General features: G+C 34.1%; 3 protein-coding genes across 3 annotated transcripts; 1 reads left to right on the top strand and 2 right to left on the bottom strand.

Moving 5' to 3' along the window:
• The first annotated feature begins 3651 nt into the window (after positions 1–3651).
• LOC138336596 (uncharacterized) lies at positions 3652–9173 on the top strand. Its single transcript, XM_069286116.1, has 11 exons — positions 3652–3833; positions 4322–4442; positions 4593–4727; positions 5048–5125; positions 6245–6312; positions 6502–6646; positions 6851–6892; positions 7152–7202; positions 7442–7515; positions 7823–7895; positions 8019–9173. The coding sequence occupies exons 2-11, from the start codon at positions 4329–4331 to the stop codon at positions 8379–8381; spliced, it is 1143 nt and encodes a 380-aa protein (XP_069142217.1). The 5' UTR covers positions 3652–3833; positions 4322–4328; the 3' UTR covers positions 8382–9173.
• Positions 9174–17096: 7923 nt separating this feature from the next.
• Positions 17097–28240, bottom strand: LOC138336593 (uncharacterized). The gene is made up of 3 exons (XM_069286108.1): positions 28174–28240; positions 26407–26583; positions 17097–18030 (listed from the first exon to the last, which is right to left on the bottom strand). The coding sequence occupies exons 1-3, from the start codon at positions 28238–28240 to the stop codon at positions 17855–17857; spliced, it is 420 nt and encodes a 139-aa protein (XP_069142209.1). The 3' UTR covers positions 17097–17854.
• A 5892-nt stretch (positions 28241–34132) lies between these two features.
• On the bottom strand, positions 34133–40140 carry LOC138336118 (F-box only protein 33-like). Its single transcript, XM_069285426.1, is given in 5 exon segments — positions 34133–34252; positions 34254–34337; positions 35105–35271; positions 35652–36349; positions 39556–40140. Coding segments are annotated over 5 exon segments (1410 nt in total). The 5' UTR covers positions 39942–40140; the 3' UTR covers positions 34133–34177.
• Positions 40141–72089: the final 31949 nt, after the last annotated feature.

Raw genomic sequence — 72089 nt, 5'->3', positions numbered from 1 at the left:
ACCTGCCCTAACGCGGAACAGTTGGTATTTCTGACCTTTGATAGATTACCGACCTCTCCAGACGCAAAGTTACTGAAGATTATCAAGGCTGGGCCATACGAAAGCCTAGCGTACGACAAGCGTACCCACAATTTAATCGGGGCTAGGCGTTTACCGTCCCCTAGTGTCGAGTTTTTGGACTTGGAAGGTCGCCTAAAAAAGCGTATTAGGATTAGTAGTTCATCTGCAGTGATCCGTAATATGGTTATAACTGAAGCCGACATGCTGATTATGTGTGATGTGGATGCTCGTAAAGTTCTATACGTTGAGAACACAAGAGAAAACAGTCATGCGAAACGATTTTCCGGTTCAGTGGCACAGAAAATAAAAGATCCACAAGGAAGCATTGCCTTGCCTGGTAGGAATACTATTCTGGTTTTTGACGGTGCCAATGGAGACGTTTTCGCGACGTCGTTATCGCTAACTGTTCGCCGAGTCCACGATTTTGTGATACGGAAAACCGTCCAAGGATATCCAGATGTTCAATTTACATTGGGCTGTACCCTAAACGAGAATACGCTAGTGGTGGCATTCACAGATGGTATTGTGAGTTACTATGACATACAATCGGGATAGTTTTCATAGATATCGTGAGTTACCTTGACATACAATCGGGATAGTTTTCATAGGTATCGTGAGTTACCTTGACATACAATTGGGATAGCTTTCACAGATATCGTGAGTTACTATGACAATACAACCGGGATAGCTTTCACAGATATCGTGAGTTACTTTGACATACAATCGGGATAGCTTTCATAGATATCGTGAGTTACTTTGACATACAACCGGGATAGCTTTCACAGATATCGTGAGTTACTACAACGGAGTTTACAATATCGTGAATTGCACAACGGGATAGCTTTCACAGGGATAGCTTTCGATATGAGTTACTTTGACAACAAGAATTCAATCGGGATAGCTTTCACAGATATCGTGAGTTACTTTGACATACAATCGGGATAGCTTTCAAAGATATCGTGAGTTACTTTGACATACAATCGGGATAGCTTTCACAGATATCGTGAGTTACTTTGACATACAACCGGGATAGCTTTCACAGATATCGTTAGTTACTATGACAATACAACCGGGATAGCTTTCACAGATAGTATGGGGGTTATTATGACAAACAATCGGGAATTTTTTGTTGGACGATTTGTGTCGTTGTATTCTTTTCAAATCTATTTTATTTATGTAATAGTTATATACGCTTAAAACGCTTTTCATACCCGGACAATGTGTGTTGTTATCAATAAACATTTTTAAGAAAATATCTATAAAACATTAACTGCCTTTATCCCATCTACATGCACTTGTGATTTACAATGCATTGCCTGTCGTAGTTTTTCTACTCTCCACTAGGCTTCGTTCTAGCGGGGAGAATTGGTACTAAGGCAGGTAATCTAGTCTACATGTGAATGTATCTTGTGATGGAAAAATAAAGTTTTTACTTAATCCGATCTGTTCTGTTTTATAGTTTTATTTTCCCACGCAAAGACTGCAAATGGCCTCAATTGAGTTTTGGAAATCGATGGTAGCACCATATGCATGTAAAAGGTAATCGCTTAAAACTTATTGGTTGACTGAAAAACAGATGCTGTTATGCTCATTTCGGAACACCTCGTCGTTTATCTTTGGCGTAACACGGACCAAAGAGACAACCGGGAAAAATACATAAATTGACTGGGATTCCCTGCCTTCGTACATAGCGAAGCCTAGTGGAGAGCGGAAAATACAAACAAAATGTATATAAATATCACCATCGATTTCAATGACCCGATCGAGGACATTTTTGTGTTGTTTTTTGTTGTTGTTGAAACGTGGCTGCCTTCGTCTAAGTGAGTCTAAATGGCGTTAAAAGTTAATGAAAAAATCGGCAAATGTTTTCAAAGAAATATTGACAGTTTAAAAGTACTGAATTGTTTTAACAGGTCATTATATTTATAATGCTAGAATTCGACTGTGTATCTTGGAACTCGTAATACAAAACTTAATCTACAGATCATAATCCAATAAATCATAAGATGATAATTCATTATCCATCTGCCCAAAACATCCTCGATAATCCAGCTTTACTATATGTATTTTACTTAGGAAAACTAGTGATAACAAAAACATTTAATTATGACTCAAATTGTTTGGTCAAAGCCTTATATTTAGAATCTATTTCTGGATTGAAACTATCCATTTTTCCTAAAGGAAATTATCACGTTGATATTTGGTTTTATTAGGTAAAGGCCCTATCAAATGTCATGTAAGGACGTGCCAGGTTTGTTGGTGTAGGGAAGCCGGAGTACCCGGAGAAAAACCACTGACCAGCAGTCAGTACCTGGCAACTGCCCCACGTGGGATTCGAACTCCTGACCCGGAGGTGGAGGGTGGGGGGCTTGTGGTAATAAGTCGAGACATGTTAACCACTCAGCCATCGCGACCCCCTATTAAGCTGAATAGCTGTGTTGACTGTTTATATGTATAAAGTCTTATTTTTTCTGAATTACACATGTAACCGAGCGAGGGCAAATGTGTTCGTCCTCGAACACAAATCAACCCAGGTTCTCTTTCCAAAGAAGCCTGCCAATCTCTTATAGCTTGCATTTGGAGTCCGTCTATGGCACCAAATGTAACAGGGTGAGAGTTGTGTGTCGCCAGTCGGGCTTGGACCCGCGACCTCGGGTTCGCTCTACCGACTAAAGTGCGAAGCTAGAAGGCGATCGTATCCGCTACGTACACACAGTGTATGAACGGAAGTGTATAGTATAATCATTAGTTGTTTTTTGTATCGTCACTTGTGCGTATCGAAGCGGGATGAATGAAAACAGGCATGGTGTACAGGTCGGTAAAACACCAAATATCGGCATTATTCGTAACTACAAATATGTTTAACATTATAGACGTCTTTATAACATGTATATAAACAAATTCATAAACATGATTTTGAAAATAATACATCGGCTATACAAGTGTCCTCGCAAGCAACTATGCATCGCCAGTTCAAAACAATGCAAGTGACTATACAATTTTAACTGATCATTCTACAACTTCAAAATACAATTAAGTAAAAGATATTGTGTCCATTAATATGTATTTATGTGTTTTATATTGTTGGATTCATTTATAAACATGTAATGGTACTTGAAATAATGAAAACCAGGCACTATACCTTAAAATACATATGTAGTGCAAAATATTAGGCGGGTGTCTCAATTCTTCGATGATGAACAGCAGATCAACTCACAAAAAGTGTCTCAAATGTTAATGCTGGTTAACCCTCAACATTTCAGTAGTCACTAGTTGTTCAAATTTCTATCCATAACGCCGTTTATAACCGAAGATTACAACAAAAACGTATAGAATGAATAAAATTGGCAAAAATTATCCATGATATCGATTGTTTCATTTGTCTTAGCAAGTGACCGAGTACCGCTTTACAGACTCGCAACTACGAAATTTAAAAAAATACTATACACTTCCGTTCATACACTGTGCGTACAATTAAAAAACTGCAAGGTGTAACTGTACTCTGCTACCGGTATACGTGAGAGTGAAGATTCGGATTACCCGCCGTAGTTATGCTTTTATCCGCATGATGTCGCCACCTCCTAAGTCATGTGTGTCAGAAACAAGAGAAATACGTCATCTCCATTGTGACGTCATCTGTTGATATCACGTGTCATCCCCTGTCAACAAGACGCACAAATCGACTTCGGTCACGATATCATTAGCTCCCGCAAATTCCAAGATTTTCAAAGTTTTACATACCTCCGGGTCAAGTACAAGACACAGAAAGAAAGGTGAGTACAGTTTGGGCAATGTTTCGATAGAAATGAATTATTAAAAGAGTATTTTGTTTGTTTTTTTCTCTCTGAAAGTGGTTGAGGGAGATGTTGCCTTATTTTTAGTCGGTGGAAGTTTTTTGTTTGTTTGTTTGTTATTTTAAGTATAAAAAGTTTAAAGGCTTCAGTAAGACAAACAATCACGTTTATCACGAACATATTTACAAAACAAAAATGTACACCAATTTCATGGATATTTCGTAGCGGTTTTCATTCCCCGTCAGTATATAATATAATTCGGTTGTAATATATGTACTTTTTGTTATAACGAAGTATAATTTTCCTGGTCCCCAGAGATTCGTTATAAACGGGGTTTTTCCCTGAATTATGTAAACTATTAGAGTACAACATGTATCCACTGATATTTTGTTTTATTTTTATTTTTTCGCGAGTTGGGAATGTGTCTATTCTTCATTTGCAAATACTTCTTTTTAACTTTATATCAGATCCACGATGAGTGAACAGAGAACAAAGAAAAGACAATGGCGACCAAAGCCCACGGACAACAATGAATTGCCACCTAAAAGAAAACGTCCCTTCATCACTGTCAGGATAGCCGATCCTAGAGTAAGTAAAATGTTCTTTAGAGATAATTTCAGCTTTCGCAAGAACTTATTGAAACTTACATCAAAAAAAAAAAAAAATGAATAAATAAATAAATAAATAAAAAATAATAATAATCCAAGATAATTTGTATTGCATTGTTTTGATTTATAGGCAGGCGATAGCCACCGACAAGAGGCCACTAATGATCAGGCCAAAGAATCCGGAACCAAAACTGTCGAAACCCCGGTCAAAGACAGATTTCACTGGTCTAAACCCAAACTGGACGAAACAGCAACCACCAAATCGGTAAGTTTGAATTAATTGTATATGTCATACTTTCTAAATTGTGTGAAATTGGTTTACCAAAAAACCAAATGAATATGTGAGTCTATGATTTCGAAATATCTTTGGGTGTTTGCCAAGGCGATGCCTCCGTCCCTTGCTTTTCAGTCATAAAAGGGAAGACACATGACATTGCATTTATTTACAAAATAATATCTTTATTATTTTTTTTCTATGTTGTGCATAGTTAATTGAAAAAGTTGCACGTCAAGCACGATGGAGCTTAATGAAGAGTCATATTTAGTTATTTTAGTTATCAGTTAGTTTGATTTTAATGATTGTAGGAATCAAAGCTACAGGAACCAGAAATAAACAACAGCATCCCGACCACATCTCCGTTACATGTAGCTGTGTATATAAAGGTAAATTGTTTACGTGTAGCTGTGTATATATAAAGGTAAATTGTTTACATGTAGCTGTATATATAAAGGTAAATTGTTTACGTGTAGCTGTGTATATAAAGGTAAATTGTTTACGTGTAGCTGTGTATATAAAGGTAAATTGTTTACCTGTAGCTGTGTATATAAAGGTAAAATTGTTTACATGTAGCTGTTATATAAAGGTAAATTGTTTACGTGTAGCTGTGTATATAAAGGTAAATTGTTTACATGTAGAAAGGTAAATTGTTTACTGTAGCTGTGTAATAAAGGTAAATTGTTTACATGTGTAGCTGTGTATATAAAGGTAAATTGTTTACATGTAGCTGTGTATATAAAGGTAAATTGTTTACATGTAGCTGTGTATATAAAGGTAATTGTTTACATGTAGCTGTGCTGTGTATATAAAGGTAAATTGTTTACATGTAGCTGTGTATATATAAAGGTAAATTGTTTACATGTAGCTGTGTATATAAAGGTAAATTGTTTACATGTAGCTGTGTATATAAAGGTAAATTGTTTACGTGTGTAGCTGTGTATATAAAGGTAAATTGTTTACATGTAGCTGTGTATATAAAGGTAAATTGTTTACGTGTAGCTGTGTATATAAAGGTAAATTGTTTACATGTAGCTGTGTATATAAAAGGTAAATTGTTTACATGTAGCTTGTGTATATAAAGGTAAATTGTTTTACATGAAGCTGTGTATATAAAGGTAAATTGTTTACATATAGCTGTGTATATAAAGGTAAATACATATGTTTAATGTGTGTGTCTATCAAGAAAACAACACATTAGAGATTATACATTGAAATATTGTGGGGACATTTTTTATTGATATGAAACTGGCGTATATGTTTGAAATCAGCGTGATCGATGCACGAGAATCGTTGTATTCATAGTGTATTCATAGTGTTTTCATAGTGTTTTCATAGGCAAATGTTAATTGTTTTCATCAGTTAGTTGATTCATATAGTGACGAAACACTCAGAATGTAAATATACAATGATACTCATGTTGTTTTATATTGATATTACATGAATTTAATTTGTTTTAATATATAGGGAGAAGATAGGATATCAAGAGAAATGTCTCATCTTTAAAGATCAGACCCAGGAATCTGTTCCAAACCAATGAAATGAACAAGATGAATGCACGTGACCGTCTTGCTATGTCTGTACAGGTAAATATGTTAAAATCAAACATTAATCAACAATGAATTAGAAAAAATGGCATGAAATTTTTAGGCCTAAAAATCTTTTTTTAACTTAAAAATTAAAACTCTATTTTATTATTCGGTATTCATATAACAATTTGAATATATAAATTCATGAATAATTTAAGTCTATATTGTTTTTGTAGAAAGATGACCAAAATATCAAAAATCAAAAAGGTTTTAGATGAAGACGTTATGAAAGTCTCGGAGATAAGTGCCAAGACTCGAGTTGGAGACAAATTCCACTGGTCAAGGCCACAGACATTTGACGACAAAACCACAAACAGATTGGTAATTTCTTTTTAAACGATTTTAATTACGTAAACATCATAAAGGGATTGTAAAACAAAATGTATATTATTGTCCATTCTCGCTGTTGTTAACACAGGTGTTAAAAGTATCACTTTACCTGTTTTAATTTGTTCTCAATGTTTAATTATACAGTTTTATCTGATCAGTTCCTATTTTTAAATTATTTTATTTTAATTTTTACAGAAAACAAAAGCCACCGTATCCCAACTAGCTGGGTTCTTAAGGGTAAACAAACATTCTTTAAACTTGTTGCCGAATCTTATTTCTTTCTTGTTGATAATTGACGGTACCTTTGTAATTCATCGTATGAAAAAGAAAAGAAATGGAACAACATAAAGTCTATCAATATCAAATAAATACATACTCGTCTGGTTTTCTTTAAGTGTTAACATTGAAACAAGTGAACAATTTTATTAAACGAAAACAAATTTTTGATTGTTAAACCATACATGTCATAATACTATACATTAACTTTGCTTTACAGAAACAGTCACCTCCAAAGACCACTTTGCCGACTAAAGAAACAAGTGCTAAGGTATTTATAAATAATATTAAGTTTTCTACTATTTGTTGATTGAATACATTTCATTTTACATTATATTTCTTCATTTACTGTATTTCTTTTGTATCCATCTTTCTGACTTTCTTTTCCATTCTTTTCAATGTCATATGTCTCTTTTCTTCCGTTTTTTTCAATGACATATGTATGCTGTCCTTCTCTTTTTCTCTCTATCTTATTTTCCGTCTTTCTCTCTATCCTCTCGTTCCTCAAAGACAAGTTCTGCACTTCAAAGTAGAATCCGTGCAGAACACACAACTGGCCTTGGTCTAAACAGACAACCTCTTGGGTAAGAGTCAAGATATCAAGCTCTCGGATGTCGAGATTTGGTTGGAACTTGTAAATACATTGGAAATACAAATTACTGTTTCTAGTTACATCTGAACAACATTAAAATGCTTAACATCTGTCAATTGAGTTACGGATATACATATTCATTATTCAGGTTCTTTTCTTAGCTTTTCTTCTTATCCTTTTCTCGTTTGGTTCGTCTTTTGTGGAACATCAAGTGAATTGATGAAGAATGTTTTATTAACCAAAGTAAACCCATATTTTAGTTCATTATTCGTTACCTACGTTGATTTGTTTGCTTACAGTGTGAAACATGACAAGAAGTCCCCCACCCCAATAGATCTTGATGACGACTTTGACTACAGTCTCGACCTCATGGTAAGTTTTTGATTTCTTATTGAAGGAATGACATCAATTTCATATTTCTTTTCCTATAATGAATTCTTTCTTTCTATATTATGTTTGAATGAATAAATAAAAAAATGTTTGTTTCTATTCCAGGGCGATTATACTCTAAAGATAAGAGACGCCCCCAAGAAACCAACACCGTTATTGTTAAAGACTGGTAACAACAAAGGGTCAGTTCAACTGTCCACTACAGACTCTACCCAGACTGACCAGTCCGGTCAAGCCATCATGACCCCTAACAACGACCTTCACGACAAACAGTTCGTTGTTGGTGAAACTGACCTGTGTGATCTACTTTCGGCGCCGGAAGTTGAGGGGTATGACATCATCATGGAGAGTAGGCGTGGCTACACTTACCATAGCAACAGTATACATAGGGGGATAAAGCGGAAGGTTGCGTTCGATTACGACGATGTGGAAGATGTTAGTCCGAGCAAAAGGTCAAGGATGTATTAACCAATGTCAGAAAACTATATTTTGTATTTATGGAAGAGGAATGTGGTGTGAATGTAAGTGTAGATCGATTGTAGTGATCTGATACTCAAGGACAAGTCTTAATGTTTGTCCGTGTAATGTTTTTTTTTCTTTCTTTTTGTCTTGCTTGCCTTAATTTCTTTCGTTTGCGTGATGTATGTTGCTTCTGATGTTGTTTCTATCAGATGTGTGTCTGTTCGTTTGTCTGTCTGCATGTTTGTTATGTGTAAGGAAGAAGCTTGTTGAATGTCTGATTGGTGGTTATTGACGCTCAGAGCGGTATTTATAGCGTTTTGAGCGTCAGAACGTTCGCCATTAGACGGAAGCTCTTTCTTCTTTTCTTTGTTTTTTCGATGCATTTTAAATCGGTTTGTTTGTCTGTTTGTTCGTTTGTCTGTCTGCATGTTTGTTATGTGTAAGGAAGAAGCTTGTTGAATGTCTGATTGGTGGTTATTGACGCTCAGAGCGGTATTTATAGCGTTTTGAGCGTCAGAACGTTCGCCATTAGACGGAAGCTCTTTCTTCTTTGCTTTTGTTTTCCGATACATTTTCAGTCGGATTGTTTGTCTGTCTTTTGTCTGTCTACATGGTTGTTATGTGTAAGGAAGAAGCTTGTTGAATGTCTGATTGGTGGTTATTGACGCTCAGAACGGTATTTATAGCGTTTTGAGCGTCAGAACGTTCGCCATTGGACGGAAGCTCTTTCTTATTTCTTGTGTCCGATGCATTTTTAGTCGGATTGTTTGTCTGTTCTTTTGTCTGTCTGCATGTTTTTCCCCGTATATTCTGCATGTTTTTCCCCGGTATATTACTATCGAATCTGCTGACATCTATTATTTTGTGACGTCAGTTTCACAATGTCTGTTTATTTTCCCGCCTTTTCCGAATTCCTTGTCAATGTCTCGATATGAGTATCACAGTACTACAATCTGTCTTCTGAGATTTGGTATGAAAGAGTAAAATTGGTTTGTAAGAATGTATTTTGTAGATTTGTTACACTCGTTATCAATTATGATGATTTTATTATCTGCTGTGCAGATGTATTTTAACGTTTAATAAACGTTTGTTTTTTTTATTTTGGTGTCATGTTTTGTTTTCTTGTTATATATACATTCCACACTGTCTTTAATGAAATGTGTAACCAATGAAAAGGTACAAAATTTGTTCTTGACTTTGGAAAACGATGACCTTGAATTTTGACATTCACTTGATTTTCGTAAGCGTGAGGTACATATCTTGATTTTGACTTAGTCGTAGTTATAAGAAGCGTTAAATATCTTAGACCTCTACAACTCAAAATCCAAGGTGGATGTTAAAATTTCACTGGTGCCAAGGTTACATTGTCGGATGACCGTTTGGTCACTTGTTTTATTTAATCAAGCTTAGACCATGAATGTAAGATTATTTGCCGTTATTTAATGTTATATAAAATATTTTTCTTTTGAACATAAATACACGTAACATATAAATACACGTAACATTATGTCTAAATTTCTAGGAAACATTTTCTGTTTTCGTATTTTGAGTGATCTCCCTTCCTCTGTGATTCAAAACCTCATTTCTGTGGAAATTTCGGCATGTGACAACATTAATGAGGATAGCAGTATTTCGTATTTTTAAATGGTATTTTATAAGCTATGATTAGAAAAATAATTGACAAATAATGACAAACTACAAGTCGTATTAATCAGTAATTTTCAGCCAACATGTATCAAATATAGCCTGGGTGTTTGTTATTACCAATACTTGTATATAATTGAATAGAGCGAAACGATACCACATTTTCCCGTTTGATGTCATTTTACCAATAATGTACCGGTTCTGTCTGTGAGGACACTTGAATTTAACAACGACAACAATTGGTCCGAGTAACCCAGGCATGCAGCGAGATTGATTTTATCTAATGTGTTTCCATAGCACATTTCTGTCAAATAAATTCGTAGAACTATCTCAGAATTTATCATTAAAAAGCGCGCTTAATTTTTTTCAGAAGTTCTTTTTTTAATTAGAATATTGGTGGTCAAAGTACCATTGTTCTAGTAAAACTCAAAAAATGAAATACGTCATATCCGGACCGGAAATAGTATGTCCGGTGATCAAACGGTCTACATCCGGTATGCAATCGTCACACTTTATGATCAAAGACTGGCGTGTAACTCTACTAATTAATGACAAATAGGTTCTCATAGGACGATAAGAGGATATAATCATGTACAAGATTATTTAACCGATAGATAGGTCGATATCACGTGATCTAAAATCCAATCAAGATAAACATGTACTTTCTAATTGAAAAACACATTCATCCTCTGTTATACAGTACACATGGTTACCTGCATGCTTGAAATGTTTTTTTATGTACAGACATGCAACGTATTTGTTTGTTTTTACTGGTACCATAAAAACCATTATAACTTGATATCGCCTTTCCCTCTTAACTCCGACAATATTAATCTTTAAATAAGTCCTTTTGCTATAAAAAGTTCTTAATGAAGGTTTGCAACAAGTTATCTTACAAAACATAGTTTGTAAAATCTCGTTAGCATTTTAATGTATACTCGATAGTTGACTTAGTTGATCATCAAAGAATCTTCTAAACACTTAGATACACTTAGAAAATAGAAATATATTCTCGACAGAAACACTTAATTCACAAACTGTATAAAGCTATTTTTATAAGTCCGATATTAGAATATTCTGATATTGTTGTGAACGCCTACCACGATATCTTATCGACAGATTAGAATGTAACAAAACACCAAGAATCATTTGATGTAGACACGAAATTGCTTTAGTGTTCATCTTTTTATTTTACTTTTTAAGGTTTAGGTAGAAGTTTCGATAGGTAATAGTTTATCAAGGAGACAAAAAATAACGTACCTTTGTACCATGTTAAGGTGATGGAAGGAATCTGGAATACCCGGAAAAAAAACCATCGATCAAGTTGGGTTTCGAACTACCAACCCAGAGATGAAAAGCTTAATTGTTGTAAATATATATTCCATATATACTTTTATATATTTACAATTTTTCATTGAATATTTTAATTTTCCAGTTTTAAGCCGTCATCGCGCTTTACCAGTGAAATTGATGACAGTGCCCTGTTTCATGAACATTCTAAAGTTTAAGGAACCCCTTTACTTAAAATTCTCCATAGGAAAGTATTACAGATATTTAGGAAGGCTCCTTAACAATAGATGTTTTCTTGACATTTGTAATATTTTTCTATGAGGAAATTTAAGTTAAGGAATTCCTTTAAGTTAAGAATTTTTCGTGAAACTGGGCCTTGTGGATAAAATGGTGCTTAAAACAACCCATCAATTATAAATAAATACTGCCGGCATATATTTTTATGAGTATTTTTAATTTTCCTTCTAATATAAATACACAATTGTGTCCATATAAGTTTATATAACTACCTTTGTCGCCCTTGGAAAACCGTCATTTTCCTATCATACGTTTCCAAGGATGAAATTTAATTCTTTTAAATCTATATTTAGGCATGTGTTTATACATACACTGATGAATGAGATTAGTGATTGCTTAATTTTCTGGGAATGTTAAAAGAAATTGGATTTTGGTTTATACGACTTTCTGTGGCCTTGTGTGTAATTCGAATCCAAGGCCTATGCTGAAATATCCATTACAAAGACATTGCCTAGAAAAAAAATCTTTCGACCTTTTTATCGACCAGAATTTGAAGGAAATCTGGCCCAAGATCGACTAATCAATTAGTTTGGTGTTAATTAGAATCAATTAATTGTTAGAAGCAAAGAATGGCTTTTTCGTGATGACCTTATCGTGCATTTTCATGCCAAACGATATTTTCGCAGCGATTCGCGATGTACGTTATTGACAGCTGTATTTGTGCTTGTAGTAGGATTTTTCGTTGGAAGTAGTTCTCGCGAATTTAATCGATCGCGATAACAGTTGGTGTACAGTATACCTAGAGAATCCAACATTATATCTCCGACATCCTTGGTCACTACCATGTAAAATAATAACAACATTTGGTCATGTCATTCTCATCCAACAGAGTTACTTCCATTCCTTTCACTTTAAATGTTGGCAAACTAAACCCATCCTCGATACCCCAGGGGTTCCGATCACTTACGATCTCTACATCCCTGGACTATCTCATAGTAAAACTGAAGGCAGCTCAGCGGATAACATTTGACCAATCACAGGCTATCAAAGATTTCCTTTGAAGACTACAGAGAGAGCGACGCCTAACATCAAAGCCATACAGCCAACCACAGTGTACCGTTATGTGGCTCTTTTGATGTACATCAAATGACTTCATTACCTGTTCTATTCTGTTGCCTCCAGTTTTACTATGAGATAGTCCAGGGGTGTAGAGATCGTAACTGATCGGAACCCCTGGAACATCGAGGATGAACTAAACCATGCATTGAACCATAGCTATTGTTATGAAAATGATATTGTCCAGATAGAACTCTATAAAATATAACAATATCCAGCTGAATTCTGTTGTAGGTATAGCGATAGCTTGACAGCCGATGGGAGCCGAGAATGGGTCATGCCTGATATCCATCCTGAACTCATTGGGTATTATCCCGAGATATCTATGTAATATCTATTCCCCGAGGAGTTCCGGATGGCCTGATGTCCGTATCTTCCAATACGGTCTTTGAAGAAACCAAGGAAATATATCTGTTTTTCTGTCACCTTCATTCCCTTCTACATAAGGGGAAATAATCAAAAATTGATCAGTCAAGTAGATAGTGATAGCTCTACACTGGTGAAGACAAAGGCTGATAAGCAATCAGCAAGCCTCATGATTTTTAATATTTTTAATTGGGTTGAGAAACCCCATCTTTTTAACAAATCCTTAAAAGATATTAATTAATTCTAATTTGATTAAATGCAACATTAATGTTGCTGACATGAAGAGCTAAATCAAATCTCATGTATATATGTACTCCTTTTATTTCACATTTGTTTACTGAACATATTGTCCTTTATCGCGGAGAAATACTTACTTTCTTAATGAGCTGATGACGTCGAATATCCCCTGGACTATCGTTCGAAACCCCTGTTCTTTATCAGTCAGTAATTGTCCATGGTGCACGTCATTTCCCCCTAAAGAAAACGAAGCCTAACACAAATTTGGAGACCAATAATACTGTGAAACTGCTAATTTGATTAAGATTTTTCAAATCGTGATTATTTGTGAAAAACAAACATTTTAAAATAATAATAGCTTTTTTTATGTTTAGGCTTGATACTCATTTCAAATTCATTTGGGTGAATTTGATGATACGAAACTAGGCCCCATTAACAAATGATGACGATAAAGTTAAATTTACAGCAGCGACCAAGCATGGTTCCCATTGACAAGAAGATGGATATCTTACAATGAATGTTAGGGTTCCAGACTTAATCTAGTGTCAATGCCTGTGTTGATTGCTTGTAGTTGTTGGACTTACCGTCAATGTTTTGTGTGGAAAACTTCTAGTTAAAAAAGGGCTTAAATAAGGAATGCAATCTTCAACTGAAATGGGTGTCGATTTTAGATTTTATAAAATGTTCATTAAAAATGAGTGTCAGTTGTACATATTTGATACAATATTTATCAATAATTTATTCAAAAGGGTACGATTGTAGATTTTATGCAACCTATATCACAAAAGGGTGTCCATAATGGTTAGTCCATTGTGCTTAGTAATATTTAACAATGAATGAAGATTTTGGATTTATGCGATCTTCAATAGAAATAGATGTTTGTTTTTAGATTTAGTTGTTTTTAGCAGTTTTTGTACATGAATCGAATCTCATAAAAACATCAAGATATGACACAGGCGACCGTCATGAATATCTGCTGTTATCTTGTAACATTTGATACGAAACTATGCCTCATTAGGGACCGCAGAATCAAACCTAAAATAGATTCCTGAAAATCCCCTTTTGGGCACAAGATTTCATAGAGAGGTGAATGTTTTGGAGCCTGCTGATTGGGTATTCAGGGCGCATCAGTTTCAAATGTTTAATGTGTGGGTTGGGCAATACATGTAGATGTAAAATATGTAAGGAAATTTTAAAATTCTGTCAAGTGTGTGTCTGACAGGGGGAGGTAATCAATATTGGAATTTCATGAATATTTTGGTCAATTTTTGGTGCAGAATTCAACATAAGATTGCTCCCCCCACATTAAGTTTAGCAAGATGGTAAATCTTAATTTCTTTTTATTCACAGGTATGCAAGATGCCATTCTTCAATATTAGTGGCAGAAATCATTTGGTTCTGCGGTCTCTCATTTACAAATGATGGCGAGAAAGTTAAACTCGTGTGGATTTGTGGTTACAACTCCAACCCTGTAAACATAAAAAAAACTGTTTGTATCTCATGAAAACCTACATCACGCGATCTCACACCGACAGTTCTTTGATATTTCACCAATAGTGTCATGGTAATTAGATGTTTGTATTGTATACTAGCACGATAGGTTGATATCACGAAGCATGTCATATGCTCTATGGTAACCCATTGAAAGTGCTGGCTGTTGCGGCATGTAGTTTTGTATAGTTAATTCGTGATTAGAAAGCAAAACACAATAATCATGCATAGATAATTGTAACTCATTCGCATTTCCATTTCCTGTGCACATATTCGCACTTAGTATTTTTATATCTTCTCCCGACATCAAATAATTCTATTTTTTTAATTTTTTTTTATTAATGTTTTCACAGTCTCGCTATTGCAGTTACTTTTTCTTGATGGTTCTATAAGGTATACGTAGATCGTGTTATTTATGAACCGAGATCTGTTACGACCGGAATAAAAGCACAGCAGACATCACAATGGACATATACAGAATTTAAAACGATTTCATCATGTTCGAATTCATCAGTTACGACATATTTCACGAGATCTTTGATTTGTCTATAGTCTCGGACATAACGTGATTTCCCGAGAGCATTTTCGGCCAGACATACATTCAGGGGCATTTAGTCGTTATTAGAAAAATATAAATAAATCTGATGTCGGCATTGTAAGAAATCACGTCACAACATTTGTTGAATCTACGAACATTAATATGCACCATCGAAGCGTAAAGACAACTTCAACTAATGCTCGTACAAAATGTAATGAGATAGGTCAGGATGTTCCTTCAAATCCTTATTTTTATACTTTGATCAAATTTAAAACTTAGTCACGTAAACCCTGGTATAGAAAGAGACAAAATTGATCGGTAAAATAAGGCCACATTTTCATTCTAATTTTTGTTTTTAAATTTTCTTATCAATGTATTTACTATATTATTGCGTTACCCGTTCACATACACGCCAATATCATCATTATTCTTTAAATAAAATTCTTTTTTGAAACCTGGGTGATTCTATATTCGTCACAAAGCTGTTCACATTGTCATGTGATATTGAAAATACGCACGCGCACATAGGAGTTATGTTCGGAGACTATAAACAAACGCATTTTAACGTGCGCATAAATTTACCGTAATTTGCAAACAAAAGGAAACCAAGAAAATGAACCTCGGCGAAAAAATGTCAAGCATTTGTAGAACTATTACGTCTTTGCATATTACAGAGTTCGCTCCCCTTGCGGGTAGGTATCGATTGATACGTCATTATTTTTGTGAACGCAATTCACGTCGTTTTCTCCGTATGAAGTATTTTAAAGTATGACGTTACGCTTGCATACACCTGACGTCGCAATCAATATAAACCCGGAAGGGCAAATAACTCTGTAATGTGCAAATACGGAATGCGATTCTAACTAAGCTCCGAAGCTAAAATTGCGAAAATGTAGTAAGGGATGAAAAAGCGAAATTGTATCGCCATGAAAATAAGTTAATTTACAGTATAAGTATCTATTCCTTATACATTCATTATGCATCACCACTAAAAATATCTGTATGTTTTATATTTAATATAAAAAGCATCTCCAATAAATTTCCATATTTTTCGAAGAAGAATAAAGCAGAAACTTTATATATTTTCTTTTTCATATATCAATTTTGTTTGATAAAGAAATTGGGGGGAAATTTGTGTCTAGGTTTACCAAATTTGAAATACAGATCGTATTGGTAATCTTTTTTAAAAGCGATATTTTTCCAGACAATGGCACTTCCGTTTAATTGTTATTGCGCACATCATTGCTATAAAATAGTGGATCTGAAGAAATAAAAAAAATCTGAAACATATAAAGACAGTATTTTGTCGAGGTTTGTTGTATAGTGTAATGAATATTTCATGAATCTGAAGTGGAATAAATTCTCCTGTGAGTCGTTATGCCGTTTAAAGAAATTAAAGATCGCGAAACGCTACATTGTGGTCGTGCGTGCGTTTTAGTATTCGAAGCTTATGTTTCTTTAATAGGGCCATTTAAAACTGAATTTTATGCCGAATTTTATTTTTCATTAAGAAGTCTCTCGGATATTTCATTATAGATCGATTGTAATTGCACACATCTGATCTCAGTGTCGGAACAAACTGATAACACGGTTCTTTTACACTGTGTTATTTATAAATTACAAGTGGTATTGGCAAGGGTTCTCTGGTACTCGCGAAATTTCCATTTTCTTGTCAGGTCGAAATGCGTGAGGTTTTACAACAGCTTTAGAGTGACATAAATTTATTTATCGCGCCAATTTAAGGAATAGATAATAACACTGAAGAAGAACACCATTCATTTTCATTGTCTAAAACAACATCAAAATAAGCCTAGTACACACTGTAGTTCGTTCCTTTGAGTGATAATGATATACAGAAATACAGAATATGATCGCTAAAATCGTTAGTCTCTTGCGATGCATTACAAAATTGTGCGGAGCATGTCCACGGATTCAGGCGAGAGTTTGCATGTTCTGGTAGTCCGAACTATTCTGCCGTTAGTATTTTTGTATAGGCCTGAAGCCGATGAAGTCAATAGAGGCAGAGTAATTCGGACAAATATGAATGGCTATCGCTCGATGTTTTTTTTTTGGATGAAGTTGGCAGGGGTTTATAAATGCAATGACATGAAGCTCATCCAAACACTACATTCAAAATACGAAATGAAATATTCCATGTGAGATCATCCGACCATTGTTCACAAGCGGTGAGTTAGTATAAAGCACATCATTTTATGTCTTTATGGAAATGATTAAACACATAGTTATTGATGTATTGTCTTTAAACACAGTCCATCGTCATCACTCCGCAGCTTCATTAAGTTGAATTCAATTGTAATTGTATGACGAAATCCCAGGTAGTCAGCACGACAAGAGTCTTCATCCTTCCGATAGGTAACCATGATACAACGAGTCGATTGCGAGACTGATTCATTTGACGTGATAGCACATCAGCTGCTGCATCAACACAACTTACTTTCGTTTTGTTGCACAGCCAAACACGTACACACTTTCAACATGCATGTATTAACATTTTCCTCCTCAAACTTCCGATGTATAGCCACATTAGTGACAATTAGTTCTACACGCATGTCTCCCGATCAGGATCTGGAGGCGGAAGTGGCGCATGCGCAGGAGGAGGTTTTCTCCATCGCCGTTTCCGGATCCGGAACATGATCACAACAACAGCGACAACAGTCACGATAACAGCCCCACCTAGGACTCCGCCGACAACTGCTGCCAACAATGGGGGCTCATCTGAAAAAACATAATACAATTCCCATTAGGACATATATTGATATGAATTGTAATTTGCGTGCATATTCTTCTCTTAAAATTGAACGAAATGTACTACTGAAATTGCAGAAAAAAATATTTTGTTCTAAAATATCCAAAACAAATTACAGCTACAATGAAACAAAATTACTTACATTCTATCATGAATATGTTATATAATACCATACAATAGAGCCCAATTCATTTGAACAGGATATATTGAAATACTACTTAATTTGAAAATAATTATAAGCCATGTCCACATGCATTATTTGCCTTTTAGACTGGTTACATTAAAGTCTAAATAATAATAAAAGACTTGCCTTCCCCCTTACGACTCCAATATAACCAAGTTCCACTGTATATATGTATAGATCATAAAACTTTCTTCTATATAAGACAACAATGTATAAGCCTTGTAAGGAACTCGTTGAGAAACACTTGCTTGTATACAGATATTTACCAAATAAATGAACTTTGATATTAAGAGTTCAGCAAACACCAATGCAATAAAAAGCTACGAGGATGTGTGTTGCCTTTGGCGTGTCAGCGATTGGGCAATAAACCTTAATCACTCAGAATCTATCGCTCCTTAATCTCCGCCAATATAGCTTATTTACTAGTTTTCAAACTCCAAAATCCATCATTCTAGCACACAAACACGCCACTTAAACCCCTTCTAGGGATCAGGAAGGCATGCACAGAGAAAAAAATCATTTAGTGACATAGCAGGTGATTAAGACGACACGGACCATATTCGATCAATAAATAACACACAAGGCACCATTCAGTTCGACAGACTATCCGACACTTATGGAGGAAAAACACGCGTCATAAAACGGCTATCTGTAAGCAGAGATAGGCATAAAGGGACTGGCATTGGGTCATCATATCGACAGGGCTAGCATGTCGTGTCTGTTCGCGAGGAAAAAAACAAAGACTGGCACGATTTGAAGTCGACAAGGGGGTTTGGTCAGACAAATTAAAACACATATGTTGTATGCCTTTTAGGTAGAGAAGTTGGCGGCTTTTCAAGTAACCAATTTACCCAAAGAAAAGTAGACCATTTCCTCGTCCAGCATGTGCTACCGAACACACAGTAATAAAAAAAGCGATGTAGAGATGTAGACAGATATACCAGAGTACAACATCAGGAAACATGGAAAGAGGAATCCCAATATCGGGTCATGAAACCAAACACGATATAGGGCACTATCAAAATCAAGAATGCAACAAAAAAAGAACGATAAAAGACACTATCAAAATCAAAAATGCAAAAAAAAAAAAAAAAGATAAATAAATAAAGATTAAAACAACCAATATGTTCCTCAAAACATGTGTTTGATATACAGTGTATATCAGCACGCAATGTCCGATTTGTAGCAATAAGCAATAACCCAGTAATCACAGTTAAGGTTGTATCCCATAATACACCCTGTCCGCCAATAAGCCCCTTTCACCATCCGTATGCATACAAATATTCTAATAGGCAATCCCCTAAATTTCAATTAAAATGATAATGCAAAATTTATGACTTAATACATAATTAAGAAGAAATATCGGCAATCTAAGTCAACATGTTACACATCTTCCCCAATAGCTATATCAGCCACACCCTCCGAAACCGTGAAGGACAATATTAGGTAAACAAAGCATTCTTTTCAAATTTCAACATTAAAATATTTTTAAAAAAGATAAATACATTTCTTTAAGTAGTATATCTTTGTGAACGAAATCTGACAAAGACAAATAAACGGGATACATGGTTTTTGGAAATAGATACAGTACTTGCAGGTCATCATTTGAAGGGAAATTGATATTATTCACTCGAACCAGTCAAACCTCACGAGCACCTCATGAGCACCTCACGTGAGAAATGTGAAGAGACCGAAGTAGGGAAGCGAGATCATTAGTTACGCGACAGTATCTCTATAAATCACGGCTGGTAAATCCGGATTTCAAGTCCGCATTCGGGAAATATATTACATGTCTCCAAAGAAAGTGACCTGCCTTTTGGCGTGTAGTATGTCTTTGAACGCTTCCCGCGATGAATCACATCTGGTGTTAGGTTAATGTATGGTTAGCTTTCTAACATTTTTTGTAGACAACGCAAGATGTAAAATGAAATTTGATAGGTCAATCCCTATACATTCGATATGTTTTATTGATAAAATTAATTGCTTCATTTAAGTATTGTCAATGTATAGTAAGTGTACTGTATATACTACACAGCATTGTGTTTAATGTTTTACACAAAACAAACTGACAATGCAAATAAATAAAGTTTTCGCGATGAAATAAGACAATAATCATATATCATGATATACCTGTGTCATCTTGAAAAAAATATTTTCAAAATTTTTGGAGATACCCTTGTAACTAACGAAATCACTCATCCTCTTGAGGGTGAAACAGAAATCTACTTTATTGCTCCCACAATCGATGAATGATTATTTTCCCGGGATAGGAGAAAATCATATATTCCTCTTATCGCTTCCTTGGAAGTGGATGGCATTTTAATTTGTGATGTGACACATGGTGAAATTAATTTTGAATTCAGTCATTACAACATATATACATCTGTGGACACTTTATTTAAATAGAAATAGAAAAATTATAGCTTTACTTGTTATTTTACTTCTAAAACACAATCGCAATTTACAAGTAAGAACTTGAAGTTTTATCCAAAATTTCAATCTAACAATTTTAAATTGCAATTTATTCTTTAAGAATGATCTTTTTTGTGTATCCTTGATTCTCTTGAATAAATAAATATTACGGTTAAATGGTGAAGATGTCTCCAACAAACCGTTTTTTACATTAGTGTTCGGGTCTCTTTTACTTCAGAAATACATGTTCTGTTACGAACTAGCTGCAATTCGTCAAAACCGGACAAAAAATAGTGAAGAAAAATAGATAAATCAACCGAAAAAACGAATGAAAAACCAGAAGAACTAGGCTCAATTATTGCATATTTCCCTTGTATTCCAACGGGGGTTAGAACACTGAGCTTAATTACAGTCTAAATGGAATGACCTTTAAAAATGCTCCATCGCTGACAAAGTTCAATTTCTATCAAAGTACTACGAGCAGACGATTTAGTATCTTTCTTCAGTCACAATTGTTACTTACTTTACACCATTACCACCATTGAAAAAGTTGAGCTTCTAAATTTATTTCAAGATAAAAATATTAAAAATAATTAATTGCATCCCGAAAATATATCCGTAGCATTATGTCTTATATGGAATAAAGTACTGATTACGCATGTACCAAAAACAAAATCAATTATCTTATATCATTTTTTGTTTGTTTTAATTAGACATACATATACACGATTTAACTCCAATTATTGCTCAAATATTAAGTATCGTTTATGCTCTGTCGGCGGAGGAGCATATTTAACTGATATTACCAGAACTACAACGCTACAGAAGGATACATCTTATGAAAAAGGTTTTATCGAATATGTTTTTGCATTGAAGTTTACAATATTACGTTTTCAAATGCTAGACATTTTCAATTCTACTATTGAAAAAATATCCAGAAGTTGTAAACATATCGGACTTTCAATGGCATGAACTTTGCCTTTTCAAAGAAAATAAATTCCAGTGTGACCCAATCGATAAGTCTCTAACTGTGTTGGTATTCTAGAGATCTAATGAAAATTTAATCGGACTCCGTTAAATTGAAAGATTCATACGATTGTTTGTTTAAGTGTTTTGTCTCCTTCCGCAGTAAAGCATTTAACGTTTAAACGTAGCTCTTTGTAATTCCGCTCACCGTCTGAGTCCATGTTTTATTCAGGAGCTACGGTTTGTGGCTGGTGAATAAAATATAAAACATTTCCAGATCAAACCATAGAACAAAGAAATTACAATAACACATATGATTATTTCGTTCCGTATACTTTATGACATGAAGTATTCGTGGGTACTTTTTGGTTTGGCCTGAATTTCGTGGATAAAAATATTCGCGGAACAAGAATGATAATGATTAGTTTAAAGCGTCATTCAAACTTTAAATATTCATGGTTCCATAGCAATCGCATAGACAACGAAAATTTCTGCTCACCAAAAATTCCATGTGATACAGTATGCAATACTGTTGTTTCATATTAATATCTTAAATACTCATCCCTACGAAATTACGATACACGGAATTCATAACTGTAATGAATCGATGAAGTAAGAGCAGATTATCTTATATACAAGCTGTTTTTAGTATTCGAATGTAGCCATTGACCTTTGAACCTTGTAGTTCACACATATATATATATATACATTGTATATTATTTTTGTTATTATTAGAAAATGGAATAACATTGTTTTAGGTCCAATGAAATGAAATTTTTCGTTGATATTGGATATTCTTAATACTTTTTTTAATCCTTCTTGGATAACCTTTGGTTTGAAAAAACTAGGCTTAATCAATCACATTGTATTTTTAAAGAATTTAATATTTTCAAATGCCACAACATGTGCATGTGCAGTTGATTTGCATAATCATTCAGTTTCTAACTGACGCCGCAATAAAGTTTATAATCAACCAGAAACGTTACTAATAATGTCGAAAAGAAGTTGCACAGCCAATTAAGATAGTTCTGGGCCCAGTTTCATGAACAATTCCTTAAACCTAAGGAATCCCTTCATTTAAAATTTTCCATAGGAAAACATTATGATGGCTTATGAATGGAGTTGCAGTATCAATAAAAACAATACAAAAGTTCCGAATGAAGCCACAGTGGTGTTGTATAATAAATCAGAAACTTTCCTAATGTAATTGCATAATTAATCAGAAAGTTTCCGAATGATACCACATTGTATTTTCTTAATTAATCAGAATAGTTCCGAATGATACGGTAATGGGTGCGTACAACATTGACATGTTATAGTGTTTTCCCATTAGGATATGCCCGGAGTCCAGTTCCTGGAGCATTTCCTTGAATTAGTTGTTTAAATGCCACATGTGCTGATCCCATATCACATTGTATTAGCTTTTAAATCCAAATTGGCTAGTTGATTCACACAATAATTACACGTACATCAATTATGTTAAAATACTTCTAAAATACTTTAGGAAAACAATATAAAAGATATATTGGTTGTCTTACACTTAAAATTTTGTAGTATAGGGCAGAAATTTAAAATGGAAATTGGCAGAGTTGCTACTTTTAATAACATTTTCCGATTCGTTACATATAAGAAAAGAGGGTATAATAATGTTACTTAAAATATAGGATTGTCAACGGAGCTAGGTTATTAGCGAACGCTTTTGAAGTGAAGAGTATATCAAATGACATACCAGAGTTTCTTAAGCTCTTGTAAGGTACAGCCTTTCCAAAGACCTTTTGATGAGCTGTACTTAGATGTTTCTGCATTTGACGTTACTTTATTTGACGATCCAGATTAAGTAGGTAGAGTTTTTATTTTCTGCAGGCGTTTTTCTTTACTAAGTTACAATTGAGGATATCTAAATTAAAAGAGTTTGCTGTGCTTGTCCTCTTGTTTGCAAACCTGATCAGATTGTATCTGATCTATGTTCTTGAATTTAGGATGGTATCGAGGTGAGGTGACCAGTCGGACTTTGATTTCCATGGCTTTTATCTTACTGCTGCTAAGCATACTTGTTTAACGAAGCTGTTTCTGGTTCTGTACCTATAGGTGTGTATTAAGTTGCATATTACAGAGTTAGCTCCCTTACGGGTAGGTATCCATTATGGCGTCATTATTTTGTGAGCGCAATTCACGTTGTTTTCTCCAAAAATCATGACGTTACGCTCGCAAACACATGACGTAACAATAATCAATACCTACCCACAAGTGCAGATAACTCTGTGTTATGCAAAAAAGCAGAATACACGCTTTCAATTGATGTTTGGCAGATCATCTAAATGCTTGAGGATTTTGGTTTTTCCTATGTGATACCGATTTTTATATTTTCGACTTTTGACCATGACTTCCAGCTCATATCCTAACCGATAGCGGCATATGACTATCATAACTTTCGCGACCGTGAATTTCCGTAATTGGTGACATGTCATTATATTTTGTCGTAATCCATTAGACTGGTTTCCCTCATGGGACTACACAGATGACATTTCTTTCACAATTTATCCTCCATATTTGGTTTGGTGGTGTTGGTACGTGTAAGGCCCAGGAGCTTCGCTTCAGACTTTGGTGAAGTGTGTCTAGTCCAATGGATACGTGCTGCGTATCGTGGATTTTTTTTTAGAGTTTCCACGTATGACAAGGTCAGATTTAAAAGGATTGATCGAGAAGTGGTACAGTTCAGCTGTAATATTACTTACATCTCGCGGTGGATATTGGCAAGCATGAGTGTGTCTTCTGCAAAGGTTGGGCATGCAAAATATCGATGTCACCGATCGGGTCCCAATGGTTGTACTTGTAATCGATCAAAAAAGTTTGAATGACGCCGCAAAGGAATTGTATAATCAATCAAAAAAGTTCCGAATAACCCCGCAATATATTAAAGAAAACAATCTTAGGTTAAATATATATATTTATGATGCATTAGTAATAACAGATCTGTGATATACATCATTAATTTCATTGAAATTGAAATTAATTAAAAGAAATTAATCAAAAGATTTTCTTAATGTTAAAACAATTTTCCATTATTTCTGAACTACAAATGTCGTAGTTACATGTTAAAAGTTGTTATTTTATTAATCAAAATATTGCTATTTAGCTACTGGTATCTTTTAATAATGAGGTTGTTATCAAAAAGAACATCATAACTGTAAATGGTGAGTTTATCCTTTCGTCATTTATTTTATTGAATCCACGTACAAATAACCACGTCTGAATTCCTGAAACATCTTTGGCGTTTTAAGCATGGAAGTAGAGTGGAAATGTCAAAAGTAATACTTATTTTTTTGTTAAAGGTCATCACAGGATTCACAATGTCCCATTTCACGATAAAAAATCTATTTACATAACACATTGAATAACCTTTCTAATGATCATTTACAACCTTGTAATTTTGGCCGGTCTCTATTGTAAGAATGACATTACGATCAGCAGTGAATACTGTTACTAATGTCAAAAGCAATTGCGAAAGTTATAAAAAATAAAATAAAAATTTAAAATCAATTCAATTCCAATGAAGAGCAGCTTCAGCCATTTCGAAAGGCCCAGAGGCACATAAAATCCGTTTTATTTGTCTTTTATTTTATATATTTCCATTTTTCTTACACAATGTTGATGGTATGTTATGTTTCAAGCTTGTCATTGTGTACTAATTGATATTTCAACCGATGTTGATTTCAATTTCTAAAATACGCAGCGAGCGTCCGCGTTCTGAAGAAATGGAATGAAAACTGACACATTTAAATATTTGTTCTTAGAATTATTCCTCCTACCATCATTAAATTTTGATTTATCGCGTAATTAAGTAAATGACATGAAATAGTATCGCGAGGACCGGCATTGACCGAGTTGTGCGCGAAACAACTAAATCATTTGATCAAATTACCACTTCAAGGCCAAAGGAATCTGAAGCTAGCGAGAAACGAGTTTCTGCTGACTCCAAATTTCGCATCACTGCTTCAAAGTTCAACGTGATACAGCTCGGAATGAAAACAATCTTACAAAAAGGTCAAAAGATTTAAATTAATTTTGCTTGATACGAAAACCTTTTCTGCATTTAGTAAGATTCGTTCCCCTACACATGCGATATTTTTAAAGATAATTCATTTCACTGTATTAATCTAGATGCCAATAGTTTCTACAGTTACTGTAAATTGAAATAGAAAAAGGGAAAATAAAGAAACTTTACATAATCCGCGGAAATTGATAACGTAACGATGAAAGGGTTATGTGATCGACAGGAATTGAATTTCTATGGATTAGTTTATCTGTTCAGTCGCGCGAATGATGGGATACTTTTGAGCAGAGCCGGAAGAACGCAAACCCGTATTAATACCGCGTGCTTCCGGAATTGGTGCGATTTTAGTCTTCCGCTCGCTCTGTATCACAGTGTTTTTTTAAAAATGTTTTTAAATGAAATGGCATGTAATCATGTTCTTAAACGCACCGATACTTCATTACCTTGAGTATAACCTTGCATTCTTTCTCGCGTTTTTCTTTAAGGTGTCAAGAGTGTGCCCAATTATTGTGTTGGATATATCGTATGTAATGTTATGTTTCTTATGCATCAAGGATAATTTCACAAATAATTTCTATAATTTTTGAACAACAGGACACCAACATCCCCACCTCTACTTCTGTTATAACATATATCTGTGGAACGTTTCTATGGTAACCATGAATGGCGCAGAGAAATATGCCATTTAAAGATTGTTGACTTTTCTACAGGAAGTGACGTCATACTTACAGTCATACGTTTTCCTGGCCGTCACAAGGAGGCGCACGACGGAAGTTGAAGTACGGAAGTTACTGAATTCGATGACGAAGTTCTCGTTTTCTACAGCACAATACTTTCCTGGCCCGAAACCACACGAGTATCTCTGGAATAAAAGATTAATAATGTAGCTTAGAACACTTACCACGGCTTTTAGTTATATAAGCCCTATATATGTAAACTCATCATTGTTCATTTTATTTCAATATTTTTATACAAAAGTTACTTAAATATTGTCGGCATGCTTATGGGAATATTTTAATTAAACAAGTAAATGGTTTTCAAAAGTTCAGTAAAATGTATCGACATAGTAGTTTCTTATGTTCAATGCAGTGCAGTATAATATAGACTTGATAAAATCCCTTGTGAAATGCACCTCCATTTGATATCTTTCATAATAAAATACTGCAAATTGAATTGTTTTGAAGTTCAAAGTACCAACATCTGCCTAAGCTTACATTTATCGCCGACAGGAGAGATGGAAGGTTCGATTTGTTGTAATTGACATGAACATGTGGCAAAATATTTACTTCCTTATTGCATTCGCAATGTTGAAAATACTGCTTGCTACGCATGTATTCCTCCACGTATGACTGTGTAGCAGATCTTCTGCGGTAATAAAACATCAAATTTTGCTAAATGAAATAACATATTCGAATATTATTTTTTTTTTATTTTTATTTACTTTCGGTTGCATTGGAAATAATTCCAACACATCTGAAGTCACCTCCTTGCTCTTGAATCAGACATACAACTGGCCCCACCATATATTGCTATACTGTAAACCAATTTTCATTTCCGTGCGATTTACTTTCGCGTTTTCGCGATCCAAATTAATTCGCGAAAGTTTATCTCCGCAAATTAATATCTACATCATCGATATTGATAGGGATTATAATTGAATTGCTGTTGGTAATTTGCGATGTCCTTCCTTCAAACTACTATTTACGACACATATCTGGTTTGCGCGTGAAGCGATTGGTTTGTTAATGCCATATAAACTACCATTACTCAGATAGCAAATCTACAGAGCTTAACAAATAGGACGATAATTAAATATGGCGTAAAATTGACAGAAAATTATGGAAATACATAAAACAAGTATTTACGTTTTAAAACAAACGACATTGTCGTACACTCTGATACATGTGCTCTGTCGATAACTTCGTCAATCAAACTTCTAATCCGAAACAATCAGCGCTATCAACATTTACTGAACCAACTTGATCGAATATTTCGGCAATTGCGTTCAGGCAGACGTCCGAATGCAAAAGCAAAATGCTAACATCTTGTTTGTTCTACGGTTCATTTCATTACTTATATCGTAAGAGCTGGTACTTTGGTATATTTTCGTATGTTTTCCTTTCTTTAAATCTTGTATTAACATGTATTAACCTCCGGAAAACTGGTTATATCAATGAATACTGTTAACCAAGGTTCCTTCGCGAGCGATTTATTTTCGCGAAATTCGCAATCAATGGTAATTTGCGAAAGTTTATCACCGCGAACTAATATCTTGTACAATTAAATTCAGTGGCATTTCCATTAAATTTTTAAATCCGCGAAACTTAATCTCCGCGTAAATGTTTTGAAATGAAATTCGCGAAATTTGGTTGTCGCGAAAGAAAGTTGGTTTACCGTAGTCAATAGACACATATCGCAAAAATTACAGACACCGCAAACAAGTTGGAATGGCGACTTAAAATATTCACACACGAAAATGACCACGTTAACATTTACCAAAACCCCAACCAGTCCATCGTGTGACAAATGTTTCTTTGAGTTTTCTTTCTTCTTGCTGAATCATATCAAAAACTTCATTTCTTGTTGTTAGCCCACCACCAACACCTCCTCTGTCCCTTTATCGTTCTATCCACACACTCTGCTGACTATTCTATAACCGAGGACCAGTACCTCATCCTTTCACTATCATACAAACCGACAGTGGTCATTAATTGATGCTGTTTACATTTCCGGAGCACAAGTTCTATCTTTGTGAGAGTTGTTGCATAGTTATAGTCGCGGAGAATTTAATTTTGGTACCTAATTGCCGTAAACTTAAATACTCACGGATAAAGTGGAGTGAATTAGATATATATCAAATATCCTAGTTTATTACTGTTAGAAATTTACAAGTACACGAACATTTTCACAGGTGAATTTGCATCAAGGAGGTTACCGCGAAATGTGGTCCCGTGAAATTAAGCAGATATACCTATTTAAAGGGTGGGGAAGTTAAGATTACTCTTTGAAATACTTTCAACTTTGTGGCCGTGTTTTATCGAACCCCCGCCTTAATATCAATATTGAGATGTTCTAGATTAGGTTATGTTTCATAATCTTTTCACATAATTTTATAAAACTGAATTATGTGTCAGTTTGTTTGCATACTATTTATTTTATTACTTATGAGTTTTATATAAATTTTATAATAAATATGTCACCTTACGGTAGCCATTTTCAATTCATTTAACTCTTTGTTTTCTGTATGTGGAGTGTGCATAGACGGTGTATAGAGTGATTCAAGGCTGGATACCAATAGACAGGGGTATCAATGACACCATCACACATCAAAATGACGTCATGTCTTCTCTCATACCTACGGGCGTAATACTGAATGGTCCTATGGAACACACTCATGTCGCCTGAGGCTGTATTGCACGACTACCTTTGCAATCTCGTGACGTCATGGCGTCGACAAAATTACTATTGTCTTAGTGATTTTTTTTCAGACACGAAGCTGGTTGTACTATAAAAGTTGCAAACAACGGAATTTCCGCTGATAATGAATCGACTTGGAGTCAACCCTAGAGTTTTCCAACATTTTGTGACCCTCTGGGCTCAGTTTCATGACCATTCCTTAAACTTAAGGGATTCCTTAGCTTAAATGTCCCCATAGCATTACAAAAGTTAAGGAAAAAAATCTTAAGTTAAGGAGCCTTCCTTAAATTCTGTAATGCTTTCCTACGGAAAATTTTAAGTTAAGGGATTCCTTGAATTTAAGGAATGTTCATAAAACACGGCCCTGGTAGAATATCCCAATCCTTTATATCCACATATGAAAGAGTCTTATATTCTTCATCTGGTTGGGAAGTCATCTTACTCAGTGCCTTAAACTGCCATTAGTAAAACGCCATATTGTTTGTCGGAAACACGCAAGTGACCTTTAACACCCTTGTCTCCCTCACTTCAGGTTTGGAATCTGTTATGATATATTTTGTCATTGAACATTGAGGAAGAAGGGCGACCCGCATCAATTATCCTTTAGATTGTTGTGTTATGTCTTTATACAAGGCTAACACATGGTTTTTAATGGCATAGCAGCAAATAACGTGTTTCTGTTTCTCTCTCTCTGCCGCAAGCAAATTTTATACAGATTTTGCATTAACTGGCTAAAAAATCCAAGCATCACACCACGTGCGAAAAACTTGATGTATTTAGAATTTTTAAATATGAAAAAATATGGTCTTACTGATTATGACTTTTTCACGGCATACAGACTTTTTAAAACATTTTTTTTTACATTTCCCGAAATAATCTACAACAAATTAAAATTTTAAAGCTCTCATGAAATTTATTATAAAGTAAATATTTGCATTCAAATAAAATTTATTACATTGCTGAATCAAATTTTATTTATTTAAATGAAACTTTATGGAAATTTGTTTATATTAAAAGTGTGATCGTTGAAATATTCATGAATTCAAAGCGACGATTTTACGAAAATTACGATGGTAATATTTTAGATTGATATTTTTGACAATGTTAGTGTTCAAAAACTCAAAACTTAACTCATCTAGTTTTGATCAATTGAACAACGTATAGTTATATTTATACTTTAGTAAAGCATTCGTGGGTGGATGTTTTGGTCGTGGAGGCGCAACTAGTCGATAAAATTTGCGGTCCAGACATCAGCGGTAATAAAACGCACCCAGAATAATCAGATTATTATCGGTGGCCACTAAACCCAGTCTCGCCGTCAAGGAACATAACGTTTCGCGGCTATTTTTGTTTTATTGTGTATAAAAGACGTAGAATATGTCAATATTCAAATTACATTCGAAACATGTGAGGATGCGACGAATTCTAAGTGTACGTGCCTGTGCATATTAGGTGTTGTTTTGATTTTGTTTTCAAGCTTATTTACTAATAAGTTGTTCAAATTCGCGGGTGCAAATTGTCGCGATTTACTATTTGGAACGTATTCGCGGGGGTTTATTTTCGTGAAATATCTTTGTTGTCTTTGACTGCGTCATTCGTCCAACATACTGCAATAAATAAACCATGATTTTGATAAGTTTCGCAAATTTAGATAAAGTTTGCGATGTTAGCGAAATTAAAATCCCGCAAATATTAACAACTATACAGTAACTAAAAGCATACACATGGATAGAAATTTGTATCTCTATATATAGTATGGGATATATAGGGTCATCGCCCCTGTGATTACAAAGAACCGTTTTGGTAATAAATTGTAAAATTAAAGTGATGTCCCTTAAGGGAACTATTCTTTTCTGACAGGTAAGTTGCCAGACTGAGACACGAGCCCGCGAAATCCAAACAATAAGCCGACTGCTCTACCTTCTAAACTACCTAAGCCTAGTTTCACGAACATTTGTGAATTTCAAGGAATTCTTTAAATTCAATGCATACAAAAAGTATTACAGAAGTTAAGGAAGAAATCAAAAGTCTCGAGGTTAAATATAAATACCAGTAAAATACTATTTGTAGGTAATGGTAACAAGAAATAAAGTGAGGAAATTATGTTTTCGAGAACACAACTTTTATTGGTTAGTAATAAGTTCACCTTTTTGGGAATCGACTTTTCGTCAATTAAAGCCGGATACCAAAACTGAATTTTTATTTTAAAACAAATGTAAAATTCTGCTTAGCATTTGGAGACGAACGAGATTGACTTCAATTGGCATATTAAAATCACTCTAAATTATCTATTCATCTCCATACCAAATCTATCAGATAAAGTTAAATTCACTACTCTTTGATTTTCTCTGGGATAATATGTCCCGCAAAATTACAAATAAAAGACTAGTAGTTATTCAGAAACATAATAATGGTGATTGAGTGAACATGGTTATCTTACAATCCTTTACAGTCTTGTTAGCTTCGGAGAAATATACTCTTCGGGTAAATGAAAATGTTTGTTTCCGCTGAATATAACTGTAAATAAAATGTTGAAATGTGGACCAGAATATATTAAACTCTGTGAGTCAGACAGTACTAATTTATTTTCGAAAGATGTGCTAAGAAGCTTTATTCGATTGAATTATTCTTTACAATTTAAACAACCTGCCTATAAAAGCGAATCCATATTAAAATAAAACCTTGTGGTATAATCACGACATAAAAGTTGGAAATAATTTTCATGTTTTGTATCTAAACTGGTACAATGCAGACGTATATACCATAAATGACCTAATTACTTCAACTTTCTCACACTCAATGAGTTCCCAAACATATTTAGTATTGATACAAATTTCTTCCAATTTCAAAGTACTTGTGTCAGCGACCATGCAATTTCTCAAACAATTTGATTTCAACCTAGTGACAATTTGACAGCCTTTGTTATTTTCACTATTAACAATTCTTTCAAAAAGGCTAAACTAACCTGTATATTCCTGATCAGATCTACTTTTCCAACTCTTTTGTTACATTTTTCTTTATTTAAAACTGTAGTTAGAATTAAAACGGGTAAGTTAATCAACATGGATTGGATTCATGGTCTGCCCATATGTACTTATTTACTGTGCTGTAGAATGGAAAATATTAAAATATTTGGAAATATTGCCAAATTCATTTAGAGCTGTTAACATTTGTCTATGTAAAATTTGTAAGTATTTTGTAAATTCTCAAGATGTTGATGACTTTGGCGATAAATAACTTATGAGAAGCTCTTCTTGAATTTGTCTAAAAATGTATGAAAAAACTTTAACACTTCAAAATTTGAATTTTTCTTATTTTTTTTTAAATTGATTGGGTAATTACATGGACCATAAGAATATTCATATAAGGGCTGTACATCAATTATTTGTTTTCAATCATGGGTTAATGATTTCATAACATTTTTATGTTTACTAATTCAAAGATAACAATTTGGAGATGCGTGAATATAGTGAAAAAAAACCCCAAAAAAAAAAAAAAAATTACTCATGCAAACATCTCATATAGCCGGTGTACAGCTCTGTATATTATTTTTCAGGACGTTATTTCCTATTGTACAGTTCCTTACATTCCATATCCATCACTCAACCTTTTTTTGCCCCCCCCCATTAGCCACTGATACTAATTCTGGCTACATAGGTAGATTGGGTGCTGGGACATGCTTCAATAATTACAAGTCCTAGATTGTTAAATACTGTAGCACTATGAGATGTCAAGAAATAAAAAAATAAACTCAGTTTTACCGTTTAAATATATAGCAAAATACCACTCTCATGGATTTACCAGTGTGTAACAGATTCAAATATCAATTCTCCTAAATAACATATATAATGATTTACTCTGTTGCTTAATACCTGGTCTCCTCATGGGCTATTTATATATTTTACCTACTGAATACTTCTTAATGGCTGGTGTTTGCATTCTATATGTGGTTGAGATTCGACCATTTATATATATTTTTATTTATCTATTTACTATATTATTCTTGCTCACCGACATAAATAATAAGATTTGAGAGCTTTTAACGTAATTTCTAATTATAAGACAAGATGAAAAGACACATTGCAATAATATATGTTATATCAAAAAGTTACACAAAAGCAATGTATAGCTGAGAATTTCTTATCAAAAACTACTATAAATATTATTGTTCCTTTATGCACATGTTGCATATCAAAGCCTCAAACCTACCGCCGAAGTTCTACTGTACAAACAGATTACTAGCTATACAGGAAACTACCCTGAATGTATTGGGTGCATTAAGTGTTGTGGGGGAATTTATTCTTTCAGGAAATATCATTATATCATACCTGTTCGGATCACTACTGATTCCTGATCTATAAATGACTTCACCACAGTGTCGTAGCTTTCTTTTCTAAATAGAGTTTATAATTCATAAAACTGCGAAATGTCCTAAATATATCATCTTTTTTTGTATTGTACTGTTTAAACCAACATTTGCGTCCACTTTGAAATTTACCCAGATTACTGTCAGATGTAGATAAAGTAAAATTTTTTGTAAACTAATTTTAGAGATGATCTTTGTTGATCCTATCGTGAATTTTTTATACCTTTACCCCCATACTTACAAACATGCTTATTGATCTAACAAATATTTGTATACACTTATGTTGTTAGTTTCATATTATTTCTAACAGTGGGTAGGATCATCTGCTGAGATACTTACCGTCTATATTCCTCTGTACTTTCTCTATTGATTGGGGCTATGGCTTGGTGTAGCGATGGGGAGTTTCGGATAATATTGAGTCCATTATACACAGCCTTCAGAAAACTTAAACTGCCATAGGATGTGATACGGTTAACAGTGTCTTTCTTTTGTATGGGACATGGTACATTTTGATTTTTTCTTATTAATGATTCAAATTAGATTCATTAATTTAACCAGATTCTGTTTTTAAGTAGTTTTGATGAATCGCTGGATCCATTATTAGTAACTCATAGCCAATAAACCTATTGTTAATTACATACCATTTTTCGACCTGTAGGAATTGACACATGACAATACCATAACCATATATTTTTTGTATTGTTTCAGTACTTCTGGTCACCTTGACAACCCATTAACAGGCAGTGATTGGTCGCTGTTCTCCTCCAATAGAATGTCCATATAGGCTGTCTCTTGCATCCGCTTCAGCATCAAATACAGCCAGAGGAAGCTCTTGATCATCAAGCGGGTGCCATGTCCAGGACAAGCTATCTGATACCTATACCACATAAGGCCAAAAAAAAAAATGTTTGTTTAAGGGTTACATTGGCAAAAAATATAGGGTCGGTCGGTCGGGAGGATATTTTTTTCTTCTTCTTTCTTTTTTTTGTGTTTTTCACTCTGAAATGATGGCCGTGTAACTGGAATCTGAGATCAAAATTTTCAACTTTTTAATATTTTATGGGGAACTAATATTTATCATCAATTTTATGCAACGGAATCTTTCATAAGTTGAGTCCAGACTTTAGGGATTTAACAAGTTCAATCTAAAATTTAACACAACCTTAAAGGTTGAATAAATACATTTTTATGGTCATGTGAAATTAATCACTAAATGTACTAAGAGATTTTGTTGAAGAAGAGAAGAGTAGATTACAGTTGACAATATGGTAATAACTAGGTCATCATCAACCTCGATGTTCCAGGGGTTACTATCACTGTTATATCCATCCCTGGACTATCTCATATATAGTAAACTAGAGGCAGCTCAGGAGAACTGACCAATCACAGACCTGCAGAGACTTTTTTCACAGATTACTGAGAGTGACGCACAATTTCAAAGTCACACGAACAGTTAACCACAGCGTACCGTTATTTGATTCTTTTGATGTACATAAGTGGACCAAATTAAAGGCTGAAATTAGTAAATTACCTGCGTCTTATGTTGCGTTCAGTTTTACCATGACATAGTCTAGGGGTGGATATGACATCAGTGATAGTAACCCCTGGCATATCGAGGATGGGTCATCTATACAGCCTACAAACCTGATCTGAAAACGCCTGGAAGTTAATTTGGGGAGGATAACCCCACATCTCCTCCTCCTCTGTCTCGCCTACGGTTGTGATACAGCAGCGAGGGATGTCAAATGTCTTCAGCCCCGTTCCCCGCAGGCGTGATATAGCAATGACGTCCTCATCTGATATCTCATAGCCTGTAAGATACAATGTCTCTATAACCTCAAAGTCACTATTGGTTTTAACTGATTCTCAGAGGTGGGCATTGTTACTGATACATAGTGGTGTACCGTGGTAAAAGATCATGGTCCAATATATATAAGTTACAAAGTCAACATTTTTATACAATTCATTACAAACAAATGTATATATGATATACTGTCATAATTCTGTAAAACAAATATAACTAATGACTACTTGCAATCAAATAGATTAAATGGAGGTCTGAAGGATTGCTTTTTCAATTCGGTAAGTTAATGTTTTTGCTTGTGAATCTAATCGTTATTCTCTATAATAGTTGATTGTACCATATATAGGAACGATAGAACTTGGTATGCTTCCAATGAATTCAACTTACCAATGAGTGTAAAGTCAGTAAGCAGACTACACCTCCACGACAACATGACGAAGGGGTCTTCCTCGGCAGCACTGGTGTAGGGTACGGGATAGCCATCCATGAGGCCGTCAATGATGTGGACGGACCTCAAGGTGGTCCTGTAGTGGGTAGCGAAATAACCCATGGCTGTGGTGTTGAGGTGGGTACAGAAAAACTGGCGGAAATGTGCCAGTGGCAAGCTCGGCTGGAGTATGTCAAGGAGAGCCTCGACACCATCAAAAGAGTGGATTAGGTTGAGGGTGACCTGCAGGTTCGGACAATGACTGCGAATGTCGTGCCATGATGAGTTGGTGATACGTTCATGGTCTGCTTCTACACCATGGACATGTATAATGAGCTTCTCAAGCTTGGCCTTGTTGTTGAAGGTGAAGCTTTCCAGCAGCTGGTTCGTGAGGTGATCGTAGTCAATGCTGAGTTGTTGGAGGGAAGTGAACGGATGGAAGAGCTTTGGGTCGAGCTCCACGATCCGGTATCCTTCCGAGTCCTCTTTCACACTGGCCAGGTGGAGACATTGAAGGCTGCGGGAGTGACGTGTTAGGAGAGACAGAAAGGTGCTGGAATGTTCTAGTAAATGTTCTAGTAACTCCTCCAAACAGCCCAGAGAGAAATGTCGGAGCTTACGGCTGTTTCTTATAATGCCTTCTATGCTGTCAAGGTACCTTCAACATAAAATAAAACTAAACTAATAGGCAATTACTAACCAATAATATTATATACCTACTGGAGCATCCTCGATACTCTAGGGGTTACTATAACTGACGTTACATCTACCCCGTGCTATATATCTCATAGTAAACCTGGAGGCATCCTCAATACTCAAGGGGTTACTATAACTGACATTATATCCATCCCTAGATTATCTCATAGTAAAATTGGAGGTATATTATTAATAGAGCAGAACATTCTTTGATGTACATCAAAAGAGCCATGCATTACCAGAACACTAGAGCTCTGGTTGATTGTGGCTTTGAACTTGGGCTTCAATTGCTCTCTTTGTATACTAGCCTGCAAAGGAAATCTTTGCTGGCCCGTTTTTTTCTCCTGAACTGCCTTTTGATTTACAATGAGAAATATAGTCCAGGGGTGGATATAAATTATAATGTCAGTTATATATATATAGTAACCCCTGGAGTATTGGGGATGCTACAGGAAAGGAGTCAACCAAATATATACATGTAGTTACCTATATAAACATATAATAAAACTAAACAAACATAAGCACCAACAATATAAAATATGCCTTAACTTACCTGGTATAAGAACAAACAAAAAATATATAGGTACAAATGTTACTCTATTATAATATATATATATATGATAAAACTCATTTTATTACATACATGTAATAATAACTGGCCCATCCATGAAACCATGTCATACAGCCATATCATGAATATTATTAAGACACAAGTAATGTGTAATAAGAAATAAGAACTTGTTCAATAATTTGATCTCTATCAAATTTTCTTAACTTTCACTACGTTCAGGTATAATACTAACAAATTTATGGTCTAGCTTTCATAAAAAACAAGGTATGATAGGTGTGAATTTATTAGCCCACCATCATCAGATGGTGGGCTATTCAAATCGCTTTTTGTCCGTGGTCCGTCCGTCCTTCCGTCCGTCCTTCCGTCCGTCCGTCCGTTTAACAAATTCTTGTTATCGCTATTTCCTCAGAAAGCACTGAAGGGATCTTTCTCAAATTTCATATGTTAGGTTCCCCTAGGGCCCTAGTTGTGCATATTGCATTTTGGGACCAATCGGTTAACAAGATGGCCGCCAGGCAGCCATCTTGGATTTTGATACTTAAAGTTTGTTATCGCTATTTCTCAGAAAGTACTGAAGAGATCTTTCTCAAATTTCATATGTAGGTTCCCCTAGGGCCCTAGTTGTGCATATTGCATTTTGGGACCAATCGGTTAACAAGATGGCCGCCAGGCAGCCATCTTGGATTTTGATACTTAAAGTTTGTTATCGCTATTTCTCAGAAAGTACTGAAGGGATCTTTCTCAAATTTCATATGTAGGTTCCCCTAGGGCCCTAGTTGTGCATATTGCATTTTGGGACCAATCGGTTAACAAGATGGCCGCCAGGCAGCCATCTTGGATTTTAATACTTAAAGTTTGTTATCGCTATTTCTCAGAAAGTACTAAAGGGATCTTTCTCAAATTTCATATGTAGGTTCCCCTAGGGCCCTAGTTGTGCATATTGCATTTTGGGACCAATCGGTTAACAAGATGGCCGCCAGGCAGCCATCTTGGATTTTAATACTTAAAGTTTGTTATCGCTATTTCTCAGAAAGTACTGAAGGGATCTTTCTCAAATTTCATATGTAGGTTCCCCTAGGGCCCTAGTTGTGCATAATGCGTTTTTGGATCGATCGGTCAACAAAATGGCCACCAGGCAGCCATCTTGGATTTTGATAGTTAAAGATTAATATCGCTATTTCTCACAAAGTACTGAAGGGATCTTTCTCATATTTCATATGTAGGTTTCCCTAGGGCTCTTGTTGTGCATAATGTGTTTTTGGATCGATCGGTCAACAAAATGGCCGCCAGGCTGCCATCTTGGAATTTGATAGTTAAAGTTTGTTATCGCTATTTCTCACAAAGTACTGAAGGGATCTTTCTCATATTTCATATGTAGGTTTCCCTAGGGCTCTTGTTGTGCATAATGCGTTTTTGGATCGATCGGTCAACAAAATGGCCGCCAGGCTGCCATCTTGGAATTTGATAGTTAAAGTTTGTTATCACTATTTCTCAGAAAGTATTGAATGAATCTGTCTCAAATTTCATATATAGGTTCCTCTATGGCCCTAGTTGTGCATATTTCGATTTGGGACCGATCGATTTACAAGATGGCCGCCAAGGAGCCATCTTGGATTTTGATAGTTGAAGTTTGTTACTGCTATTTCTCAGAAAGTACTGAAGCGATCTGTCTCAAATTTTATATGTAGTATGTTTGCAAAAGTTTGAAAAGCAGAGAAAAGAGATCCCTCTTTCCATTGTCAGACATAGATCATTCTTTGGTGGGCGCCAAGATCCCTCTGGGATCTCTTGTTTATTTTCCTGTGTAGACTTGATCAGGTAGCTGACAGCAGAAGAGCATTCCGTTTTGAGGTCCCAAGTTAAAATACCAGTCTGGCTGCTACATTTTCTCCACTACTCTTACAAACTTGTAATTTAATTGGCGCCCAACTTAACTTTTCTAGGGTACTAATAAAATGGTCGATTTCGACATAATTTGCAATTCAACCTGTGTACTAAGACTACATGACTATTGACCTATCTCAAAATTGTTTAACATGTTATTCCAAAGTTGTTGTTTTTTTACATATTAATTGAAAAATCAACTCAAAGTGGAATCTGACATATTTTTAACATTTGAAATTGTAAAAAACCAGCTGATCTTCACGCTTAAAATAAATCTATCTTATTTTTTGATATATTGATAATTGTTTTAGATATATTAACAGCATGTTTGGTGATAAATTCGGCGGAAAAATTGCACGAATATTTCAGGACTTTCTACCATATGGTAATTATTACAATTTTACCCCTTTGGAGTGGCCTCCCAAACGACCTTCCTCGACTTTGCAGAGTCGTGGAGTGCGGATCGACCCCCTATCACATATTGACACATTATAATAGATAATCATAAATACGACAAAGATTTCAAACGTCTGACATTAGATGTCCATGATGTACACTGCATATCTCTGACAACAGCTCAATCAATCTCGGATACATATATATCTATTTACATAAGTTTAAACATCCTGCAATGCGCAATTGTTTACAAACACATATCTATAAATAGACGCGTCGCGATTGGTGGAAACTTCCCAGCTGAGCGATGTACTTACCTGTCAAATATATAAACACTGTTGTTCTCCGGCCATTCCAAGTGACAACTTGACGGCTGCAAACAAAACTTTTGTAAGTTTCTATTGCTTTTCATAATCTCTAAAATTCTGCCACATTCCCGTACATCAGTGATGTTATGCGAGCAGAACTTGATGGTAATTTCCCGTACAAAATGTCCACATCTGTCAGCCAGGAACTTGCTCTGGATTCGCTTCGAACTGTGGAGTTGGAAATCAATCTTCTGCCATAAATTTGGGTGAAAGAGACAGCTTCTCCATCTCTTGCATACAGAAGATGCTTTGAGTTTACCATCATGCGAAAGGTACGAAAATATTTCCACCAGAGAAACGCTTGGCAAGACGGCCCAGTTCGGGTCCGCTGCCATCTTTTTGAGACTTCACTACGTAGTTTGTCAGCAAAGATCACGTGATGGTCATGTGACTAGTGTTATGATAGACTTGCAAAAGTTCTGTTTTTTGGTTTTAGGTGTGTAAACTTAACAATGTTCCAGGAGTTACTATTCCACCTCTGGACTATTGCGAAGCAAATCTGATGGCAACACAGCTATTTTGATCATTTGATGTACTCTGTTTGTTTATAAAGTGCCTTATATTGGACTCATTTTGCTGTTGACTCGTGTGTGTGTGTTTTTAATTTGACAATAGACTATTAGCGGTTTGAAAAGAAAATGAAGTTAACTTACTTAATGAGGAGAATTCTAATTATTGCCATTTAGGTTGACAAAGAAACAAGGAAGAGCTCTGCGTTGAAAAGTATTTTTTCTTCATATTTTACGAAGAAACATACTCTTTTTTTTTATTTTTGAACGTTTATTAATTACACAGACAAAGATAGAGAACATCTTAACATTATAACTACAAAAACATAACATTCACATTCATACTTTTACACACCCTCATGTACACCCTCACTTACAAATGTACTCATATATATACACGTATATGCAACTGTATCTAAGAGTTAACATTTCATTATATTGTTACATGCATTCAGAAATTTCCCTACATCGGTCCACATTCGTTCAGACATATCATTTTGAAGAGGCAGAAAAGATATTATGTTAGACAAGAAATAGTTGTGTAGGAAGATGTTTGTTTATTTGTTTAATTAATTCACGTCCTATTAACAGCCAGAATCGTGTAAGGATTGTAAGAGGATAGAGTCGAGACGTGGATTTACTGGATTATATGGGTTTTTTTTTATCTAATGGTAGAAAATTTATTGTAAAATTAGTTGTCAGGATTAATTCATTAATTATCACTGGTTTTCTATTTTTTTGCATAATTTTAAAGATACATGTATCAAGTTTTATAAAAGGTTCCCCCTTACTCAAACTATTGTTAAATTTTGTTTTCAAAAAATCATTTTGACCATTTGATATACCGTATTCGACCCAATAAGCGCCCAGGTTGTTTAAAAAATGAAAAGGTGCTAATAAGACGAAATTATTGCTAATCTTTATAATTTTGTGAAGTTTTTGTCTTTATTTATCCCTGGGCAATTGAAATCGAGGCTTCAAATTAGGAGAAGGGCGCTTATAGGGACACGGCGCTTATTGGGTCGAATACGGCATGTATCTATGTAGAATATATATATGATACTCTTGGATATTATTTTTGCCAGTGCGTTAATATTTAAGGTTTTAGGAAAACATCTTGTTAAGTAAATGTACTGTTTAATGATTAAAATTATAACATTATCAACAGGTGCATTAGTATTGTTAGTTATAAAACCAAGAAGAAGATTTTTTTGTTTATTGCAAAAGAAATGTTCAGTCTTAGCCCTGACATTAAGATATTAATTTTGTTCACGTAGTCATGTCATATTATGTCACAATCGGATTAAAATCGCGTGTTTTTGGTTTTATTTGTTGCCTGCTGTTCATGCGTAGTATTGTATATAGTACTGTTTATAATCGCAATGTCTCAATTCATTTACATGTGAATCAAAGAAAAGGACGAGAGTTTGAGGACAAGGTCATGATTTTTTTCCAAAACAATAATTATATGTTGATTTATATGCATCATCTTTCAAATTCAACTCTTATTTGGTTTCGTGCTGTATTGGACAAAGGAAAAGGGCAAGGGCCGGGTCTGCTGAAGGCCAGATCATTTGCTACCTTCCTGTTTTCCGAGACCATTAAGAACTTTTTTTTAAACAATCAAGACCCTTTTTAAGATGTCAGTATTTTTAAACCATCCACTCTATTTTGTGATATACAGTAAATTTCCGTCTTTGCATATTACAGAGTTAGCTCCCTTGCGGGTAGGTATCGATTGTTACGTCATTATTTTGTGAGCGCATTCACTGGTAACCCAAAATGTGTTAATCTTGCCGAAACTTGTTAGAATAACGGCAGAATACTTAATTTTTAACAAGTTTCGGCAGGATTAGCATATGTGCTTTTTTATTCAGTATTAACCCTTAATATTAAGACTTTTCCTCAGAATTCCAATTCGATTAATAAAATTAAGTATTTCTGCCGTAAAATTAAGTATTTTTCTGTCCGCCGTGGGTCGTGACGGCTGACGGCCGAATAACAGAGGGTATCAGTCACAATTACCCAACTTCGTTACGTGCACGGCTATTTATTGCTACATTGTCGGAGGTTGGGAATCGCCAAACGTTTCCGATGCGACGGTGAAATTAACAGATTCGGCGATAGAATTAAGAGTTTCTGCGTTTACATTCAGTGTTTCTGCGTTTATATTCAAATGTTTCTGCGCTAATATTAACACATTTCGTCGCTTACATCGAGCGGGCGCGCCGAGCCGTGACGGCCGAGCACACGGCTTACACAGGTAAACTTTACCTTGTGAAACGAGACTTACAGTACGTACAGCCGCCAGCCGATTGTACCTGTAAAATAATTATGTTTACAATTCTCTTTTCCCCTTCAAAAATACATATATCCTCATTATCCTATTCTCCTATCTTTTGTTGTTTTCTTTCCCGCGTCTCGTCATTTGAGCTATGCATTTTGCACCTTTTTTCGGAAGAGTTCCGATACGTGCGATAACAAATGATATGTGTATATACACGGGGATTAACTATGACAAACAAATTATGTCTTTGATTATGTGCAATTACATGTATGTATATTCTTCTCACAAATTTGAATTGTTGACGATATTAAAATAAGATCGTTTTACATAAAATAAATAAATATTTGTTATTTACAGACGTTTTGAAAGATATTTTGCTGTTGCCTTTAATTGTAAAATGCTGATTAAGTGTTATACATAATGATCTGCTTTTCAGGTTTGCTGAATTGATTTGATATACATTAAACGACCGATATCATATTCTGGTAATATTTGATGTACTTTGTGGCACGTAATTCCAGTATTTATTTATTTCTGCGTTTAAATTCAATGTTTCTGCGTTTATATTCAGTGTTTCTGCGTTTATATTCAATGTTTCTGCGCTATCGAGCGGGCGCGCCGAGCCGTGACGGCCGAGCACACGGCTTACACGGGTAAACTTTACCTTGTGAAACGAGACTTACAGTACGTACAGCCGCAAGCCGATTGTACCTGAAAAATAATTATGTTTACAATTCTCTTTTCCCCTTTAAAAATACATATACCCTAATTATCCTATTCTCCTACATGTATATTTTGTTGTTTTCTTTCCCGCGTCTCGTCATTTGAGCTATGCATTTTGCATCTTTTTTCGGAAGAGTTCCGATATGAGCGGTAACAAATGTACACGGGGATTAACTATGACAAACAAATTATGAGTTTGATTATGTACAATTACATGTATGTATATTCTTCTCACAAATTTGAATTGTTGACGATATTAAAATAAGATCGTTTTCCATAAAATGAATAAATATTTGTTATTTACAGACGTTTTGCTGTTGCCTTTAATTGTAAAATGCTGATTAAGTGTTATACATAATGATATGCTTTTCAGGTTTGCTGAATTGATTTGATATACATTAAACGACCGATATCATATTCTGGTAATTATTTGATGTACTTTGTTGCATGTAATTCCAGTATTTATTTATTGTAATGCCAGTATAGAGGCCAAACTTAACTGGTGAACTAATACGATAAAATTTAATTCATATTGTCAGAAACAATTATACATATATGTTTCTGATTAAATACATGTTTAGCGTGAAGAAGTATTCGTCAATTATTAGGGCTTTTCACTATTTGTGAAAAGACCTATTGTTTTCGTTAAGTTTCTTATTCTTATTAGGGCTTTTCACTATTTGTGAAAAGACCTATTGTTTTCGTTAAGTTTCTTATTATTAGGGATTTCCATTTAGGATGGAAATCCCTATTGTTATTGTTCTGTTTTTTCTTCTTATTATTTTTCTTTTTTTTTCTTATTTCCACAAATCTTGTTAGCAGGATATCTCAGGAACGGAATAAGGTACGACGCTCAACTTTGGACACGTTATGAATGTACATAAGATCTTGAAATGTACGTTCGATTTTTTACAAAAATGTTCAAGGTCAAGGTCACAGACGTAAAAAACAATTTTTTGGAACGAAGTTTAAACGCTCATAACTTCATTACCGTACGGTGTACATCGTTCACGTTTTGTTATTCAGACAGATCGTGACATTGCGCGTGCTTTTCCCATGCCATGTTATCAGAGATTATGTCAAGGTCAAGAGTTCGCTACGGGGTCAAACAAAGGTCAAAAACGAAATTTACCACAGAAAAAATTGAAAGTTGAATATGAAAGGTCATGCCCTCAGAAATATATAATGACAAGTTTTAAGGTCATGAGATCCAAAATGGCGGAGATATAGGCCTTTGAAAAAAGGCTATTTTGGCGTTTTCCCGCCAAAAATTTTTAAGGTTTCAGCGCCTTTAATACTTAACATACATGCTTGAATTTTTGTATAGATATAGCATGGACGAATGTCTACAGAACTTATGCTGTTTTATTGACCTTGACATTCATTCAAGGTCACAGGGTTCAAAAAGCTTTAAATCTTTAAACGACATCTTCGTAATAAATAAGAGGTGTAGAGCGCTGAAATTTGGAGACGTTATGTACGTACATGAGTTCTTAAAATGACCTCTCGATTTTGGAGGATAACGTTCAAGGTCAAGGTCACAGACGTAAAACACTGCTTTTTTCGAACGAACTTTAAACGCTCATAATTTCATAACCGTACGCTACACAACATGTACGTTTCATTCTCTATGTAGATCACGATAATTCACGTTTTTTTCTCATTACATGTTATCAGAAATTATGTCAAGGTCACGAGTTCATTAGGGGGTCAAATGAGGTCAAACAAAGGTCAAAAATGAACTTTACCATATAAATCTTTCGAAGGGCGCATATGAAAGAGCATGTTCTCAGGCACATAAAATGACCAAATTCAAGGTCATATGATCCAAAATGGCGGAGATATAGGACATCAAAAATCGAAATTTTAGTTTATATTTGCCCCTGCCCGAGACGTTTCAGCGCCTTTAAACCTGTATGTACAGTGTTGATTTTTCATACCTATGTTGTATGAACTTTTGTCTTCAAAAGTTATTTATTTTTAAGGGGTTATATAGAAAAATGGCGGAAATATAGCTCTCCAAATATGGCAATTTGTTTCATTTTCTTATTTTTGTCCGTTATTTGTGAGCTCGTAGGGCCTTTATCATCTCATGTAGAGTGTTGAATTTTTGTAAATGTAAGCTTTAGCCTATTGTCTGTACAGGTTTTTAATTTCAAAGACATGAATTTGAAAATGGCGGAAATATAGACCTCCGAATATGGCGTTTCGTTCATTTTTTAACGTAAATTTTAGCGTAATTCATGAAAATTCAAAGGTGAAATGTTTTGAATTGGATGTGAAAGATCATGCTTTCAGACACATAAAATGACCAAGTTCAAGGTCATAAGATTCAAAATGGCGGAGATATAGGACATCGAAAATCGAAATTTTAGTTTTTTATTTGTCCTTGCACGAGACGTTTCAGCGCCTTTAAACCTGTATGTACAGTGTTGATTTTTCATACCTGTGTTGTATGAACTTTTGTCTTCAAAAGTTATTTATTTTTAAGGGGTTATATAGAAAAATGGCGGAAATATAGCTCTCCAAATATGGCAATTTGTTTCTTTTTCTTATTTTTGTCCGTTATTTGTGAGCTCGTAGGGCCTTTATCATCTCATTTAGAGTGTTGATTTTTTGTAAATGTAAGCTTTACCTATTGTCTGTACAGGTTTTTAATTTCAAAGACATGAATTTGAAAATGGCGGAAATATAGACCTCCGAATATGGCGTTTCGTTCATTTTTTAACGTAAATTTTAGGGTAATTCATGAAAATTCAAAGGTGAAATGTTTTGAATTGGATGTGAAAGATCATGCTTTCAGACACATAAAATGACCAATTTCAAGGTCATAAGATTCAAAATGGCGGAGATATAGGACATCGAAAATCGAAATTTTAGTTTTTATTTGTCCTTGCACGAGACGTTTCAGCGCCTTTAAACCTGTATGTACAGTGTTGATTTTTCATACCTGTGTTGTATGAACTTTTGTCTTCAAAAGTTATTTATTTTTAAGGGGTTATATAGAAAAATGGCGAATATATAGCTCTCCAAATATGGCAATTTGTTTCATTTTCTTATTTTTGTCCGTTATTTGTGAGCTCGTAGGGCCTTTATCGTCTCATATAGGGTGTTGATTTTTTGTAAATGTTAGCTTTAGCCTATTGTCTGTACAGGTTTTTAATTTCAAAGACATGAATTTGAAAATGGCGGAAATATAGACCTCCGAATATGGCGTTTCGTTCATTTTTTAACGTAAATTTTAGGGTAATTCATGAAAATTCAAAGGTGAAATGTTTTGAATTGGATGTGAAAGATCATGCTTTCAGACACATAAAATGACCAATTTCAAGGTCATATGATCCAAAATGGCGGAGATATAGGACATCAAAAATCGAAATTTTAGTTTATATTTGTCCTTGCACGAGACGTTTCAGCGCCTTTAAACCTGTATGTACAGTGTTGATTTTTCATACCTGTGTTGTATGAACTTTTGTCTTCAAAAGTTATTTATTTTTAAGGGGTTATATAGAAAAATGGCGGAAATATAGCTCTCCAAATATGGCAATTTGTTTCATTTTCTTATTTTTGTCCGTTATTTGTGAGCTCGTAGGGCCTTTATCATCTCATTTAGAGTGTTGATTTTTTGTAAATGTAAGCTTTAGCCTATTGTCTGTACAGGTTTTTAATTTCAAAGACATGAATTTGAAAATGGCGGAAATATAGACCTCCGAATATGGCGTTTCGTTCATTTTTTAACGTAAATTTTAGGGTAATTCATGAAAATTCAAAGGTGAAATGTTTTGAATTGGATGTGAAAGATCATGCTTTCAGACACATAAAATGACCAATTTCAATGTCATATGATTCAAAATGGCGGAGGTATAGAACTTTCAGCGATTTTGAGTTGTGATTACATGATGTGGCATGTGGCCAAAGGGAGATAATCGGTATCTAATACTAAAACTCTAATCGTACGTGTTATTCCGCATTGGTCCAAGATCTTCATAAGATAAGGAGAATTTTTGCACTTTTAAAAAACCTGAAATTCTAATGTTTTTACCTATTCATTATCAAAATTGATATTTTGAACCTAAATCTCAATCTGAATTTCCAAATTCATATCATGGTTATCAAGGAATAATTACCTGTCAGAAAACATTTTTAATTTTGAAATTCATAATTAGCCAGCCAATCAGCGGCTGGGTTAAAATTCTGTCCTGGGCTCAATCTTCGGTACACAAGGGCCGTTTCGAATGTATTTTTACATCTAGTTTTCAATACTTTTCGGGATGTTTTAAGTGCTACTGTAATAGGGAGGGTTTTCCACAAGAGACCAGGAGGGGCGATCCGACTGTATCTCCCGTTATATGTATAAGTCCCAAATCGTGATCGTATAGTATTTTTAGTATACAACAGAGTCCACAGTCGTCACAAATCCTCTACGGATCCTGTTTCCTCCACAGGTTACAGGCCTGTATCTCAACAGGTTCGATCTCTAGGATGTAGCGGAAGCACTGACACTAATCCAATAACTCAACTAGGTAAATACAGGTACAAATAACTATTTATTATATAAAAGACAAGTAGATTAAGTATTACATAGAAGATTCACAATAGTGCCCGTTAAGACAGATAACAATAAGAGATATAAGTGCCGAAGCAGTTACAATGTATCCAAGATTAACTATAGCCAAACTTTAGGCCTAATTAGCTCAGTCCTGTGTGATTACCACGTTCCCTAAACAAAGCCTAACACCCTACGGAGCCAACTAGCTCTGCTCCCTACCTATTCCCTAAGTCAAGACCAAAGCTTCCTTAGAAGCAGCCCCTTTTATAACAACTCATCAACCCAGTACCCCAAAGTGACCACTGATTGGTCAATGTCCGGATGTCCGGACAGAGCACCATATTTAGGTGAAACCGCTGCTACAACAACCCACCTACACACTAAATATAACTTCCGCTTAAAACAGACAAGACTCAACTGACTGATAAACACCTCCCACGTGTACCACACGTGTACTCCGGCCAGCGGTCATCATCGGGGTGATCATGAGGACAACTAGGTTGATGAATGTGACTGCTAAACAGCAAACACACCCTAGATAAGACCTGTTCTCACGGTGTTCCCCTGAATTTGGGTCAAATATACATAAACAGATCACTGAAGTGAAGACTTAGAAGAGTGCAATAACAAATATACATACTGTAGAAATAAATGCAACAATGATAGAAACCCGTTCTATCACACTACATATACACGTATATATGAACAATGTACACGTGTTTGCCTAAATACACGTACATGTGTAACTACACCGCATACATGGGAGGCCGTCCTTACGTGACCCTAGCTGTTAATAGGACGTACATTTGAACAAACAAACAATAAAAGTAATGCACAAACATAATAACTGACAGGTTTAAAAACCTTTTATGTGTGTGGCAGAGCCGTCACCTGTGACACCGGATGTTCAAACACAACCGGTGCTATTTTGAGAAACTACCCGGCCGTTTTGAGATCACAGAACCAAATAAATTCCCATAGAGGACCGTGTTAACGTTTGCTACTATTCAGGTTAAATGAAGTTATCAAAATTCTTTACAAATTTTACATCTACATGTATTGTCCGACCCACACATAAACCATTAACTGGTGTACCCTGAATATATCCAATCAGCAGGCTCCTATATATTCACCTCTCTATGAAATCTTCTGCCCAAAGGGGGATTCCCCTAAATCTGTTTTTCGGTTGGACCAGACTGCTTTCGTAAGAAACGCTTTCTGATTAATATTGAGTGAGATCGTCCGTTCGTTCAAGCAATCGTCCGTTCGCTAACATTACTTATATCATTACATAGGTGGAAATCCCGTGTTTTGATCGCGATCAAATCTAGTTATTATTATTCTTATTATTCTTCTTCCTGTTTTTGTGAACGCTCTCTCGGTCAAACGGTAACACACAGGTTAAAAATGATTTCAGTATGTTTTAACCAAACATCTGAAGGTGTTCCATGAACAAAATTAAGTAGGTCAAAAATTCCAAAATGGCCGCCATGACGTAAAACCTTAAAACCACAAAAACTGCTTTAACTCAAAAAATATGAAAGCTATTGCAAATCTGAAGGTATTTTATTGTAGGGAATGAACATATCTAACTTTTACCCATGACATGTTTCCACAAAATATGTCTTGTTAAAAAGCTCGCTAGAGGTCAAAGTTTACAAAAAAGTGACTATTTTTAGAATTTTTTTATTATTCAATTTTTTTCCAAATTTTTTCCATTGCATCGATGCAGTATCTCATTCTGAAGGCTTTGATGTCTTCAAATTAAAAATTAGTCCACTAAATAATTTTTTATGACGTAATTAATATTTAACTAAGATTTTTTTTCAAATTTCGACAATTATATTTTAAACATCTCCTCTGATTCCACCAGTGCGATCAAGCCCAAACGCACAAAAAATCTTCCACTTTTCACCGTGACCAATTCTTGTTAATATGGTGTCGATTCAAATTCAAATATGGCCGCAATGACGTCACTTCCGGTTTAACCTAGACATCCATAACTCGTTAACCACTGAGCCAATTCCTTTCATGTTTTTGTATGTTATGTAGAATAGCATACTGAGAAACTTTGTAATTGTACATTTTTCTCTAAAATGTCAACTTCCGGTTGATCATTGACTCATAATGGAAATTCGCCATTTTCGGTGAAAATCACGAAAAAATCTTCTTGTCAAGTTCTACATAGTATAGAGGCTTCATGATTTGCATGAAGTAAGCTTAGGTAGTTGACTATCGGGTTTGAAAAAATAAACGAGCTTGACCGTCATCCAAGGTCACAGAGTGCGTGTGATTGTAGAGTTATGAAAATAATCCTGTGAAAATTCAGCTCATTGAGACAGCCGTAGCTCGTTAACCACACAGCCAATTACTTTCATTTTTGGATATGTTATGTAGAATCAAAAATGAAACAATTAGTTTTGTATCATTTTTCTGTTAAACGTCATCTTCCGGTGGAAATAAGGGACAAAGTTCAAAAATGCAATTTTTCGACAAAATCATTAAAAAAATCTTCTCAATTTCTAGAAGGCCTAGAGACCTAATATTAAGCATGAAGCATGCTGACATAAATGCCTACCAAGTTTGTTAATGTGATTGACCTTGACCTATATCAAAGGGCACTCGGGCTAACAATCCTAAAATCTTCAAATGACTTATTGTAAAGTTCTGAAAGGCCTAAGACCTGGTATTGGACTTTTGGTACGTTGAAACTAAGCGCTACCAAGTGTTTTATAAATGACCTTGAACGAAGTAGCTTTTAGGTGAAAAGCCCGTCAAATTGTCCCGGTGACAATTTCTAGTTCTTATTAGGGCTCACTTTTGGTGAAAAGACCTATTGTTTTTGTTAAGTTTCTTATTCTTCTTCTTATTATTATTATTATTAGGGCTTTTCACTTTTTGGTGAAAAGACCTATTGTTTTCGTTAAGTTTCTTATTCTTCTTATTATTATTAGGGCTTTTCACTATTTGTGAAAAGACCTATTGTTTTCGTTAAGTTTCTTATTCTTATTATTAGGGCTTTTCACTTTTTGGTGAAAAGACCTATTGTTTTCGTTAAGTTTCTTATTCTTATTATTATTAGGGCTTTTCACTATTTGTGAAAAGACCTATTGTTTTCGTTAAGTTTCTTATTCTTATTATTATTCTTATTATTATTCTTCTTCCTGTTTTTGTGAACGCTCTATCGGTCAAACGGTAAGACATAGGATAAAAACGATTTCAGTATGTTAAAACCATGTATCTGAAGGTGATCCATGAACAAAATTAAGTAGGTCAAATAATCCAAAATGGCCGCCATGACGTAAAACCTAAAAACACAAAAACTGCTATAACTCAAAAAATATGAAAGCTATTGCAAATCTGAAGGTATTTTATTGTAGGGAATGAACATATCTAACTTTTACCCATGACATGTTTCCACAAAATATGTCTCTTTAAAAAGCTCGCTAGAGGTCAAAAGTTTACAAAAAAGTGACTATTTTTAGAATTTTTTTTTTATTCATTTTTTTCCAAAATTTTTGCATTAAATCGATGCAGTATGCATTTTGAAGATTTTGATGTCTTCAAAATTAAAATTGGTCCACTAATTAATTTTTTTATGACGTAATTAATATTTAACTAAGATTTTTTTGCAAATTTCGACAATTATATTTTAAACATCTCCTCTGATTCCACCAGTCCGATCAAGCCCAAACTCACACAAGATATTCCGCTTATCACCGTGACCAATTCTTGTTAATATGATGTTGATTCAAATTCAAATATGGCCGCAATGACGTCACTTCCGGTTTAACCTAGACAGCCATAACTCGTTAACCACTAAGCCAATTTCTTTCATTTTTTTATATCTTATGTAGAATAGCATACTGAGAAACTTTGTAATTGTACATTTTTCTTTAAAATGTCAACTTCCGGTTGATCATTGACTCATAATGCAAATTCGCCGTTTTCGGTGAAAATCACGAAAAAACTTCTTGTCAAGTTCTACATGGTATAAAGGCTTGATATTGAGCATGAAGTATGCTTTGGTAGTTGACTATCATGTTTGAAAAAATAAACGACCTTGACTTTCATCCAAGGTCACAGAGTGCTTGTGATTTTAGAGCTATGAAACTGATCCAGTGAAAATTCAGCTCATTGAGACAGCCGTAGCTCGTTAACTACAAAGCCAATTACTTTTATATTTGGATATGTTATGTAGAATCAAAAATGGAACAATTCATTTACTTACAACTTTTCTGTAAAACGTCAACTTCCGGTTGGAAATAAGGGACAAAGTTCAAAAATGCAATTTTTCGACAAAATCATTAAAAAATCTTCTTCTCAATTTCTAGAAGGCCTAGAGACCTAATATTAAGCATGAAGCATGCTGACATAAATGCCTACCAAGTTTGTTAATGTGATTGACCTTGACCTATATCAAAGGGCACTCGGGCTAACAATCCTAAAATCTTCAAATGACTTATTGTAAAGTTCTGAAAGGCCTAAGACCTGGTATTGGACTTTTGGTACGTTGAAACTAAGCGCTACCAAGTGTTTTATAAATGACCTTGAACGAAGTAGCTTTTAGGTGAAAAGCCCGTCAAATTGTCCCGGTGACAATTTCTAGTTCTTATTATTATTATTCTTCTTCCTGTTTTTGTGAACGCTCTATCGGTCAAACGGTAAGACATAGGATAAAAATGATTTCAGTATGTTAAAACCATGTATCTGAAGGTGTTCCATGAACAAAATTAAGTAGGTCAAAAATTCCAAAATGGCCGCCATGACGTAAAACCTAAAAACACAAAAACTGCTATAACTCAAAAAATATGAAAGCTATTGCAAATCTGAAGGTATTTTATTGTAGGGAATGAACATATCTAACTTTTACCCATGACATGTTTCCACAAAATATGTCTCGTTAAAAAGCTCGCTAGAGGTCAAAGTTTACAAAAAAGTGACTATTTTTAGAATTTTTTTTTTATTCAATTTTTTTCCAAATTTTTTCCGTTGCATCGATGCAGTATCTCATTCTGAAGGCTTTGATTTCTTCAAAAATCAAATTGGTCCACTAATTAATTTTTTATGACGTAATTAATATTTAACTAAGATTTTTTTGCAAATTTCGACAATTATATTTTAAACATCTCCTCTGATTCCACCAGTCCGATCAAGCCCAAACTCACACAAGATCTTCCACTTATTACCCTGACTAATTCTTGTTAATATGGTGTTGATTCAAATTCAAATATGGCCGCAATGACGTCACTTCCGGTTTAACCTAGACAGCCATAACTCGTTAACCACTGAGCCAATTCCTTTCATGTTTTTGTATGTTATGTAGAATAGCATACTGAGAAACTTTGTAATTGTACATATTTTCTCTAAAATGTCAACTTCCGGTTGATCATTGACGCATAATGGAAAATTCGCCATTTTCGGTGAAAATCACGAAAAAAATCTTCTTGTCAAGTTCTACATAGTATAGAGGCTTCATGATTTGCATGAAGTAAGCTTAGGTAGTTGACTATCGGGTTTGAAAAAATAAACGAGCTTGACCGTCATCCAAGGTCACAGAGTGCGTGTGATTGTAGAGTTATGAAAATAATCCTGTGAAAATTCAGCTCATTGAGACAGCCGTAGCTCGTTAACCACACAGCCAATTACTTTCATTTTTGGATATGTTATATATAGAATTAAAAATGAAACAATTTAATTTGTTACAACTTTTCTGGGAAACGTCAACTTCCGGTTGGAAATAAGGGACAAATTCAAGAATGCAATTTTTCGACAAAATCATTAAAAAATCTTCTTCTCAATTTCTAGAAGACCTAGAGACCTAATATTAAGCATGAAGCATGCTGACATAAATGCCTACCAAGTTTGTTAATGTGATTGACCTTGACCTATATCAAAGGGCACTCGGGCTAACAATCCTAAAATCTTCAAATGACTTATTGTAAAGTTCTGAAAGGCCTACATGTAAGACCTAGTATTGGACTTTTGGTACGTTGAAACTAAGCGCTACCAAGTGTTTTATAAATGACCTTGAACAAAGTAGCTTTTAGGTGAAAAGCCCGTCAAATTGTCCCGGTGACAATTTCTTGTTAGGGCTTTTCACTTTTTGGTGAAAAGACCTATTGTTTTCGTTAAGTTTCTTATTAGGGCTTTTCACTTTTTGGTGAAAAGACCTATTGTTTTCGTTAAGTTTCTTATTCTTATTATTATTAGGGCTTTTCACTATTTGTGAAAAGACCTATTGTTTTCGTTAAGTTTCTTATTAGGGCTTTTCACTTTTTGTGAAAAGACCTATTGTTTTCGTTAAGTTTCTTATTCTTATTATTATTATTCTTATTATTATTATTCTTCTTCCAGTTTTTGTGAACGCTCTATCGGTCAAACGGTAAGACATAGGATAAAAATGATTTCAGTATGTTTAAACCAAACATCTGAAGGTGATCCATGAACAAAATTAAGTAGGTCAAAAAATCCAAAATGGCCGCCATGACGTAAAACCTTAAAACACAAAAAATGCTATAACTCAAAAAGTATGAAAGCTTTTTCAAATCTGAAGGTATGTTATTGTAGGGAATGAACATATCTAACTTTTACCCATGACATGTTTCCACAAAATATGTCTCGTTAAAAAGCTCGCTATTAGGTCGAAGTTTACCAAAAGTGACTATTTTTAGATTTTTTTTTATTATTCATTTTTTCTCCAACTTTTTTCAATACATCGACTCCGGATGTCATTTTGAAGGTTTGGATGTCTTCAAAAATCAAATTGGTCCACTAATTAATTTTTTATGACGGTAATTAATATTTAACTAAGATTTTTTTTGCAAATTATCAAAAACAGCCGTAAAAAATTCACACGCTTTGTTGGTTATTACGAGCTACGGCTGTCTCAATGAGCTGATATTTTCACAGAAATTTTCATAACAATCTAATTTTACATGCGCACATTTGACCTTGGAATGAAGGTGCCCATTACGTTTAATCTAGTTTATTTAGAGGATAACAAGGGCATAAAGTTCAACTACCCAAATGGTTATAGTGTGTCAAACCCCAAATCATAATGATCAATCATATACATATGTAGAATACTTGACATTGGACAATTGTTACATTTCGTGATTATCACTAAAAGGTAACTTGACATTTATGAGTCAATGATCAACCGGAATTGACATTTTGTAAAAAAAATGTACAATTACAAAGTTTACTCAGTTTGCTAGATATTCTAATGAAACATATAAAAAAATGAAAGGAATTGGTCAGTGGTTAAATGGCTGTCCCATCCTATTACAGATAATGTCTAAGTTAAACCAGGAAGTGACGTCAAACAATGCGGCCATATTTGAATTTGAATCAACCACACATATTAACAAGAATTGGTCACGGAATGATAAGATGGAATATCTTGTGTGAGTTTGGGCTTGATCGGGGACTGGTGGAATCAGAGGAGATATTTAAAATATAATTGTCGAAATTTGCAAAAAAAATCTTAGTTAAATATTAATTACGTCATAAAAAAGATAATTAGTGGACCAATTTTAAATAATTGAAGACATCAAAACCTTCAAAAAATGGCATACTGCAATCGATTTAAATGCAAAAATTTTGGAAAAAAAATTGAATAATAAAAAAAAATTCTAAAAATAGTCACTTTTTTTGTAAACTTTGACCTCTAGCGAGCTTTTTAACGAGACATATTTTGTGGAAACATGTCATGGATAAAAGTTAGATATGTTCATTCCCTACAATAAAATACCTTCAGATTTGCAATAGCTTTCATATTTTTTGAGTTATAGCAGTTTTGATGTTTTTTGAGGTTTTACGTCCATGGCGGCCATTTTGGATTATTTAATACTTAATTTTGTTCATGGATTACCTTCAGATGTTTGGTTTAAACATACTGAAATCATTTTTATCCTATGTCTTACCGTTTGACCGATAGAGCGTTCACAAAAACAGGAAGAAGAATAATTAATAAGAATTGATAATAAAATAAGAAAATTAACGAAAACTCTTTTCAAAAATAGTGAAAAGCCCTAACAAGAAATTGTCAAATGACGGGACAGCAAATTGAAAGTTCCCACGGGCTTTTCACCTATGTTGAAGCTCTACTCAAAATTAACAAGACTGGGTAAGGTCATTTATAAAACATTAGGTCCAAAAGGCTCTTCTATTCAATTACTTGGTAGCGCATAGTTTTAACGTACCAAAAGTCCAATACCAGGTCTTACAATTTTGTCGAAAAAACATTGCATTTTTTTGAACTTTGTGTAGGGTTTCAGAACTTTACAATAAGTCATTTGAAGATTTCTAGGATTGTTATTAGCCCGAGTGCCCTTTGGGTATAGGTCAAGGTCAATCACATTAACAAACTTGGTAGGCATTTATGTCAGCATGCTTCATGCTTAATATTAGGTCTCTAGGTCTTTCTAGAAATTCAGAAGAAGATTTTTTTATGATTTTGTCGAAAAATTGCATTTTTGAACTTTGTCCCTTATTTCCAAAAACCGGAAGTTGACGTTTAACAGAAAAAGTTGTAATTAAGGTTAAAATTGTTTCATTTTTAATTCTATATAACATATCCAAAAAATGAAAGTAATTGGCTGTGTGGTTAACGAGCTACGGCTGTCTCAATGAGCTGAATTTTCACAGGATTATTTTCATAACTCTACAATCACAACGCACTCTGTGACCTTGGATGACGGTCAAGCTCGTTTATTTTTTTTTCAAACCCGATAGTCAACTACCTAAGCTTACTTCATGCAAATATCATGAAGCCTCTATACTATGTAGAGACTTGACAAGAAGATTTTTTTTCGTGATTTTCACCGAAAATGGCGAATTTGCATTATGAGTCAATGATCAACCGGAAGTTGACATTTTTAGAGAAAAAATGTACAATTACAAAGTTTCTCAGTATGCTATTCTACATAACATACAAAAAATGAAAGAAATTGGCTCAGTGGTTAACGAGTTATGGCTGTCTAGGTTAAACCGGAAGTGACGTCATTGCGGCCATATTTGAATTTGAATCAACACCATATTAACAAGAATTGGTCACGGTGACAGTGGAAGATTTGTATAGTTTGGGCTTGATCGGCACTGGTGGAATCAGATAGAAGATGTGTTTAAAATATAATTGTCGAAATTTGAAAAAAAAACATCTTAGTTAAATATTAATTACGTCATAAAAAATTAATTTAGTGGACTAATTTTAATTTGAAGACATCAAAACCTTCAGAATGAGCATACTGCATCGATTCGATTGCAATGGAAAAAATTTGGAAAAAATTGAATAAATAAAAAAAATTCTAAAAATAGTCACTTTTTTGTAAACTTTGACCTCTAGCGAGCTTTTTAACAAGACATATTTTGTGGAAAAAACATGTCATGGGTAAAAGTTAGATATGTTCATCCCTACAATAAAATATACCTCTCAGATTTGCAATAGCTTTCATATTTTTTGAGTTATAGCAGTTTTTGTGGTTTTTTAGGTTTTACGTCATGGCGGCCATTTTGGAATTTTTGACCTACTTAATTTTGTTCATGGAACACCTTCAGATGTATTGGTTTTAAACATACTGAAATCATTTTTATCCTATGTCTTACCGTTTGACCGATAGAGCGTTTGCACAAAAAAACAGGAAGAAAATAATAATAATAATAAAACTGAAATTGTCACCGGGACAATTTGACGGGCTTTTCACCTAAAAGCTACTCCGTTCAAGGTCATCATTTAACATGGGAACTAAAAAACTTGGGCCCTTATTATTTCAGCATACCAAAAGGTCCAATACCAGGTATCTAGGCCTTTCAGAACTTTACAATAAGTCATTTGATATTTTAGGATTGTTAGCCTGGTGACCTTGAATATAGGTCAAGGTTCAATTATAAAAACTTGGTAGGCATTTATGTCAGCATGCTTCATGCCTAATATTAGGTGTCTAGGCCTTCTAGAAATTCAAAAAGATTTTTGTATAATTTTTTGTCGAAAAATTGCATTTTTGAACTTTGACCCTTATTTCCAACCGAAAGTTGACGTTTAACAGAAAAGTGGTATGTAAATTAATTGTTTCATTTTCAATTCTACATAACATATCCCAAAAATGAAAGAAATTGGCTTTGTGGTTAACGAGCTACGGCTGTCTCAATGAGCTGAATTTTCACTGGATCAGTTTCATAGCTCTAAAATCACAAGCACTCTGTGACCTGGGATGAAGGTCAAGCTCGTTTATTTTTTCTAAACTGATATTCAACTACCTCAGCATGCTTCATGCACAATATCAAGCCTCTATACCATGTAGAACTTGACAAGAAGTTGTTTTCGTGATTTTCACCGAAAACGGCGAATTTGCATTATGAGTCAATGATCAACCGGAAGTTGACATTTTAGAGAAAAATGTACAATTACAAAGTTTCTCAGTATGTTATTCTACATCACATATAAAAAAATGAAAGGAATTGGCTCAGTGGTTAACGAGTTATGGCTGTCTAGGTTAAACCGGAAGTGACGTCATTGCGGCCATATTTGAATTTGAATCAACACCATATTAACAAGAATTGGTCACGGTGATAAGTGGAAGATCTTGTGTGAGTTTGGGCTTGATCGGACTGGTGGAATCAGAGGAGATGTTTAAAATATAATTGTCGAAATTTGCAAAAAAATCTTAGTTAAATATTAATTACGTCATAAAAAAATTATTTAGTGGACCAATTTTTAATTTGAAGACATCAAAACCTTCAGAATGACATACTGCATCGATTTAATGCAAAAAGTTTGGAAAAAATTGAATAATAAAAAAAATCTAAAAATAGTCACTTTTTTGTAAACTTTGACCTCTAGCGAGCTTTTTAACGAGACATATTTTGTGGAAACATGTCATGGGTAAAAGTTAGATATGTTCATTCCCTACAATAAAATACCTTCAGATTTGAAATAGCTTTCATATTTTTTGAGTTATAGCAGTTTTTGTGTTTTTAGGTTTTACGTCATGGCGGCCATTTTGGAATTTTTGACCTACTTAATTTTGTTCATGGATCACCTTCAGATACATGGTTTTAACATACTGAAATCTTTTTTATCCTATGTCTTACCGTTTGACCGATAGAGCGTTCACAAAAACAGGAAGAAGAATATAATAAGAATAATAATAAAAAGCCTAGAAATTGTCACGGGACAATTTGACGGGCTTTTTCACCTAAAAGCTACTCCGTTCAAGGTCATTTCATAACACACTTTGGTAGCGCTTAGTTTCAATCGTACCAAAAGTCCAATACCAGGTCTTAGGCCTTTCAGAACTTTACAATAAGTCATTTGAAGATTTTAGGATTGTTAGCCCGAGTGCCCTTTGATATAGGTCAAGGTCAATCACATTAACAAACTTGGTAGGCATTTATGTCAGCATGCTTCATGCTTAATATTAGGTCTCTAGGCCTTCTAGAAATTGAGAAGAAGATTTTTTTAATGATTTTGTCGAAAAATTGCATTTTTGAACTTTGTCCCTTAATTTCCAACCGGAAGTTGACGTTTTACAGAAAAGTGGTACAAAACTAATTGTTTCATTTTTGATTCTACATAACATATCCAAAAATGAAAGTAATTGGCTGTGTGGTTAACGAGCTACGGCTGTCTCAAATGAGCTGAATTTTCACAGGATTATTTTCATAACTCTACAATCACACGCACTCTGTGACCTTGGATGACAGGTCAAGCTCGTTTATTTTTTCAAACCCGATAGTCAACTACCTAAGCTTACTTCATGCAAAACATGAAGCCTCTATACTATGTAGAACTTGACAAGAAGATTTTTTTCGTGATTTTCACCGAAAACAGGCGAATTTTGCCACTATGAGTCAATGATCAACCGGAAGTTGACATTTTAGAGAAAAATGTACAATTATACAAAGTTTCTCAGTATGCTATTCTACACAACATATAAAAAAATGAAAGAATTGGCTCAGTGGTTAACGAGTTATGGCTGTCTAGGTTAAACCGGAAGTGACGTCATTGCGGCCATATTTGAATTTGAATCAACACCATATTAACAAGAATTGGTCACGGTGATAAGTGGAAGATCTTGTGTGAGTTTGGGCTTGATCGGACTGGTGGAATCAGAGGAGATGTTTAAAATATAATTGTCGAAATTTGCAAAAAAAATCTTAGTTAAATATTAATTACGTCATAAAAAATTATTTAGTGGACCAATTTTTAATTTGAAGACATCCAAAACTTCAGAATGATGATACTGCATCGATGTAATGAAAAAAGTTGGGAAAAATTGAATAATAAAAAAAAATCTAAAAAATAGTCACTTTTTTTGTAAACTTTGACCTCTAGCGAGCTTTTTAACGAGACATATTTTGTGGAAACATGTCATGGGTAAAAGTTAGATATGTTCATTCCCTACAATAAAATACCTTCAGATTTGAAATAGCTTTCATACTTTTTGAGTTTGAGCAGTTTTTGTGTTTTAAGGTTTTACGTCATGGCGGCCATTTTGGATTTTTTGACCTACTTAATTTTGTTCATGGAACACCTTCAGATGTTTGGTTTAAACATACTGAAATCATTTTTATCCTATGTCTTACCGTTTGACCGATAGAGCGTTCACAAAAACAGGAAGAAGAATAATAAGAATAATAATAATAACTAGAAAAATTGTCACCGGGACATATTTGACGGGCTTTTCTCACCTAAAAGCTACTCCGTTCAAGGTCTTTCATAACAACACTTGGTAACGCGCTTAGTTTTGAACGTAGACCAAAAGTCCAATACCAGGTCGTAGGCCTTTCAGAACTTTACAATAAGGGGTGGTCATTTGAAGATTTTTAGGATTGTTAGCCCTAGTGCCCTTTGATATAGGTCAAGGTCAATCACATTAACACAACTTGGTAGGCATTTATGTCAGCATGCTTCATGCTTAATATTAGGTCTCTAGGCCTTCTAGAAATTGAGAAGATTTTTTTAATGATTTTGTCGAAAAATTGCATTTTTGAACTTTGTCCCTTAATTCCTACCGGAAGTTGACGTTTTACAGAGAAGTTGTAACAAAATGAATTGTTTCATTTTTTATTCTACATAACATATCCAAAAATGAAAGTAATTGGCTTTGTGGTTAACGAGCTACGGCTGTCTCAATGAGCTGAATTTTCACAGGATTATTTTCATAACTCTACAATCACACGCACTCTGTGACCTTGGATGAAGGTCAAGCTCGTTTATTTTTTCAAACCCGATAGTCAACTACCTAAGCTTACTTCATGCAAAATATGAAGCCTCTATACTATGTAGAACTTGAGAAGAAGATTTTTTTCGTGATTTTCACCGAAAACGGCGATTTTGCACTATTAGTCAATAAACAACCGGAAGTTGACATTTTAGAGAAAAATGTACAATTACAAAGTTTCTCAGTATGCTATTCTACATAACATATCAAAAAATGAAAGAAATTGGCTCAGTGGTTAACGAATTATGGCTGTCTAGGTTAAACCGGAAGTGACGTCATTGCGGCCATATTTGAATTTGAATCGACACCATATTAACAAGAATTGGTCACGGTGAAAAGTGGAAGATTTTTTGTGCGTTTGGGCTTGATCGCACTGGTGGAATCAGAGGAGATGTTTAAAATATAATTGTCGAAATTTGCAAAAAAATCTTAGTTAAATATTAATTACGTCATAAAAAATTATTTAGTGGACTAATTTTTAAGTTTGAAGACATCACAAAGCCTTCAGAATGACATGTCATAGTGCATTCGATGTTAATGTAAAAAAATTGACGAAAAAATTGAATAAAAAAAATTCATAAAAAATAGTCACTTTTTTTTGTAAACTTTGACCTCTAGCGAGCTTTTTAACGAGACATTTTTGTGGAAAATATTTCATGTCAGAGTAAAAGTTAGATATGTTCATTCCCTTACAATAAAATACCTTCAGATTTGCAAATAGCTTTCATATTTTTGAGTTATAGCAGTTTTTTGTGGTTTTATAGGTTTTTACGTTCATGGCGGCCATTTTGGATTATTTTGACCTATTTAAATTATGTCATGGATCACCTTCAGATATGTTTGGTTTAAACATACTGAAATCATTATTTTTTTTTACCTACTGTCTTACCGTTTGACCGAAGAGCGTTCACAAAAACAGGAAGAAGAATAATAATAAGAATAGAATAATAAGAATAAGAAAAAGATAGTTAACGAAAACAATAGTCTTTTCACCAAAATAGGAAAAGCCCCTATAATGAAGACTTAACTTAACCGAATTTTTACAATAGGGATCTTTTCCACCAAAAGTGACAAAAGCCCTAATAATAAGAATAAGAAACTTAAACGAAAACAATAGGTCTTTAAATCCACCAAAAAGTGAAAAGCCCTAATAATTAATAAGATAAATACTAGAAATTGTCACCGGGACAATTAGACCGGGCTTTTCACCTAAAAGCTACTTCCGTTCAAGGTCATTTTATAAAACACATGGTAGCGCTTAGTTTCAACGTACCAAAAGTCCAATACCAGGTCTTTGGCCTTTACAGAACTTTACAATAAGTCATTTGAAGTATTTTAGGATTGTTAGCCCGAGTGCCCTTTGATATAGGTCAAGGTCAATCACATTAACAAACTTGGTAGGCATTTATGTCAGCATGCTTCATGCTTAATATTAGGTCTCTAGGCCTTCTAGAAAATTGAGAAGAAGATTTTTTAATGATTTTGTCGAAAAATTGCATTTTTGAACTTTTGTCCCTTATTTCCAACCGGAAGTTGTACGTTTAAACAGAAAAGTTTGTAACGAAATGAATTGTTTCATTTTTGATTCTACATAACATATCCAAAAATGAAAGTAATTGGCTCTGTGGTTAACGAGCTACGGCTGTCTCGATGAGCTGAATTTTCACCGAGGATCATTTTCATAACTCTACAATCACACGCACTCTGTGACCTTGGATGAAGGTCAAGCTCGTTTTTTTTTTCAAACCCGATAGTTCAACTACCTAAGCTTACTTCATGCAAAACATGAAGCCTCTATACTATGTAGATCTTGAGAAGAAGATTTTTTTTCGTGATTTTCACCGTAAACGGCGATTTTGCACTATGAGTCAATAAACAACCGGAAGTTGACATTTTAGAGAAAAATGTACCATTACAAAGTTTCTCAGTATGCTATTCTACCATTCACATATAAAAAAAATGAAAGAAATTGGCTGAGTGGTTAACGAGTTATGGCTGTCTAGGTTAAACCGGAAGTGACGTCATTGCGGCCATATTTGAATTTGAATCAACACCATATTAACAAGAATTAGTCACGGTAATCAAGTTGAAGATCTTGTGTGAGTTTGGGCTTGATCGGACTGGTGGAATCAGAGGAGATGTTTAAAATATAATTGTCGAAATTTGCAAAAAAATCTTAGTTAAATATTAATTACGTCATAAAAAATTAATTAGTGGACCAATTTTTAATTTGAAGACATCAAAACCTTCAGAATGACATACTGCATCGATTTATTGAAAAAAGTTGGAGAAAAAATGAATAATAAAAAAAAATCTAAAAATAGTCACTTTTGGTAAACTTTGACCTCTAGCGAGCTTTTTAACGAGACATATTTTGTGGAAACATGTCATGGGTAAAAGTTAGATATGTTCATTCCCTACAATAAAAATACTTTCAGATTTGAAATAGCTTTCATACTTTTTTGAGTTATAGCAGTTTTTTGTGTTTTAAGGTTTTACGTCATGGCGGCCATTTTGGATTTTTTTGACCTACTTAATTTTGTTCATGGAACACCTTCAGATGTTTGGTTTAAACATACTGAAATCATTTTTATCCTATGTGTCTTACCGTTTGACCGATAGAGCGTTCACAAAAACAGGAAGAAGAATAATAATAATAAGAATAATAATAATAAGAACTAGAAATTGTCACCGGGACAATTTGACGGGCTTTTCACCTAAAAGCTACTTCGTTCAAGGTCATTTATAAAACACTTGGTAGCGCTTAGTTTCAACGTACCAAAAGTCCAATACCAGGTCTTAGGCCTTTCAGAACTTTACAATAAGTCATTTGAAGATTTTAGGATTGTTAGCCCGAGTGCCCTTTGATATAGGTCAAGGTCAATCACATTAACAAACTTGGTAGGCATTTATGTCAGCATGCTTCATGCTTAATATTAGGTCTCTAGGCCTTCTAGAAATTGAGAAGAAGATTTTTTAATGATTTTGTCGAAAAATTGCATTTTTGAACTTTGTCCCTTATTTCCAACCGGAAGTTGACGTTTTACAGAAAAGTTGTAACAAAATGAATTGTTTCATTTTTGATTCTACATAACATATCCAAAAATGAAAGTAATTGGCTTTGTGGTTAACGAGCTACGGCTGTCTCAATGAGCTGAATTTTCACAGGATTATTTTCATAACTCTACAATCACACGCACTCTGTGACCTTGGATGAAGGTCAAGCTCGTTTATTTTTTCAAACCCGATAGTCAACTACCTAAGCTTACTTCATGCAAAACATGAAGCCTCTATACTATGTAGAACTTGACAAGAAGATTTTTTTCGTGATTTTCACCGAAAACGGCGATTTTGCACTATGAGTCAATGATCAACCGGAAGTTGACATTTTAGAGAAAAATGTACAATTACAAAGTTTCTCAGTATGCTATTCTACATAACATATAAAAAAATGGAAGAAATTGGCTCAGTGGTAAACGAGATATGGCTGTCTAGGTTAAACCGGAAGTGACGTCATTGCGGCCATATTTGAATTTGAATCAACACCATATTAACAAGAATTGGTCACGGTAATAAGTGGAAGATCTTGTGTGAGTTTGGGCTTGATCGGACTGGTGAAATCAGAGGAGATGTTTAAAATATAATTGTCGAAATTTGCAAAAAAAATCTTAGTTAAATATTAATTACGTCATAAAAAATTAATTAGTGGACCAATTTTAATTTGAAGACATCAAAATCTTCAGAAATGAGCATACTGCATCGATTTAATGCAAAAAATTGGAAAAAATGAATAATAAAAAAAATCTAAAAATAGTCACTTTTTTGTAAACTTTGACCTCTAGCGAGCTTTTTAACGAGACATATTTTGTGGAAACATGTCTGGGTAAAAGTTAGATATGTTCATTCCCTACAATAAAATATCTTCAGATTTGAAATAGCTTTCATACTTTTTGAGTTATAGCAGTTTTTGTGTTTTTAGGTTTTACGTCATGGCGGCCATTTTGGAATTTTTGACCTACTTAATTTTGTTCATGGAACACCTTCAGATGTTTGGTTTAAACATACTGAAATCATTTTTATCCTATGTCTTACCGTTTGACCGATAGAGCGTTCACAAAAACAGGAAGAAGAATAATAATAATAAGAATAATAATAATAAGAACTAGAAATTGTCACCGGGACAATTTGACGGGCTTTTCACCTAAAAGCTACTCCGTTCAAGGTCATTCATAACACACTTGGTAGTGCTTATAAGTTTCAACATACCAAAAGTCTAATACCAGGTCTTAGGCCTTTCAGAACTCTACAATAAGTCATTTGAAGATTTTAGGATTGTTAGCCCGAGTGCCCTTTGATATAGGTCAAGGTCAATCACATTAACAAACTTGGTAGGCATTTATGTCAGCATGCTTCATGCTTAATATTAGGTCTCTAGGCCTTCTAGAAATTGAGAAGAAGATTTTTTAATGATTTTGTCGAAAAATTGCATTTTTGAACTTTGTCCCTTATTTCCAACCGGAAGTTGACGTTTTACAGAAAAGTTGTAACTAAATGAATTGTTTCATTTTTTATTCTACATAACATATCCAAAAATGAAAGTAATTGGCTTTGTGGTTAACGAGCTACGGCTGTCTCAATGAGCTGAATTTTCACAGGATTATTTTCATAACTCTACAATCACACGCACTCTGTGACCTTGGATGAAGGTCAAGCTCGTTTATTTTTTCAAACCCGATAGTCAACTACCTAAGCTTACTTCATGCAAATCATGAAGCCTCTATACTATGTAGAACTTGACAAGAAGATTTTTTTCGTGATTTTCACCGAAAATGGCGAATTTCCATTATGAGTCAATGATCAACCGGAAGTTGACATTTTAGAGAAAAATGTACAATTACAAAGTTTCTCAGTATGCTATTCTACATAACATATAAAAAAATAAAAGAATTTGGCTCAGTGGTTAACGAGTTATGGATGTCTAGGTTAAACCGGAAGTGACGTCATTGCGGCCATATTTGAATTTGAATCCACACCATATTAACAAGAATTGGTCACGGTGACAAGTGGAAGATTTGTAGTGCGTTTGGGCTTGATCGCACTGGTGGAATCAGAGGAGATGTTTAAAATATAATTGTCGAAATTTGAAAAAAAATCTTAGTTAAATATTAATTACGTCATAAAAAATTATTTAGTGGACTAATTTTTAATTTGAAGACATCAAAGCCTTCAGAATGAGATACTGCATCGATGCAATGGAAAAAATTTGGAAAAAATTGAATAATAAAAAAAATCTAAAAATAGTCACTTTTTTGTAAACTTTGACCTCTAGCGAGCTTTTTAACAAGACATATTTTGTGGAAACATGTCATGGGTAAAAGTTAGATATGTTCATTCCCTACAATTAAATACCTTCAGATTTGCAATAGCTTTCATATTTTTTGAGTTATAGCAGTTTTTTCTGGTTTTTAGGTTTTACGTCATGGCGGCCATTTTGGAATTTTTGACCTACTTAATTTTGTTCATGGAACACCTTCAGATGTTTGGTTTAAACATACTGAAATCATTTTTATCCTATGTCTTACCGTTTGACCGATAGAGCGTTCACAAAAACTAGGAAGAAGAATAATAAGAATAATAATAATAAGAAGAATAAGAAACTTAACGAAAACAATAGGTCTTTTCACCAAAAAGTGAAAAGCCCTAATAAACTTAAAAACAATATATTTTTGGACCTAAAAGTAAAAATGCCTAATAATCATAATAAGAAGAATAAGAAACTTAACGAAAACAATAGGTCTTTTCACCAAAAAGTGAAAAGCCCTAATAAGATATTTAAGAATAAGAAACTAAGAAACTAGACGAAAACAATAGGTCTTTTCACAAAAAGTGTATGAAAAGAAAATAAGAACTAACGAAAACAATAGGTCTTTTCACCAAAAACGTTCAGAAAAGCCCTAACCTTGCAATAGCTTTCATATTTTTTGAGTTATAGCAGTTTTTGGGTGGTTTTAAGGTTTTACGTCATGGCGGCCATTTTGGAATTTTTTGACCCTACTTAATTTTGTTTCATGAACTACCTTCAAATTACTGAAATCATTTTTAACCTGAAAGAGTTCATCTTGTTGAAAACAAAAAAGAAGAAAAAAACAAAAAAAGAAAAAAGTACTTACGCAAACCCCATAGATTTGTGAATTTCTTGTTAAGCTCTTCCTTAATCCTTGATCCGGTCTCTTCCTTAATACCTTCAGCAATGACAGGCGGGGGTTAGCCTCCTTTCTCCTGAAAGTGCTGAAAGAAAAGTAAGACGATCAGAAGTATTAGCTCCCCGAAAAACGAAAAAGGCTACTTACAGCGTTATTTTTTTACATATTAATGAGAAGGTATATGAAAATTTTGAAGGATAGTTCGGTACACAGAAGCTAGCATAGTTCTTCTGACAATTCAGTTTTGAAGGAAAATAATTCAAGAGTTTACGGTGAAGCGTTCAAAGTCAAAGTCAGGGATAGTAAACTTTGTGTTGTTTATTAAGTGATGCCGACCATTTCCCCTCTAATATGCAAAGTACATATATATACACATGTCATGTACACATGGACAAGTTGGTAAAATACACACGCTTAGAAACAACAAATTATAAATCATTTAATAAAACATTTTCAAATATTTACATTTATATGATTTAGACTACATAATAAAATGTAAGTCATAAAAGCATGGCTCTAGAATACTTACATTTTCCCCATGGTGTATTCGAATCACTCTACTATAAATTATGGATATTCAATCACTAATGCGAGAGAGTGCGTTTATCGCCTTCAGAGATGTAATCTGCTACTGGCTTTCTGGCAACGATCACAGATGGTAATTACATGAGGAAGTCCTGTATGTGAGCATGCGCAAACATTCTGATTTTTAGTTATATGCATATCTCCTTTTTAGGGCAAATGCAATATAGGACAAGGTACAATAGACGACTGATATCATACTGTTAAAAATAGAATTCAGATAATGTTAAATATAGAACATATGAAACACTTGGTTAAATATTATATCTTGCATGTTAACTATAAATAATTTGTAATATATAAAGAACATCCATCAGAATATATCAATACTCATAACTTCTAATTTTAACGAACAATTCATTTCACAGAAAATGTATTATAGTTGGAATTCATGGTTAATGTAAAGGTTTATAAAAGGTTCAGATTCGACTTTGAAAAACCATATATTGTATAGTTTAAAGTAAGTTTTCAATAAAAAAAACATTAAACTCTGTCATAGTAGACATAAAGAAATACTTTCAATTCTTTAACATATAACTGGTAAATAAACCATTCATTGGAACTATATTGTGATATACTATGTTATTAAGAACCCATACACATGTTTCTTTGTTACGAACCAATATCATAATGACTTGTACAAAAGTTAAAAGGAAACATTTCTCAGATACAGAAAAGCGAATAAACACAAAAAAACATTGGAAAAGATAAAAAGAAAATGAAAGATAATAAACAAAATATTTCGTCGTAGTTATATATCATAATCCATAAATATATCGATGACACACTTGTCATAAGGGCTAATACAACAATGTTATCACTATAATCAATAACACAGTAGGTGATATCATGAACAGGCTATACATATACATGTTATCCTTGGAAATTTTCAGGGTTAATTATTTCAGGATCGGGAGACATACACATTTCAACAAGAACATATTCTCGGGTTAAAGACTGAATGTTTTAGAATCCGATAAGACAGTGCATCAATTTATATAAAACTAAAATATTTAAAGATGCTCCACCGCTGACAGATCATAAATGATATTCATCATTTGAACAATAACTTGTGCTTAATCGTGTCTATACATGTCTAATTAACACTAAAAAATGATATAAAATAATATATCTTGCCTTTGGTGCATACGCAATCAGTACTTCATTCCAGATAGGATATAGTGCCACGTAATTTTTTCAGGATACAATTATTCATTTTCCTTGTAATTTTTAACTAAAAGCAAAATTAGAAGCTCAAACGTTTCAATAGTGGTAATGGTGTAAAGCAAGCAACTTTTGTAATTGAAGAAAAATACTAAATCGTCTGCTTCTGTTTTTTATCGTAAAAATACGATTTGTCAGCGGTGGAGCATCTTTAAGCTAGAGATCTTTAAGCAAGAACGATATGAAGTAATTAACGAAATACTTCTAACTTTAGGCAATTACGGTTGATGTTACAAATTCGATATGAAAGGGTGATAAAGAGTGGTAAATATGACCTATTGTGTATTCGATTACACGGCAGTGATAACATATTGTTGTAATAATCCTTATAATAAAATGATTTGTGTATTTATAGATTTATCAAATTAATTGATTATTACACGTGCCCTATCCGGGCCTCGAACTCACGATCTATGGCACCCAATCGCCTAGCCAAACATACCTGCGTCTTTTACCACCGCGCCACATCCACGTCCCCAAAAATGACATTTCATTTACGAGGTGATAGTCGGTTCGATGATCACTGTGGAAATTGTCAAATAGAGTATTCGAATATATGGATACGAATTGTACACAAATTTTTTATTATCATCAACTTAGTACAATTTCTACAGGAAATTCAAATTAAATAAATTCAAATTATAGATTATAACATATAATTTCAATGCAATATTTTTCTTTGGAAATTATTTGTATATTTGTCACTTTTCTGTTGTTTTTTTTTCTGATTCTGTTCCATTATTTTACACGGATTTTATTTGTGGCTGAAGAACTTTAACTTATTTAAGGTTATCCTCCAATAGTATATTATATTCAAATAATGTTCGAAAATATGACCTACTTACTAGTAATATGTTAAAGAAAGTGTATGTTTATATCTAACATGAATAGAGAATAGTTTGGATGATTCCCTTACTTTGAACAACACAATATACCTGTAACAAGATTTTATTGAATGATTGAAAATATTAAACTTCAACAGCAAATTGTGTTATACACCACGTTATGCAAAATAGTACATGTTAAGGATCTAAATAAAGATACAGAAAGTCTACGATTCCTGCAGCACAACAACGATTACTGATAAATAGTAAAAGCTATTGGTAAAACTTAAATGAAAATGCAAAACATAAAGAGAAGAAATGTAATGCTAATAATCACCAAATCTAAACACAGAGCACCGAAGGGTTTTTTGGAAATACATCGATACTTATATTTAACTATTGATCATTATTGCATAATCTATATTTTAAATATTCCCTAAATACATCGATCTATTCAGTAGTTGACAATGAGTTTCACAAAAAGCCCAATCAAATTTTAACAACCGTGTTCATGTGGAATGTCCTACATTTCCAAACAAAGCGAACATGTTGAAATACTAATGTATGGCATAGTTTACTCGTCACAAAGGAAGGTCTTTATGACTTAAAGTATTGCAATTAAAACTGCTTGTTATTCGGAATTAATCAAGATCCGGTACTGAACTGTTGACATGCAGTACACATACATGTACTTGAAGTTTGGAACAAATACCCTCGGTATGTCTCAATAATTCACAACGTTAAACAGTGTAGGAGACATGATTACTATCTAATTGTACATGTTCACCGAACTATAATGGTTAATTACTATGCTTTAGCGTGTGTAGAAAATTCCCGCAAACAAAAGACACCCGCCAAGTTTGACAAACATGTATTTTCCTCATGATGTATGATGAAAATCAGCGAGGGCATCAAAGCTTGTTTGTAAGTTTGCTTAAGTTAACGTCCTTTATGAACAGCCAGGGTCATTCAAGGATATATCAGGTTTAATGATGAATGAAAACCGCAGTAGCGAGAGAAAAACTACCGACCAACGGTCAATACCTGGTAACTGTCACCAGAAATAATTTAGAACTATTGATGCACTGATTACAACATGCCCTTTTTTAAATTTCAGAATTTATTTTCTTGGTAACAAGGAAGAGAATTGGCTGACAAATATTACTTTAAAAAGCCACACTAATAAGATATATCCTTTCAACACACTATTGTTAAAGTATAGCATTTATATGAAAATCCCTATTCATGTTTGACCTTCTAACGAACAATTCGGTTATCGATAATATCCGGTTTAGGCCAGTACGTTGAAGACGTGTTCGTGTTATCTAAATATGTATCAGATATACGATATCAAAGATAACACATATAGATATACATGGTACATAATTTCCCCTGTAAAGCATTCTCTAAATATTTACATTTCCGTTTTCACCTTCCTATATAACCTTACTAACCGGGCAATCGTTTACACTTGCTTACAAACGCAGAGGGGCTGCCGCGCAAGAACACAAACCGAAACACTGACATCTGCCCTTATGTGAATGCGCATCCGGTTAGGCGAAAATATGTGCCATGACAAACGTTCGATATCAACATCAGTTTGAATGCAATGGAAAGCATTGTGTTAATATTAAAAAATAAATAAAGCCGATAAAGTTATTGTGGAACTATATTTTATTTACTCCCGGAACTTGACTCATTTTCCCGCCAAATTCGAACCAACTGTGTTTCGTGATTCCATCAATTACTCAGCTCTTCCATCAATCGTATAACGTTGAAAAAACGAAGGTTCATTTCACCGGAACACTAAATTTAAATGAAATGGTCGGTCGAAATGTAAATATAAGGAATGTTTTTAATTTTTTGTTGTTTACTGGTGTGTAAACTGCATTTTTGGTACAGATATTTCAACATGACGCGCGTCATTTAAAATATCTGTAAAAAAATGCAGTTTACACACCAGTAAACAACAAAAAATAAAAATAATTCCTTAATCAACCGTATGCTAACAAATATATACAGTTTATTAAACTCTGATATCTTAAAAAAGGTTTTTGTACCAATTCTTTTTAAATTAAATTGTATTCACCAGTGTCCTCACACAGGAGAAGACTCATTCCACATAAAACACACAACATATTTAATACATTTACATACTAAAATTTTAGTTTTTATCAATAGGTATACATGTGTACATTATATAAGAATACAGAATTAATTCCGGACTATGTACGTCTACCAATATTTAATCATTTGTTTTCGGACCTTTCATGATCTTTGGGAAACTGTTTCATTGGAATTTTAATCATAGTCAATTTCAAATGCTATTTTAAATGTGTGTTTTTATTGTTTGTAA

This window comes from Argopecten irradians, chromosome 12, assembly GCF_041381155.1.
Source record: "Argopecten irradians isolate NY chromosome 12, Ai_NY, whole genome shotgun sequence".
NCBI lineage: Eukaryota > Metazoa > Mollusca > Bivalvia > Pectinida > Pectinidae > Argopecten > Argopecten irradians.
Note: the sequence above shows the minus strand (reverse complement) of the source record. Positions and strands in the feature narration are given on the sequence as shown.

Coding starts and splice junctions, on each gene's coding strand:
- LOC138336593 (XM_069286108.1), bottom strand. CDS start 28,240: ATGATTCAGCAAGAAGAAAGAAAACTCAAAGAAACATTTGTCACACGA. Junction 26,584..28,173: donor ATGGACTGGTTGGGGTTTTG/GTAAATGTTAAC, acceptor TATAACTAAAAG/CCGTGGTAAGTGTTCTAAGC. Junction 18,031..26,406: donor GGCCAGGAAAACGTATGACT/GTAAGTATGACG, acceptor ATGTTTTTTCAG/ATGAGCCCCCATTGTTGGCA.
- LOC138336596 (XM_069286116.1), top strand. CDS start 4,329: ATGAGTGAACAGAGAACAAAGAAAAGACAATGGCGACCAAAGCCCACG. Junction 6,313..6,501: donor GCACGTGACCGTCTTGCTAT/GTCTGTACAGGT, acceptor TTGTTTTTGTAG/AAAGATGACCAAAATATCAA. Junction 6,893..7,151: donor AACTAGCTGGGTTCTTAAGG/GTAAACAAACAT, acceptor TTTGCTTTACAG/AAACAGTCACCTCCAAAGAC.